The following is a 57,927-nucleotide window of genomic DNA, read 5'->3' as shown; positions in this document are numbered from 1 at the left end:
GGTGTCCAGGCACGGCGACCAGCCCAGCTCCAAGGCCGAAGCCTTCCTCTGCGCCGGTGCCCAGTCCAGGCACGGCGACCAGCCCGGCTCCAAGGCCGGAGCCTTCCGCTGCGCCGATGTCCAGGCATGTCGTACAGCCTGGTGCCATGGTCGGATCCGGGGTCTGGGGGGGGAGGCTTCGACCTGCACCAGAGCCGCCACCGATACTAGTCACCCCCCCCCCTCCTAACCCTCCCAATTGGTTTCAGGTTTTGCGGCCAGAGTCCGCACCTTTGGGCCGGGGCATGACGAGGGGGTGTTCTAGTTTTAAATTTCTATGTTGGTGTTTTGGTTTGGTTCCCAATTAGAGGTAGCTGGTAATCATTGCCTCTAATTGGGGATCATATTTAGGTAGCATTTGTCACACCTGTGTTTGTGGGATATTGATTGTTTGTTAGTGTGTTTGGGCAATACGTCCTCACGGTCCTTGTAAGTTTGTTATTTTGTTTGTTTCACTTAAATAAATATGTGGAACTATACTCACGCTGCACCTTGGTCAGCTCATTTCTAAGATCGTGACATAGTGAAAATGTGTTTGGAGTTCCCTTTCTAGCTAATAGGCGATGTTAGAGTTTCTACATTCTCTTCCAAATATAATTTGGAGGTCAAAATAATTAACTGTCTACCAAATCTATTCATTTTAAAATGTTTATTACTTCTCCTTGCCGTTATCATTCACCTGATGATAAAGACAAGATGTGAAGCACTTTTTTTTTTTGCTAGGGTCTGGTTTGCCGGTTTGCCTGGGAGGGGGGTCCCTGGGCAAGAAAAGGTTGAAGACCCCTGCTGTAGGCCTGTGGAGACAGAAGGGCGCTTCCACATCTGGCTTTAAGGGGTTGTGAAATATGAAAAACAAGGTGTAGACTTATCACCAAATATGAATACATTTTAAAAGGGACTCACTATATGCTACATTATCTTGGACATGATTCTCGTTAATTTGACTACTCATTATCCTCAAACTCTGGCGCATTACTCAAATAGGCAACTGGTGCTCTACAGGCCTAGCGTCACCTGTCGCCCTTCAAAGAGAATAAAACACGAAAGGTAGGCCTATAACTATTTTATCTATCTAGAAAGGGTATTGAACTTATACCCTCAGCTTTCTCAAATTTCTTCCATCTCCCTGTTTTGGAGCTTAGCCATACACAGTACATAATGGATATGATTTCGCCAAGTGATATTTACATATAATCATAGAGAATCTATGGCTACAGACAGACAATGAAAACACTTCTAAAAAATGATCAGGAGGAACCAGGTAAAGACTATTTTCTCTGGTCAAGACTTAGAAAACATGTAATGGACTGATGCCTGCATGACTGGAATCTGAGGCTGAGATTCTTTCATTCTTACCATGCATAAGCTGTAAAACAATACAGGTTTTTAAAATGCTCCACTACATGACAGTGCCTTGATTACTTCTGGAAGTTTGTTTTGCACAAAGACTTTTCCGACATTGTTCACTATCCAGCATAAACTTATTTTTGTTCCATTTTTGTTCCATTGCCAAGGCAGGAGCTATTCTTCCTGGGGTCTGGCAAAATTAAGGCAGTTATTAAATTTAAAAAAACATTACAATACAATCATTACAGAAGTCACAACACACTAAGTGTGTGCCCTCAGGCCCATACACCACTACCACATATCTACAATGCAGAAATCCATGTGTACGTGTGTGTATAGTGCGTATGTTATCATGTGTGTGTATTCATGTGTCTGTGCCTATGTTTGTGTTACTTCATAGTCCCCGCTGTTCCATAGTGTATTTTTACCTGCTTTTTAAATCTGATTCTACTGCTTGCATCAGTTACCTGATGTGGAATAGATTTCCATGTAGTCATGGCTCTATGTTGTACTGTGCACCTCCCATAGTCTGTTCTGGACATGGACTGTGAAGAGACCTATGGTGGCATGTCTTGTGGGGTATGCATGGGTGTCCGAGCTGTGTGCTAGTATTTGTACCTTCAGGATGTCAACACCTCTTACAAAAACAAGTAATGATGAAGTCAATCTCTCTTCCACTTTGAGTCATGAGATTGACATGCACGTCATTAATGTTAGCTCTCAGTGTACTTTTACTTTTAATCCCTGCTGCTCTGTTCTGAGCCAACTGCAATTTTTCCAAGTCCCTCTTTGTGGCACCTGACCACACTACTGAACAGTAGTCCAGGTGCGACAAAACCAGGGCCCGTAGGACCTGCCTTGTTGATAGTGTTGTTAAGAAGGTAGAAACCAGGGCCCGTAGGACCTGCCTTGTTGATAGTTTTGTTAAGAAGGTAGAAACCAGGGCCCGTAGAACCTGCCTTGTTGATAGTTTTGTAAAGAAGGTAGAAACCAGGGCCCGTAGGACCTGCCTTGTTGATAGTTTTATTTAGAAGGTAGAAACCAGGGCCCGTAGGACCTGCCTTGTTGATAGTGTTGTTAAGAAGGTAGAAACCAGAGCCTGTAGAACCTGCCTTGTTGATAGTGTTGTTAAGAAGGTAGAAACCAGGGCCCGTAGGACCTGCCTTGTTGATAGTGTTGTTAAGAAGGTAGAAACCAGGGCCCGTAGGACCTGCCTGGTTGATACTGTTGTTAAGAAGGCAGAGCAGCACTTTATTATGCACAGACTTGTCTCCATCTTAGCTAATGTTGTTTCAATATGTGTTGACCATGACAGTTTACAGTCCAGCGTTACTACAAAGCAGTTTAGTCACGTCAACTTGCTTCATTTCCAAATGATTCAGTATGATATGTAGTTGAGGTATAGGGTTTAGTGAATGATTTGTCCCAAATACAATGCTTTTATTTTTGGAAATATTTAGGACTAACCTATTCCTTGCTGACCATTCCAAAACCAACTGCAGCTCTTTGTTAAGTGTTGCAGTCATTTCAGTCACTGTAGTAGCTGACGTGTATAGTGTTGAGTCATCCGCATACATAGATACACTGGCCTTACAAGTAAGGCTTGAAAAAGGGCAATACCCTGGGGGAAATTCATGCTTCTACCTGGATTATGTTTGAGAGGCTTCCATTAAACATCCCCTGTGTTCTGTTAGACTAGTAGCTCTTTATCCACATTATAACTGTGGGTGCAAAGCCATAACACATACGTTTTTCCAGCAGCAGACTATGATCGATTACGTCAAAAGCTGCACTGAAGTCTAACAAGACAGCCCGCACAATACTTTTATCGTAATTTATGTGCCCTACCGGCTCACAAGCATTCAGAAAAATGGGCAGTTGCTAGTTCAGCTCAAAGAAAACAAGTTATTACCTATTCAGTAACACTGCAACTGAACAGGGCAGCGCCTAGGCCCACAAACATTCAGCAATATGGACAGTACCGCGACCAGCGGCCGCCCAACAACCTGCCCGCTTGACCCTATCCCCTCCTCTCTTCTCCAGACCATTTCCGGAGACCTTCTCCCTTACCTCACCTCGCTCATCAACTCATCCCTGACCGCTGGCTACGTCCCTTCCGTCTTCAAGAGAGCGAGAGTTGCACCCCTTCTGAAAAAACCTACACTCGATCCCTCCGATGTCAACAACTACAGACCAGTATCCCTTCTTTCTTTTCTCTCCAAAACTCTTGAACGTGCCGTCCTTGGCCAGCTCTCCCGCTATCTCTCTCTGAATGACCTTCTTGATCCAAATCAGTCAGGTTTCAAGACTAGTCATTCAACTGAGACTGCTCTTCTCTGTATCATGGAGGCGCTCCGCACTGCTAAAGCTAACTCTCTCTCCTCTGCTCTCATCCTTCTAGACCTATCGGCTGCCTTCGATACTGTGAACCATCAGATCCTCCTCTCCACCCTCTCCGAGTTGGGCATCTCCGGCGCGGCCCACGCTTGGATTGCGTCCTACCTGACAGGTCGCTCCTACCAGGTGGCGTGGCGAGAATCTGTCTCCTCACCACGCGCTCTCACCACTGGTGTCCCCCAGGGCTCTGTTCTAGGCCCTCTCCTATTCTCGCTATACACCAAGTCACTTGGCTCTGTCATAACCTCACATGGTCTCTCCTATCATTGCTAGGCAGACGACACACAATTAATCTTCTCCTTTCCCCCTTCTGATGACCAGGTGGCGAATCGCATCTCTGCATGTCTGGCAGACATATCAGTGTGGATGACGGATCACCACCTCAAGCTGAACCTCAGCAAGACGGAGCTGCTCTTCCTCCCGGGGAAGGACTGCCCGTTCCATGATCTCGCCATCACGGTTGACAACTCCATTGTATCCTCCTCCCAGAGCGCTAAGAACCTTGGCTTGATCCTGGACAACACCCTGTCGTTCTCAACTAACATCAAGGCGGTGGCCCGTTCCTGTAGGTTCATGCTCTACAACATCCGCAGAGTACGACCCTGCCTCACACAGGAAGCGGCGCAGGTCCTAATCCAGGCACTTGTCATCTCCCGTCTGGATTACTGCAACTCGCTGTTGGCTGGGCTCCCTGCCTGTGCCATTAAACCCCTACAACTCATCCAGAACGCCGCAGCCCGTCTGGTGTTCAACCTTCCCAAGTTCTCTCACGTCACCCCGCTCCTCCGCTCTCTCCACTGGCTTCCAGTTGAAGCTCGCATCCGCTACAAGACCATGGTGCTTGCCTACGGAGCTGTGAGGGGAACGGCACCTCAGTACCTCCAGGCTCTGATCAGGCCCTACACCCAAACAAGGGCACTGCGTTCATCCACCTCTGGCCTGCTCGCCTCCCTACCACTGAGGAAGTACAGTTCCCGCTCAGCCCAGTCAAAACTGTTCACTGCTCTGGCCCCCCAATGGTGGAACAAACTCCCTCACGACGCCAGGACAGCGGAGTCAATCACCACCTTCCGGAGACACCTGAAACCCCACCTCTTTAAGGAATACCTAGGATAGGATAAGTAATCCTTCTCACCCCCCCCCCTTTAAGATTTAGATGCACTATTGTAAAGTGACTGTTCTACTGGATGCACCAATTTGTAAGTCGCTCTGGATAAGAGCGTCTGCTAAATGACTTAAATGTAAATGTGAATGTAAATAAGGTAGCCTAAACAGGAGACTGCCAGTTTATTCAGCACCAAGGTCACTGAACAGCACCTTGCCCTGACAGCTCATATAGCCAGAGAGGAAGAGTCGAAACAAGAGTGTTTACTCTGCCCCAAATCTGTCCACGAAAAGACGACCACGAGGTGAGAAATGTCTGTATGGTCAATGAGAATGTTAAATTTGGTCAACAACAGAAAATAATTGCTAACGAGCTACGTGAGGCTTATTTGATCAAATATAATAATATTTAGCAATGGTTAGGTTGTTATGAATGCACTTATATGAGTGGAAGCGCATGGCATTTCGGCAACTTTGAAAAAAAACTACTTTATATTGGAAATGTGCCTGTTATTCACACGCCTATCTGCCCTCTCATTGGCTAGAATGGTCCCACCTGATCTCTCCTCCTCCTGGTCACTCAACGATGTTGTCAATATAATAGATACTTTTTGACAGCCTAATGAGTGAACCTCTTATTGCAGGCAGAAGGCAAGGCGAAACATGAATGGATTGAAATAATACCAGCCACGACAGACAGCCTAGAACTTGTAGCATAATAGACAACTGTTATAAAGTGGTAATTGAATAGACATATCTGTTTTTCAAAATGATCGTGGAATGTAAAACAGTTTTTGGACAGTTCCACCGCGAATAAAATCCCAATTTAACTCACTCTGCTCACTATTTAGTTTGCAGTTCTCAATATGAAAACAGACCTAAAGGGGCGCAATAGGAAGAACCCAATGAAGTGATAGGGTGAATAACTATGTTTAACATAACTGTTCATAACATAACTGTTCATAACATAACTGTTCATAACATAACTGTTCATAACATAACTGCCTATTCAGATGAATTGCTTAAGTCTTGAAGTGGTTGAATGTATCTCTGAATATTTTTTTTGAATCTGTCTGTTAGAGTTCAACGAGTGTCATGTCAACCGGTAAACATTGTGTTTTTTTCCAAGCCGTGTGTGATTGTATGTGTGTATTAATATATGTTGTAGCCTCTGTCATTTTCTAAGGTAAAAAGATGTGCTGCTGTGAACCTCGGATATAAAAAAGCACACGCTGCCAGACTGCTTACGTCTGCAATGAGACCGCAGACGAAATTGTAAATACTACTCAACCTGAGTCGATAGAGAGAGGCGGGGAAAAGGGCAAACATAGAAATGTAGGAAACAAATACATAGAAAATGTATACTCGGTAAGGCGGTCAGATATGTCGACTCGACAATTAAAAAAAACAGAGCGTCACATCGGTTGAGCGAGACGCGCATTATGGAATCTTCATAAACCTGCCTCATTGCATCCGCTATTTGATCAACCAATGGCCTCCTCTGGAGAACAATTATTAATATTAATATAAATGCAAATATCTGGTAGCGCACTGCTTGTGTTTATTTGTGCAGTTGTTCATTTTTTTAATTTAAGCCATCCATGTTTTATCGGATGGTTCGGATAACGTGCAGAATCTAGGAGCGTTCCATTATTTTATTTGTGAATGGGTTTTTTGGGGGGGAGAATAGCATTTTGTAACGTCGCAATGAACTGCACCATGGATTTCAATCAGAATTCTTAAAGGGTAGCCCATAGTGGCAATTTAATCGGTGAACAAATAGAAACGCTGTGCATGTAAACAAGAGCCAGCAATCTTCTAAGATCCGCCCATTTCGATATTCTATCTTTCAGTATTTCTCGACACATCTGGAAAAAGTGTATTAATTTGGCCATTCTTCCAGGAAGACGGCAATGTCATCATCAACATCCCGGCGTGGTTTTGTTGTTGTCTGATTTTACTACTGGATATTGGCGCTTACCCCTGCGCCAAGCCATACCTCCGTTGTTTTACAAGGTAATGCCTTTACATTTATTTCCCTCAACATGTTATAGGAACAGCAAATGTTGCCTCTTATTTGAATAACCAAACGCCATCGATGAAATCATATTCCCTTGATATGCAATTGCATGTGATATACCCTACGGTTTAATTGCATGAGAAGTCAGTGTTTGTAGGAGCGAGAGGTGTTTTTCCACAACAATTTACGCACTTTCTGCTGTAGCACACGTAGCCTAGTCTACTAGAGGCCATATCGTGTGTTTGTAGGCGATGCAATTTTCCACAAAAACTGTAGTCAGCATGTCTGCTTTATTTGCCACATAAGTATAAAGATAACGTAGCCCAGGTCTTAAATTCAGTAGTGGCTAGTGCTCGTAAATATTTCACACGATAACAAGAAGTCGATCAGCTGACTCGTGATGATGGAGCCCATGCATGGCATCGTTTTAATCATATGAGCGGACCACTGTGTCAGAAAACCACTCGTCAGACGTTGTCGTCACGTAAAACATACCGATAGTTTCATTGGAATTAATAATAATTGCATGGTTGATTTTGTTTATGTGGATAAATATTCTGGTGTAGACATTACGCACGCCTGTGCGCGTTGTCAGGTAAATTGGTTTGTCATTTGGGCTGTTGGGTTGGGGATGTGCTCGTCTGGCTGGGATGATCATTTGTTTTCAGGAGTTCGTGAAGCTATTTTATATCATTGCTTCAGATAATATAATTTAATCTCAAATAAATGTAATGCCAACGTGAGAATGCATATGCTACATGTCATATCCACGGTCGTTGAATTGGACAAACATAGAGGTGGAGGCGTGCCGGGTTGTGCGTGTAGCATTTCAGTGCTGGATACGGGCTCAAACGTGACTCCCGCTCACCCACACACACATACATTTGAGGCAGATCTTTTTATGTTGTTGAGACTGACAAATAAGCACCAAATGTAGACCTACTAAATTACAGGAGGAGGGTTGGTGGGGTGGGGGATTTCAAGGCTTTTTGTGTGACTGTGACTGCAGACATGTGTCCCCACCCTTGCAGAGCAATGTGGAGCATTTCTACACACACATTCTATGCAAATAATTATAAGCTTTTTATAAATAATAATCATAATTACATTTTATTTGGATGGGCGTAATGAGGAGTTTTAGTTAAGAAGCTCAACTCCACATGCGCAATGGTGTCTATACACATCTGTGGGCTAACAATTTATTTGACTGAATCCAATTCCCAACCTGGTCTCAGAACATTTCATATTATTCTTTGTGTAAATCGGAGATACTTCATTTAGTATATGTTACATTTCGTATGGTATATATTAATTTGTGCATGTCCATCATTCATTTCGTATGATGTATTACGAATTACAATTCGTATGATATGTTATGAATTTACTAAATGTACAATATGTTATGAATTTACTAAATGTACAATATGTTATGAATTTTCTAAATGTATGATATGTTTATGAATTCCAAATTGTTGTGGCTAATGTTAGCAAGGTGGCTAATACTAATGTTAGCTAGCTGACTAATGTTAGCTTGGCTAGGGGTTAGGGTTATAGGTTAAGGTTAGGGTTAGGGGAAGGGCTAGCTAACATGCTAAGTAGTTGCAAAGTAGCTAAAAATAATTAAATAGTTGAAAAGTTGATAAAATGTTCAAGTTGTCCGTGATGAGATTCGAACAATCAACCTTTGGGTTGCTAGACATCCGCGTTATTATTATTCATTTTTGCCTTAAGTAGCCTTCTTTCTTATGCACCATACCAAACATTACATATCATACTAATTTGAGTGTGTCCCTTATTGACATTTACTATGTTACGTCTAGTCTGAGACCAGGCTGCAATTCCATATCCTGTCAAACACACTCAGGTTCACATACACTCAGGTTCAGGAGTGTATGTGTGTAATATGTGTCCATTGAATTTCTGGTCAGTTGAATTTACTGCAAATTCCAGTGCAATACATGAATTGACTGGCATCTAGATGGCACCGCTCCTTACTCGCTTCTATGTTTGTTTTATGATTTGCTTTTATAGTGAAAGCTTAGTTACATAGTGGTATTATACTATAGATGTACGTGTATATGTTGGGGTTGGATCATATTCCTGTTTGAAAATCTCCATATAGAGATTTCTGCGTGTGTTTGCATCTCTGTTAGTGTAAGTGTGTCTATTAGAGACTGCTTTAGGAACCAAGGTGTCCTACAATATTGTTTAAAACAGAAGTTAAAAGCATCAAGCATCATCATCCTCACCCAATGTCCCTGAACTCCTTCAAAGTTCAGTGATTATAGCAGACAGAGAATCTCAACTACTAGTGGTGGTGGATAAGAACACAGCGCCAACGTCTTTCTCCTACTACAAAGGTGGCCAATGCAGTAGTAACGTACAAATTCCCACCGATCCCTTTCTCCCTGAAGGTCACACAATTCAGTGTTTTCATTGCTAATGCTATCTTCATAAATATGATTGTTCGAATCTCATCACGGACAACTTGAACATTTTATCTGAGAAAGGACAGTTGGTGCCAATGAACCCAATGAACCCTCTATATTTTGAGCAGCTTCTCACTCAGGAAACATGAATGAAAAACACACAGGTTTCAGCAGCATTGTTGGAAACCTCACATAATTCTGGTATCCTTTATTTCAAGATATCAATGAGTAGGATGCAAACCGCAACACCGGCGTGGATAGGTGTGTAAGTGGGGATGATGACTAAAGGAGGGAAACGAGGGTCCACTGCAATAAACGAGAGAGGGAAAGAGAGAAAGGCAAACACTATCTAGCCATTTTCCTTTGATGAGGGCTAGTCGTTCCAGACAAAGACGTGGTGGGATTCCAGAGATGACGAGTGATTGGAAAATGGAGGGATACTCAAATGAGCCCGACAGACAGGGGGCAAGAAAAGGCTTACAGAGGGCGTGAGAGAGAGACAGAGAGGGAGACGGAGGGAGGAACTGGCGAGTGTCAGACAGACATGCCAGATGCTCACGTTTAAAGCTCCTTTCTCCACTAGAATTCTGGCATTGCCGGGCTCCCGATCTGGCTGATCTGCGATGAATCTTTTACCGCAGCTTTCCTGGAATCTCAAAATTGTATTTGACCGGACCAGAATGTGAGCAGTATGATTATATACAGTATGCTTTGGAGCCCTGTTTGTGGGGAGGGAGGGAAGGAGCGAGCGAGTGAGTGAGAGAGAGGGAGGGCGAGAGAGAGAGAGAGTGTCTCTGAGTGTGGGTTAAGGAACCAGAGCAGGTGCAGTAATATTAGACTGCAGAGTGACTGTGGAGTCCAGCTGTAGTCCTCTCTAAAGCTGGGGATGGATGAGAGCTGGAGCCTGGTGCTGGGTGCTCACAGGATGAAGACCTATCCCAGATTTGGTAGTAGATTAGTGCAATCTCCACAGTACCATGCATATGAACGTGATGAGACTGACAGCTTCTCTGAGCCAGGCAAATTCATGTATCAAGATCATAATAATGGATATATCCAAATGAATGGCAATAGAAACGAAGGTAAAACAAACTAAATTGCTGTCATTTCAGCTGCTTGATGCGTGTTAGATTTAGTTGGCTAGATAGCAAAGGAGAAGTAGCTAGCCTGCATAACTACATGGCAATTAGTTGTTTACGCAGAAACTCCTCAAAGTTTGTAAGGTTCTGGAAGTATAGATCAATCATGATAACTACCATTATACAACTAATAAACATGACAGAGATGAGTGTTTCCATAAGAGACTGCTGTGTGTGTGTCTCTCCTAACAGCCCTCTCATCTCCTCATAGTACTCAGCTTGTGTTGATGAGCTCCTCTCCATCTGATCGAAACTCACACACGGATTTACTAAAAACTCAAAAAAGGGGAAAAGGTTCATCGAGGATTTATACTATAGTAAACAAGAGAGGGAGGAAGACAGAAGTAGAGAGTTGGATTTAGAATACAATCCCTGCTCATCAACAGAGGTGGTTGAAAGGAACCGAGGACGACAGCGATAGGGAAAAACAGATAAGCGACGTAAATGGTTCAAATAAGTGGTTTAACGGAACATGAATCATACACAACAGTGAGGGAGGGAAACAGCAGAGCAGCAGAGCTCCCTCCAGTAGCATCCCTCTCTCCTCTCTTCCACTGGCTGGCCCAGAAACAGCAGAGCAGCAGAGCTCCCTCCAGTAGCATCCCTCTCTCCTCTCTTCCACTGGCTGGCCCAGAAACAGCAGAGCAGCAGAGCTCCCTCCAGTAGCATCCCTCTCTCCTCTCTTCCACTGGCTGGCCCAGAAACAGCAGAGCAGCAGAGCTCCCTCCAGTAGCATCCCTCTCTCCTCTCTTCCACTGGCTGGCCCAGAAACAGCAGAGCAGCAGAGCTCCCTCCAGTAGCATCCCTCTCTCCTCTCTTCCACTGGCTGGCCCAGAAACAGCAGAGCAGCAGAGCTCCCTCCAGTAGCATCCCTCTCTCCTCTCTTCCACTGGCTGGCCCAGAAACAGCAGAGCAGCAGAGCTCCCTCCAGTAGCATCCCTCTCTCCTCTCTTCCACTGGCTGGCCCAGAAACAGCAGAGGTAAACATGTCAGACAGGCTGCTCCTTGCTGCTCGTTCCACTTCAGGGGCCTCAAGTGCGTGGGCAGAGGAAAGACTCTAAAACATGCGTGTGCCAGTTTTCCCGCAAAGGTTGTAGGTTGTTATCAATTTTGAACTTGTCTGGAAAGTGAGCATATCTCCACGCAAAATCTCAGACCATGCGTACGCACAACTTCTAGTGGTTGATCAACTGTAATGCAAGCAAATATTGTTATTTTGAGGGAAATAGCCTATTTAAATGTAGTATAGTATGGGTAGGATAAAGTATTGCTGTCTGATTGGAGTGCACAACAGCCTATTTAAAGTAGCTGTCCACTGTTTCCAGATTTCTATGAAATATAATCTATAATTAATTACAATAAGAGTCAAATAGTTTTGCTTACAAAATATGTTAATAAACTCTTAAATGTAACTAAATGTAATCGAAAATGCAATCTACATAATACCCAAAAGTAATGATTTATTATGAGAGGGCCATAAACAATAACTAGTAATGCTGCATACTCCAAGAAAGGTTAAAATCTCACCTTTCTGGTAGAAATATTTGTTCTAAAGTAGTATAATCAATTAACAAAACAACTAACTATAAGATTTCACCTTCCTTATAACTGTAAAATACATATTTGTATATTTAGGGTTAGAGAAAATGTGCGTATTTCCTTAAGGTCTCTTGCTCACAACGTCTGCCCCAGTCGCTGTGAACTTCAAACAGAGCTCTAGCTTGGCTTCATCCATGAAGAGCACACTTCTCCAGCGTGTCAGTGGCCATTGAAGGTGAGCATTTGCCAACAGAAGTTGGTTACAATGCCGAACTGCTATCAGGTCAAGACCCTGATGAGGATGATGAGCACGCAGATGAGCATCCCTGAGACGGTTTCTGACCGTTTGTACAGAAATTCTTCAGTTGTGCACACCCACAGTTTCATCAGCTGTACGATTGGCTGGTCTCAGACCATCCCGCAGGTGAAGAAGCCAGATGTGGAGGTCCTGAGCTGGCGTGATTACACATGGTCTGTGGTTGTGAGGCCGGGTTGGACGTACTGCCAAATTCTCTAAAACGATGTTTGAGGCGGCTTATGGTAGAGAAATGAACATAAAATTATCTGGCAACAGATCTGGTAGAGATTCCTGCAGTCAGCAAGCCAATTGCACGCTCCCTCAAAACTTTAGACATCGATGGCATTGTGTGACAAACCTGCACATTTGTGAGAGGCCTTTTATTGTTCTCAGCACATGGTGCCCCGGTGTAATGATCATGCTGTTTAATAAGCAGGTGGATGGCTCTATCTTCTCCTTATACCATGCTAATTGTCATGGATCTCATCTGGGTTTGCAATACAGTATGTAAATATATTCCACTCAGTAATAGACCCCAACTACAGTATTTGTTGTCACTCTTAGACACTGTTGTCTTCTCAGACAAAATATGCGTTAGCAATTTGGGGAGATGTTAGACTACCATTATAAAGTTAAAGGGGTTGGTACACTCTATCTCTCTCTACCGCACCTGCCGTGTCGACCTCTGAATGCTATGTAAAGCCAACTGACATTTACTCCTGAGGTACGGACCTGTTGCACCCTCTACAACCACTGTGATTATTATTTGACCCTGCTGGTCATCTATGAACGTTTGAATATCTTGAAGAACGATCTAGCCTTAAAGTCCTTGTACTCCTATAATATCCCCCGGCACAGTAAAAAGAGGAGTGGCCACCCCTCGGAGCCTGTTTCCTCTCTAGGTGTCTTCCTAGGTTCCTGCCTTTCTAGGGAGTTTTTGCTAGCCACCGTGCTTCTACGTCTGCAATGCTTGTTCTTTGGGGTTTTAGGCTGGGTTTCTGTATAGCACTTTGTGACATCTGCTGACTTAAAAAGGGCTTTATAAATACATTTGATCGATTGATGATTGTATTCATACAGTCCTGGTTCATTGCTTCTTAATGCTACTAAATATCGTCAATGACATCAGAGGCATTGTAGGTTTGCCTAAAAATAAATGTGCTTATTTTATTGCCATGCAATTTTGTTTGCATATAAAACAAACCAATGGTCTGCATTATACAATAGAGGAGTTCAGAGCAACAAGGAGGGGGCAGGGCAATGTTGCAGGTTAATTTGCATAAAATACGAAAGGATAGTCAGATCCTGTTTAGAAAAGGATGCTGGCTTCGTGTTCTGGAGTGTGTGCGTCTTTAAGCTTCTGCCCCCTCCTCCCTGAGGAACTGCATTTTCCCATTGTCATTACTGCTACCCTTCTCTCTCTCTCTCTCTCTCTCTCTCTCTCTCTCTCTCTCTCTCTCTCTCTCTCTCTCTCTCTCTCTCTCTCTCTCTCTCTCTCTCTCTCTCTCTCTCTCTCTCTCTCTCTCTCTCTCGCACACACACAAACACACCTTCCTTCTTTCTACACACACATGCCCTCTCTATTCCTCAGCTACCCAGAGGGGAGGGATGAACGCAGCAGCACAGACAGCACATGACAGTAGACAGACATAGCCAGCCAAGATGATCCCCAGAGATTTAGAAGTGGGAGGGATATCATTGTGTGTGTTTTTGTTTGCATGATGTGTGCTGTTTTGTTTGTTTATTTGTGTGTGTGCATGTGAGTGAGTGATTGAGTTTGTGTGTGTGTCTGTCTGCCTTTCTGTCTATGACATGATGGTGGCTTCCAAATTTCCCATGGCAACGCGGGACACCAGCAGCAGGTCATGCTGGCCTTGCCGTTTAGAGTGTGTGTAAATTCAGGCTCACAGAGCCAGCCGAGGCAGAGTGTGTCTGTGTCTGTCCCCCGAGGGCAGGCTGTCCTGTTGGATGAGAGACTCAGCAGCAGCCCAATGGTATCACCAAGGAGTGTGGTGTGCCGCTTTGCCGCTCCTCTCATCATGGCGCGTATGCTGCACATACTGTAGCACACATGCTGAGCTTCCAGTGCCGGAATATACGCTCTCTTTTCCACTCTCTTTTCCTCTCTTTTCCTCTCTTTTCCTCTCTCTCTTCCTCTCTCTCTTCCTCTCTCTCTTCCTCTCGCTCTCCTCTCTCTTCTCTCTCAAGCACGCACACACACGCAGAGCAAAGCAAAGCAGAGCTAAGGTATTGTCTGGGACTCCTTGCTGAGGGTGTTTGTCTGAGACAGTAGAGGTGGTTGTGTGTGTTTGGCCTCTCCTCCATTAAAAATGTTCTTGAGCATACGGTGTGTATGTGTGTGTGTGAATGCGCACATGCTTGTAGGTGTTTGTGTGTTCTCGTGTGTGTTGTTAGCCCGTGAATGTTCATGTACTGAGTGCACTGAGTCACCTTGGTTACTGAAGATTCCAACCAGAGATGATGAAGCCAATGGCAGGTTACTGAATATTCCAACCAGAGATGATGAAGCCAAGAGCAGGTTACTGAAGATTACAACCAGAGATGATGAAGCCAAGGGCAGGCTACTACAGATTCCAACCAGAGATGATGAAGCCAAGAGCAGGTTACTGAAGATTACAACCAGAGATGATGAAGCCAAGAGCAGGTTACTGAAGATTCCAACCAGAGATGATGAAGCCAAGAGCAGGTTACTGAAGATTACAACCAGAGATGATGAAGCCAAGGGCAGGCTACTACAGATTCCAACCAGAGATGATGAAGCCAAGGGCAGGTTACTGCAGATTCCAACCAGAGATGATGAAGCCAAGGGCAGGCTACTACAGATTCCAACCAGAGATGATGAAGCCAAGGGCAGGCTACTACAGATTCCAACCAGAGATGATGAAGCCAAGGGCAGGTTACTGCAGATTCCAACCAGAGATGATGAAGCCAAGGGCAGGCTACTACAGATTCCAACCAGAGATGATGAAGCCAAGGGCAGGCTACTACAGATTCCAACCAGAGATGATGAAGCCAAGGGCAGGTTACTGCAAATTCCAACCAGAGATGATGAAGCAAAGGGCAGGTTACAGCAGGAGGGAGAGGGGGAGATGGAGGTCACTGAGTGCCTTCGTATGTTGACTGCACCATAGAGAGAGAGAGAGTTGAGAGAGTATGCACAACTAGTTTACTGTAATTTTCTTATGCTAATTGTACGGTAATATACAAAAAGAGTAATACAAATTTACTATGCACGCAAGTGTACACACACACATAAACATATATAGAAATGTAAAATATACAGTACAAGTCAAAAGTTTGGACACAGCTATTCATGGGTTTTTCTTTATTTTGACTATTTTCTATATTGTAGAATAATAGTGAAGACATCACAACTATGAAGTAACACATATGGAATCATGTAGTAACCAAAAACGTAACCAAAAACAAATCAAAATATATTTTATATTTGAGATTCTTCAAAGTAGCCACCCTTTGCCTTGATGACAGCTTTGCACACTCTTGGCATTCTCTCAACCAGCTTCATGATAAATTATTTTCCAACAGTCTTGAAGGAGTTCTCACATATGCTGAGCACTTGTTGACTGCTTTTTCTTCACTCTGCTGTCCAACTCATCCCAATCCATCTCAAATGGGGCTCCCAAGTGGCACAGCAGTCTAAGGCACTGCATCTCAGTCCTAGAGGCATCACTACAGACACCCTGGTTCAAATCTAGGCTGTATCACAACCAGCTGTGATTGGGCGGTGCACAGTTGGGCCCAGCGTTGTCCGGATTTGGCCGGTGTAGGCCGTCATTGTAAATAAGAATTTCTTCTTAACTGACTTGCCTAGTTAAATAAAAGTTACATAAAAGTTGGGTTGAGGTCAAGTGATTGTGGAGGCCAGGTCATCTGATGCAGCACTCCATCACTCTCTTTCTTGGTCAAATAGCCCTTACACAGCCTGGTGGATGTGTTTTGGATCATTGTCCTATTGAAAAACAAATGATAGTCCCACTAAGCAAAAACCAAATGGGATGGCGTATCGCTGCAGAATGCTGTGGTAGCCATGCTGGGTAAGTGTGTTGAATTCTAAATAAATCACTGACAGTGTCACCAGCAAAGCACCCCCACACCATCACACCTCCTCCTCCATGCTTCATGATGGGAACCACACATGTGGAGATGATCCGTTCATCTACTCTGCGTTTCACAAAGACAAATTTGGACTCATCAGAACTAAGGACAGATTTCCACCGGTCTAATGTCCATTGCTTGTGTTTCTTGGCCCAAGAAAGTACATTCTTCTTATTGGTGTCCTTTAGTAGTGGTTTCTTTGCAGCAATTCTACCATGAAGGCCTGATTCACACAGTCTCCTCTGAACAGTTGATGTTGAGATGTGTCTGTTACGTGAACTCTGTGAAGCATTTACTTTGGCGGAACATTCTGAGGCTGATAAATCTAATGAACTTATACTCTGCAGCAGAGGTAACTCTGGGTCTTCCTTTCCTGTGGTGGCGACTGCACTTGAAGAAAGTTTAAAAGTTCTTGATATTTTCCGCATTGATTGACCTTCATGTCTTAAAGTAATGATGGGCTGTTGTTTCTCTTTGTTTATTTGAGCTGTTCTTGCCATAATATGGACTTGGTCTCTTACCAAATATCTTCTGTACACATTTACATTTAAGTCATTTAGCAGACGCTCTTATCCAGAGCGACATACAACCACCCCTACCTTGTCACAACACAACTGATTGGCTCAAACACACACCGTAACAAGGCACACCTGATAATTTAAATGTATTCCAGGTGACTACCTCATGAAACTGGTTGAGAGAATGCGAAGAGTGTGCAAGGCTGTCATCAAGGCAAAGGGTGGCTACTTTGAAGAATCTCAAATATAAAATATATTTGTTTAACACTTTTATGTTGACTACATTATTCAATATGTGTTATTTCATAGTTTTGATGTCTTCACTACTATTCTAGAATGTAGAAAATAGTATAAAAGTCCAAACTTTTGACTGGTACTGTATATGTAGCATATTAATGTGTTATTGGCAGAATACTCATCACATAAATGAAAGCCATATTATCATCCTCCATTAGCTGCTGCCAATCAGTTACGTGTGCTAGTGGAACAGAAAGCCAGTGGTACGGCCGGGTGAGAGGAGGACGGAGGACGTTTATTTGGAGTATATTTTCTGTTCCAACTCCATGAAAGATTCATTGGTCACTCAGTTTGAACAATGCAGAGGAAGAGGAGCAGCCAATGCAGGGTGGAAGAGGGAATATATATATTATATATTAATATACCAAACAAGGAGGGTGTACTACATGTGGGCAGTGTGTTTATCTGTATGTGTGCATGCACGTGCACGTGTGTTTGCGTGTGTATGTGTGTTCACTGTTAACATGTTAAAATATGAGACACCAAACCCATTCACAGGGATGGTTAACTCTCGAAGTTCCACTAGTCCGTACCGATCTGGATAAATCCACCTTCAGTTTAGTGCCCCATTTTTGGATAGAGGACAAATCTCGCTACATTTTGATTCTCTGGTGCCTCTAGGACAGTGTAGGACTTTAATGTTAAATTAATTTAATGAGAATTGCAGCGATTTGGATTGAATGTAAATCATTGTACTTGTGGTGTTTGAAACTGTAGTGTTGATTCTGTAATTTGGTGAAGATTTTTAATTGTTGTACTGCTGTCCTCGGGGCACCTTTGTAAATGAGACCCTGATCTCAATGGGTTCCACTGAATAAATACAAATGCCTGTCACATGGATTCATTTTTCTTTTGGAGAAACCCAATACCACTCTATTTCCCAAGCGTTGCATGATTGAATGCTTTTTTCTGGGTCTTTGAATTCATTTGTTTTGGTGTAAGCAGCCCAGTGGTTGGCAGTAATTCCATGTGGTATCCCAGTAGGGTTCCTCTCTGACCATACATTACATCACAGTGACTCAACAACACACTGTATTCTCTTGCCTTGTTCTGTCATAAGAAAGGTACATTATCTATTCCTATAGCCAAACAACAACAACAACAACAACAACCACACACACCAAATACAGCATGGTAACCATGGTTGCTCCCAATCTAATTTCATAGTAGGCCTATATGGATTTCCATAATGCATGTTTGTGTGATTGGCTGGTAGCCTGAGAGCTGACTGTCTATTATCTGGAGAATATATAAGAATGGCGTCTATTTGTTACAGATATACCATGACAATTAGGACACGATGTAGGTGTACACAGAAATACTAATTAAGCAGGGTAAAATTGGATCCGTAGCATGTTAACTTTCCCATTCAGATAATAATGAACGACAGCGCTAACATCCCCCTTTGTGAATATTTAGTAGATGGAGAGAGACACATGCAGACAGTGTTGCTAGGAGACCACACACTCAGTGACTGGCGTGAGAGACTGGCTGGTTTCACAGGCAGCCCTCCCCCAATTCTTACAGTCCAGCTTCTTCTCCCTTTTCACTGTTTGTCTATCGTCTCCTCTTTTCTCCCTTTTCTCCATTTACGTATCCCCTCTCTCCCTTCCTCCATTTCAATATCTGTCTGTCTGTCTGTCTGTCTGTCTGTCTGTCTGTCTGTCTGTCTGTCTGTCTGTCTGTCTGTCTGTCTGTCTGTCTGTCTGTCTGTCTGTCTGTCTGTCTGTCTGTCTGTCTGTCTGTCTGTCTGTCTGTCTGTCTGTCTGTCTGTCTGTCTGTCTGTCTCCGTCCCCCTCCCCCCTCTCTTTCTCCCTCTTATCCTCCCTCTCCCTCCCTCCTTCCCAGTCCTTCTCTCCCAGACTTATTGGCTGCAGCGTGTCGGACTGCCACAGCATACAGTCGGGCTTGTTAGAGTGTGGTGAGGGTGACAGTGTGGATGCGCGCGGCGTGGGGTCAAGCCATGATAGCACACAGTGCGGTGCTGTACAGTTGGGCGGTGTGGTGGTGCCCCGTAACAGGCCAGCTCTGTGGCGTGACAGACAGCAGCAGACGGCCTGACAGCCAGGTGCTCTCTCTGCCACCACTGGGAGGCAGGGTAGGAAAGGAGGGAGGGAGGAGTGGCAGGGGAAGACAGGGAGGGATGAGGCAGGGAACGAGGGGAGAAAGGTGAGACAGGGAGGGATGAGGGAGGGGAGAAGGGGGAGACAGGGAGGGATGAGGGAGGGAACGAGGGGAGAATGGGGAGACAGGGAGGGATGAGGGAAGGAACGAGGGGAGACAGGGAGGGATGAGGGAAGGAACGAGGGGAGAAAGGTGAGACAGGGAGGGATGAGGGAGGGAACGAGGGGAGAAGGGGGAGACAGGGAGGGATGAGGGAGGAACAAGGGGAGAAGGGGGAGACAGGGAGGGAGAGAGGGGAGACAGGGAGAGAGGGAGGGAACGAGGGGAGACAGGGATCGGGAGATGGGAAGGGGGAGTTTATATAGGGCTCATTGTCTCGGGAGCTCTGTCTCCCACAAACAACCCAGATGGCAGCGAATGCGAAGCGTGGATTCAGAAGTAATCCAAGGTTGAGTTTAAATAGGAGATGTAGAAACAGCCACAGACACAGTCCTTTGACACCACAGATCCTCAATATACTGTAAGCCTGTAAGGTTAGCCACTCCCTTTTTACAACCAGAGATGATTCTCACAGTAATTATTGTTTGGTTAGTTCAAACTGTGGGCATATCGCATTTTCAGATTTTTTCCACATAATTTACTGTTTCAGTTCTCTACCTTTTAATCAGTGAGCATTTGAGGTTATAGCTCGAAGGGTTTTGTGTGTGTCCATGTGTCAGTGTATGTGTGTCCATGTGTCAGTGCAGTGTGTGTGTCCATGTGTCAGTGTGTATGTCAGTGCAGTGTGTATGTCCATGTGTCAGTGTGTATGTCCATGTGTCAGTGTGTATGTCCATGTGTCAGTGCAGTGTGTGTGTCCATGTGTCAGTGTGTGTCCATGTGTCAGTGTGTGTCCATGTGTCAGTGCAGTGTGTATGTCCATGTGTCAGTGTGTATGTCCATGTGTCAGTGTGTATGTCAGTGCAGTGTGTGTGTCCATGTGTCAGTGTGTGTCCATGTGTCAGTGTGTGTCCATGTGTCAGTGTGTGTGTATGTCCATGTGTCAGTGTGTATGTCCATGTGTCAGTGTGTGTGTCCATGTGTCAGTGTGTGTGTCCATGTGTCAGTGTGTGTGTCCATGTGTAAGTGCAGTGTGTGTGTCCATGTGTAAGTGCAGTGTGTGTGTCCATGTGTCAGTGTGTGTGTCCATGTGTCAGTGCAGTGTGTATGTCCATGTGTCAGTGCAGTGTGTATGTCCATGTGTCAGTGTGTGTGTCCATGTGTCAGTGTGTGTGTCCATGTGTCAGTGTGTGTGTCCATGTGTCAGTGTGTGTGTCCATGTGTCAGTGTGTGTGTCCATGTGTCAGTGTGTGTGTCCATGTGTCATTGTGTATGTCAGTGTGTATGTCCATGTGTCAGTGTGTATGTCCATGTGTCAGTGTGTGTCCATGTGTCAGTGTGTGTGTCCATGTGTCAGTGTGTGTGTCCATGTGTCAGTGTGTGTGTCCATGTGTCAGTGTGTGTGTCCATGTGTCAGTGTGTGTGTCCATGTGTCAGTGTGTGTGTCCATGTGTCAGTGTGTGTCCATGTGTCAGTGTGTGTCCATGTGTCAGTGTGTGTCCATGTGTCAGTGTGTGTCCATGTGTCAGTGTGTGTCCATGTGTCAGTGTGTGTGTCCATGTGTCAGTGTGTGTGTCCATGTGTCAGTGTGTGTGTCCATGTGTCAGTGTGTGTGTCCATGTGTCAGTGTGTGTGTCCATGTGTCAGTGTGTGTGTCCATGTGTCAGTGTGTGTGTCCATGTGTCAGTGTGTGTGTCCATGTGTCAGTGCAGTGTGTGTGTCCATGTGTCAGTGTGTGTGTCAGTGCAGTGTGTGTGTGTCCATGTGTCAGTGCAGTGTGTGTGTCCATGTGTCATTGTGTATGTTAGTGTGTATGTCAGTGTGTATGTCCATGTGTCCATGTGTCATTGTGTATGTCAGTGTGTATGTCCATGTGTCAGTGTGTATGTCAGTGCAGTGTGTGTGTCCATGTGTCAGTGTGTGTGTCCATGTGTCAGTGTGTATGTCCATGTGTCAGTGTGTATGTCCATGTGTCAGTGTGTGTGTCAGTGCAGTGTGTGTGTCCATGTGTCAGTGTGTATGTCCATGTGTCAGTGTGTGTGTCCATGTGTCAGTGTGTGTGTCCATGTGTCAGTGCAGTGTGTGTGTCCATGTGTCAGTGCAGTGTGTGTGTCCATGTGTCAGTGTGTATGTCCATGTGTCAGTGTGTGTGTCCATGTGTCAGTGCAATGTGTATGTCCATGTGTCAGTGTGTATGTCCATGTGTCAGTGTGTATGTCCATGTGTCAGTGTGTGTGTCCATGTGTCAGTGTGTGTGTCCATGTGTCAGTGTGTGTGTCCATGTGTCAGTGCAGTGTGTGTGTGTCCATGTGTCATTGTGTATGTCAGTGTGTATGTCCATGTGTCAGGGTGTATGTCCATGTGTCAGTGTGTATGTCCATGTGTCAGTGTGTGTCCATGTGTCAGTGTGTGTGTCCATGTGTCAGTGTGTGTGTCCATGTGTCAGTGTGTGTGTCCATGTGTCAGTGTGTGTGTCCATGTGTCAGTGTGTGTGTCCATGTGTCAGTGTGTGTCCATGTGTCAGTGTGTGTGTCCATGTGTCAGTGTGTGTCCATGTGTCAGTGTGTGTGTCCATGTGTCAGTGTGTGTCCATGTGTCAGTGTGTGTGTCCATGTGTCAGTGTGTGTGTCCATGTGTCAGTGTGTGTGTCCATGTGTCAGTGTGTGTGTCCATGTGTCAGTGTGTGTCCATGTGTCAGTGTGTGTGTCCATGTGTCAGTGTGTGTGTCCATGTGTCAGTGTGTGTGTCCATGTGTCAGTGTGTGTGTCCATGTGTCAGTGTGTGTGTCCATGTGTCAGTGTGTGTGTCCATGTGTCAGTGTGTGTGTCCATGTGTCAGTGTGTGTGTCCATGTGTCAGTGTGTGTGTCCATGTGTCAGTGTGTGTGTCCATGTGTCAGTGTGTGTGTCCATGTGTCAGTGTGTGTGTCCATGTGTCAGTGTGTGTGTCCATGTGTCAGTGTGTGTGTCCATGTGTCAGTGTGTGTGTCCATGTGTCAGTGTGTGTGTCCATGTGTCAGTGTGTGTGTCAGTGTGTGTGTCAGTGTGTGTGTCCATGTGTCAGTGTGTGTGTCCATGTGTCAGTGTGTGTCCATGTGTCAGTGTGTGTGTCCATGTGTCAGTGTGTGTGTCCATGTGTCAGTGTGTGTCCATGTGTCAGTGTGTGTGTCCATGTGTCAGTGTGTGTGTCCATGTGTCAGTGTGTGTGTCCATGTGTCAGTGTGTGTGTCCATGTGTCAGTGTGTGTGTCCATGTGTCAGTGCAGTGTGTGTGTCAGTGTGTGTGTCAGTGCAGTGTGTGTGTGTCCATGTGTCATTGTGTGTGTCAGTGTGTGTGTCCATGTGTCAGTGTGTGTGTCCATGTGTCAGTGTGTGTCCATGTGTCAGTGTGTGTGTCCATGTGTCAGTGTGTGTGTCCATGTGTCAGTGTGTGTGTCCATGTGTCAGTGTGTGTCCATGTGTCAGTGTGTGTGTCCATGTGTCAGTGTGTGTGTCCATGTGTCAGTGTGTGTGTCCATGTGTCAGTGTGTGTGTCCATGTGTCAGTGCAGTGTGTGTGTCAGTGTGTGTGTCAGTGCAGTGTGTGTGTGTCCATGTGTCATTGTGTATGTCAGTGTGTATGTCCATGTGTCCATGTGTCCATGTGTCATTGTGTATGTCAGTGTGTATGTCCATGTGTCCATGTGTCATTGTGTATGTCCATGTGTCAGTGTGTATGTCCATGTGTCAGTGTGTGTCCATGTGTCAGTGTGTGTCCATGTGTCAGTGTGTATGTCCATGTGTCAGTGTGTGTCCATGTGTCAGTGTGTGTGTCCATGTGTCAGTGTGTGTGTCCATGTGTCAGTGTGTGTGTCCATGTGTCAGTGTGTATGTCCATGTGTCAGTGTGTGTCCATGTGTCAGTGTGTGTGTCCATGTGTCAGTGTGTGTGTCAGTGTGTGTGTCAGTGTGTGTGTCCATGTGTCAGTGTGTGTGTCCATGTGTCAGTGTGTGTGTCCATGTGTCAGTGTGTATGTCCATGTGTCAGTGTGTGTGTCCATGTGTCAGTGTGTGTGTCCATGTGTCAGTGTGTGTGTCCATGTGTCAGTGTGTGTGTCCATGTGTCAGTGTGTATGTCCATGTGTCAGTGTATGTCCATGTGTCAGTGTGTGTCCATGTGTCAGTGTGTGTCCATGTGTCTGTGTGTGTCCATGTGTCAGTGTGTGTGTCCATGTGTCAGTGTGTGTGTCCATGTGTCAGTGTGTATGTCCATGTGTCAGTGTGTGTCCATGTGTCAGTGTGTGTGTCCATGTGTCAGTGTGTGTGTCCATGTGTCAGTGTGTGTGTCCATGTGTCAGTGTGTGTCCATGTGTCAGTGTGTGTGTCCATGTGTCAGTGTGTGTGTCCATGTGTCAGTGTGTGTGTCCATGTGTCAGTGTGTATGTCCATGTGTCAGTGTGTATGTCCATGTGTCAGTGTGTGTGTCAGTGTGTGTGTCCATGTGTCAGTGTGTGTGTCCATGTGTCAGTGTGTATGTCAGTGTGTATGTCCATGTGTCAGTGTGTGTGTCCATGTGTCAGTGTGTATGTCCATGTGTCAGTGTGTATGTCCATGTGTCAGTGTGTGTGTCCATGTGTCAGTGTGTGTGTCCATGTGTCAGTGTGTGTGTCCATGTGTCAGTGTGTATGTCAGTGTGTATGTCCATGTGTCAGTGTGTGTGTCCATGTGTCAGTGTGTGTGTCCATGTGTCAGTGTGTGTGTCCATGTGTCAGTGTGTGTGTCAGTGCAGTGTGTGTGTGTCCATGTGTCATTGTGTATGTCCTTGTGTCATTGTGTGTCCATGTGTCAGTGTGTGTCCATGCGTCATTGTGTATGTCCTTGTGTCAGTGTGTGTCCATGTGTCAGTGTGTGTTTTGTTTGCTCATGTGCCTAAATGGCTAAATTATCTGCAGCCTTGCATGCAGATCCAGTTATGTGAATCACACCTCCATCTGTGTCCATCTGCCTCCATCTGTGTCCATCTGTCTCCATCTGCCTCCATCCCACTCCATCTGTCTCCATCTGCCTCTATCTGTCTCCACCTGTCTCCATCTGTCTACATCGGCCTCCATCCCACTCCATCTGTCTCTATCTGCCTCCATCTGCCTCCATCCGCCTCCATCTGCCTCCACCTGTCTCCATTTGCCTCCATCTGTCTCCATTTGCCTCCATCTGTCTCCATTTGCCTCCACCTGTCTCCATTTGCCTCCATCTGTCTCCATTTGCCTCCATCTGTCTCCACCTGTCACCACCTGTCTCCATTTGCCTCCATCTGTCTCCATCTGCCTCCATCCCACTCCATCTGCCTCCACCTGTCTCCATTTGCCTCCATCTGTCTCCATTTGCCTCCATCTGTCTCCATCTGCCTCCACCTGTCTCCATTTGCCTCCATCTGTCTCCATTTGCCTCCATCTGTCTCCATTTGCCTCCATCTGTCTCCATTTGCCTCCATCTGTCTCCATCTGTCTCCATCTGTCTCCATCTGCCTCCATCTGTCTCCACCTGTCACCATTTGCCTCCACCTGTCTCCATCTGCCTCCATCTGTCTCCATCTGCCTCCATCTCCCTCCTAGCTCCAATGAGGTGGATTTAAATTACTTCTGACCCTGTAAATGCCTCTTAAACTGATTTTAAAATCCCCAAATTGCTGCTTTAATGTGTCAGTGTGTGGGGCTTTGGTTGCATATATAAATTGTGGGCTGCATACACAACATAGCGTGTGTGTGTGTGTGTGTGTGTGTGTGTGTGTGTGTGTGTGTGTGTGTGTGTGTGTGTGTGTGTGTGTGTGTGTGTGTGTGTGTGTGTGTGTGTGTGTGTGTGTGTGTGTGTGTGTGTGTGTGTGTGTGTGTGTGTGTGAGCACAAGTGAGTGTCCGTACATGTGTGTGCGTGCCGTGTGCTTATACTGTAGCACGTGTAAGAGCTGAATAAGACGGCATGTGAGTGCTGCTTTTGCATCCACGTTCATTTACGCTCTGATAAGAACATGCTCTAGGAGTACATGGTGTGTATGGTGTGCTGCTGTATGGTGGAGTAGTGAACCTGTTGAACCATCTCCCATGCAGTGTCCTAATCCTCAGCAGCCTGGGTACTTGCACACTTCTCAACAGCTGTAATGCGACAATTGCAGGGCTGCCTGCTCAGCCACCAAATCCTGGAAGCCCAACTCAGTGGCCCTGTTAACAGAAGGCCGACCTACAGTTTCTCAGCTCACTAACCTAATTAACACTGAGTCACACAGCACGCCACACCATACTACGCCACACCACGGAGGGTAGAGAGGCCGCAGCATGCAGCGGGGCATTGTGGGTAGGGAGGCCAGGGCTCTGGACAACAGGAATAATGGGAGCTACGATGACACACAGGGCCATCTCAGAACCATGATGGGATGACACAGCTCTCTGTATGATGTTTCAAAAAAAATGTAGTTGTTTCAACTTATTACTATTAAGTAACTGGTTCCACAGCCTTTTTTTGTTTACTCAACTTTTCATTCAAATGTTACCTAAACTTAAAATTTGTAGTTGGCCCAAACTTATCACGGCTCAGGAGACGACCCTGATGCAGACAGTTCGAAGTAACAAAGGTTTATTACAAAAACAGGGGGCAGGCAAACAACAGGTCAAGGGTCATTATTAAGGTCATTATTCAACATGCAATCTACTTGGAATTTGAACTCACAACCTTGTGGTTCATGGCATTCCGATCTTCTATTAATCTGACTATTCTCTAATTCTTACAGTCTAGCTTCTCCTTTTTCACTGTTTATCTATTGCCTTCTTTTTCTCCAGTTACTTATCCCCACTCCTTTTCTCTCTATCAATCTGTCCCCACTTCGTTTTTTGTCTATTCATGTTTTTCTCTACACTGCTCTCTTTATCGGCTTCCCTCATCTTTCCCAATACCTCCTCTCCTCTCTCCCTCGAGCTCCTGCCTGAGCTGTCTTCCTCCCTCCCTCCCTTTCCCTCCCCTTTCCTCTCTCCCTCGAGCTCCTGCCTGAGCTGTCTTCCTCCCTCCCTTTCCCTCCCCCTTTCCTCTCTCCCTCGAGCTCCTGCCTGAGCTGTCTCCCTCCCTCCCTTTCCCTCCCCCTTTCCTCTCTCCCTCGAGCTCCTGCCTGAGCTGTCTTCCTCCCTCCCTTTCCCTCCCCCTTTCCTCTCTCCCTCGAGCTCCTGCCTGAGCTGTCTTCCTCCCTCCCTTTCCCTCCCCCTTTCCTCTCTCCCTCGAGCTCCTGCCTGAGCTGTCTTCCTCCCTTTCCCTCCCCTTTCCTCTCTCCCTCGAGCTCCTGCCTGAGCTGTCTTCCTCCCTCCCTCCCTTTCCCTCCCCTCTCCTCTCTCCCTCGAGCTCCTGCCTGAGCTGTCTTCCTCCCTCCCTTTCCCTCCCCCTTTCCTCTCTCCCTCGAGCTCCTGCCTGAGCTGTCTTCCTCCCTCCCTTTCCCTCCCCCTTTCTCTCTCCCTGTCTTTCTATGTATCTCTATCCATCCTACTCTTGAGGACAATTTATCTCTCCCCTCCTCCCCACCTTTATCTCTCTCCCTCTCTCCCATGCCCACTCCTCCCTTTCTCACTCTCTATATCTCTTGCTATCTGTGTCAATTATCAGTTAATGTGACTATTCTCTCCTGATTGATTTGATTGACTTATTTCAGCATTTATGGTTTTCTGTATTAGTTGTGTAATGTTGGTGGGCATATTAATTTGTTTTAATTTGACTCCTTAATCACTATAATAAATACAATTGTTTTACTTTAGAGGACTTTTAACAAAGCGGAGATTTACTTTGGATTGCAAGGTGTAAAAGTACATTTGGAATCAGTCGTTGACACAGCCATGTTGGCGTAGCAGGAAGAATGATATGCCATGAACCGAGAGTTTGCGAGTTCAAATCCCAGGTGGTGACATGTGAAATAATAATTACTGTATAATGAACATGCACAATGTAGTCATGCATGTCAAATATGTATGTTGAAAGTGTTATATGTCAAAAGCAGTGCATGAGTAGCTAGTTCCACAGCCTCTTTTAGTAAAGATACCCAAATAATAATTTCTATTTGAATCAACATATGAGACAAGTTGAGCAAACATATAATTTTAAGTTGACTGAATTTTCTCAATATTTTTTTTTTACTGTGCATACAGGATATGGCTCTACAATCTTCCATTTACTGTAATCGGATTGAGGTTGAGATTTATAAGACATTAAATTGGCTATCCCAACCTGTAAAAAAAAAAACATTTAAAGTCCAACATGAACAACAACTTCCAGAGACAGACGTACAATAAGTTACGTATAATCTAATGGAGTATATTTTGTTTAATTCCCTGTGCCGTTGGAGAAGGGTTGATACAGTTATGTGTGGGCGGATTCCTTGAGTGCTATATTAAATGTGTACTAGTCGACCATTATTGATTTTGTCCACATTGGATGTTGGCATACTTTTGATCCAGTCTTTGTGATGCTTCTCAAACTAAAACCAATAGCAAGGAAAGAGTCCCGTGCAGTATAAGTAAAACCACCAAAAGCCCCTGAACTCTCACACTGACAGCTGTGCTTTTCATAGCCAATCGCAACACTGTGCTTGCATACTCCAATGCACACCACACTGTTGGGCATTCAAATATCTGCCTCACAACAAGCCTAACTCCTCATGTCATGTGCACGAAGCCTTGTGTGCGCTACATATGACCAACCACATTACTGCCTGGGTAGCTGACAGCTTTAGTCAGGCAACCCCAAGGCCCCCAGTCAGAGAGCAACACAGCAGTTGAGTTACCATGCTTACTCGGATAGTCATAATTGGATAATGAACATATACTGTAAATAGTGTTTTCATGTGATCCACTGTAGGTTGGGCATTGGTGTAAACAACACAGTGGCTGAGTAAACATACAGTACCTGTGCCTTACTGCCTGGGTGCCTGGCCCAATGCACAGTTTGTTTTAGCCTGGAGGACAGGATATCCACCATGACACAAGGAGCCTTATTAGCAACGTTTTCTGCATTGCAGTGTCCGTTTGTCTGGATGCTTTCCCATGTTTTGGTCAGGTATTTTGTCAGACATAGTTAATAATGATGCGTCTCATCTCTGTTTTAACTTTCCCTCCTGATCATAACTCCTACCCTGAATCCCTCCTGGTCTGTTCACCTGTATGGAAGACCCCAACCTGGTCCCGGAGTATTTAATTTGATTCAATATGTAAATCTGAGACACTCCATTTAGTATTATATGTGACGTTTCGTATTATATGTAATAATTTGTGGATGACATTTCGTATGACATGTTACGAATTACAACTCATATTATATGTTATAGATTTGCAAAACGTGCAATATGTTATGAATTTGCAAAACGTATGATTTATTACGAATACTAGCTAGTTGGCTAGGTGGCTAACGTTAGATAGCTGGCTAATGTTAGCTAGGTTAGGGTTATGTTTAAGAGTTAGGTTAAAGGGTTAAGGTTAGGGGAAGGGTTAGATAAAAGGGTTAAGGTTAGGGTTAAGGTTAGTTGAAGGGTTAGCTAACATACTAAGTAGTTGCAAAGTAGCTAAAAAGTAGTAAGTAGTTAAAAAGTTGCTAATTAGCTAAAATGCTAAAGTTGTCTATGATGAGATTCAAACTCATTCGAACTGTTGTGGTTGTTAGACGTTCGCGTTATACTCCTACCCATCCACCACGACCAACCATCCTACTTTAATTTTTAAGTAGCCATCTGCCTTAAGTAACCATACCAAATGTAACATATCATACTAATTTGAGTGTCCCGGATTTACATTTACTATGTTACGTCTAGTCTATGAGACCAGGCTGAGGAGCCAGGTACTATAATCGTGCTGTGACTGCTACTGCCCTACATACAGCATGTCGACATGAGAGCTGTGTAACTGTGTAGGGGAGCTGTGTAAAAGGAGAACTGGAAGTGACTGTCATGTCAGCTCAACATGCAGTAGATAACTATTAACAATGTCACTGTCTCCATCTCCTCTGTGTCTAGGTGATTGAAGTGTGGCTTGCAGTGACATCCATCCCCTTCTCCCTATTGGCCTTCTATACCATGAGCTCTGGCTCCGCCCAGGATGTGGCGGTGGAGCATTTCTTGCGTGACATAGAGAGGCGGGGCAAGCGGCTACATTGTGCTGTGATTGGTTGTGAGGAGCAGCGTCCCCGCGGCGACATGAACCTGCTGTATCGTAAGAGCCGGCTGGACTGGAGGCACAAGGACCAGGATGGCAATAAGAAGAGGTGAGGAGAGGTGAACTGATCTCAACTCACAGCAGCATGCTGGACTGGAGTGATGGAATGCGATTATTCAGTTGAGTTGAGTTGTAAATCTCTGAGCTGAAGTGGAAGAGTTTTCTCGTTCATATTTTATGTGTAACCATGTCGAAAGGAAGTAGAGAAACAAGAGAAGAGAGGATCAGAAGGGAGGAGCTTTATTGCCTTCATTATAGGCACAATGTGGCCCATTGGTGCCTATGTAGATTATGGCAAGCGTACACACACTTACACACCCACAGGCTCACACACACACACACACACACACACACACACACACACACACACACACACACACACACACACACACACACACACACACACACACACACACACACACACACACACACACACACACACACACACACACACACACACACACACACACACACACAGAGAGCTCTGCTCTTGGCTTTTCTTCACGTAATGGAATGAGACAGAAAACAGTTGCATCTCTGTTCTCCATGATGAACAGGCTCAGTGCTGTTTTCGCTGCCTGCACAAGCTTCCCCCCCTCTCAATAGGAAGGTGTACAATGACATTGTCTCCCTGCTGGTTCACTGCTTCATAAGGGAGGATGGCAGAGTTAAGGCACATTAGTAGGACAAGACTACTCATTGTGACCTATAAACAAGGCATGCATTTAGATGTGTGTAGTTTGTTACGTTTTATCGCTCTTGCTTCCTCTACCTCAAACAAACATGGCAACCTGCACTCAGGGATCATTCACAGGCAATAACCTCCTAAATGAGGCCTTTGATTGCATGCTCGGAAGCAAAACATCTCTTCCTCTTCTCCTCACACACGAAGAGACCCAGTTTAGCGCTCCCTCTCTCTCTCTCGCTCCCTCCCTCTCTCTCTCTCTCTCTCTCTCTCTCTCTCTCTCTCTCTCTCTCTCTCTCTCTCTCTCTCTCTCTCTCTCTCTCTCTCTCTCTCTCTCTCTCTCTCTCTCTCATTCTAATACACGCACACACACATCAGACACACACATTTGTGTTCACCCACGCACTCAGTTCCCAGTCTTTCCCAGCAGGGAAACAAAAGGTGGTCGGAGCCTCCAGCACCATTCCTCCGGTCCTGCTAGGAAAGTCAGATCTGACTCATTCATCCCCTTGTTCCTTCCTCACCATGGCTACCTCTCCCCTCCTTTCCTCACCATGGCTACCTCTCCCCTCCGTTGCTCACCATGGTTACCTCTCCCCTCCTTTCCTCACCATGGCTACCTCTCCCCTCCTTTCCTCACCATGGCTACCTCTCCCCTCCTTTCCTCACCATGGCTACCTCTCCCCTCCGTTCCTCACCATGGCTACCTCTCCCCTCCTTTCCTCAACATGGCTACCTCTCCCCTCCTTTCCTCACCATGGCTACCTCTCCCCTCCTTTCCTCACCATGGCTATCTCTCCCCTCCTTTCCCCACCAAGGCTACCTCTCCCCTCCTTTCCTCACCATGGCTACCTCTCCCCTCCTTTCCTCACCATGGCTACCTCTCCCCTCCTTTCCTCACCATGGCTACCTCTCCCCTCCTTTCCTCACCATGGCTACCTCTCCCCTCCTTTCCTCAACATGGCTACCTCTCCCCTCCTTTCCTCACCATGGCTCCCTCTCCCTTCCTTTCCTCACCATGGCTACCTCTCCCCTCCGTTCCTCACCATTGCTACCTCTCCCCTCCTTTCCTCAACATGGCTACCTCTCCCCTCCTTTCCTCACCATGGCTACCTCTCCCCTCCTTTCCTCACCATGGCTACCTCTCCCCTCCTTTCCTCACCATGGCTACCTCTCCCCTCCTTTCCTCACCATGGCTACCTCTCCCCTCCTTTCCTCACCATGGCTACCTCTCCCCTCCTTTCCTCAACATGGCTACCTCTCCCTCCTTTCCTCACCATGGCTACCTCTCCCCTCCTTTCTTCACCATGGCTACCTCTCCCCTCCTTTCCTCACCATGGCTACCTCTCCCCTCATTTCCTCACCATGGCTACCTCTCCCCTCCTTTCCTCAACATGGCTACCTCTCCCCTCCTTTCCTCAACATGGCTACCTCTCCCATCCTTTCCTCACCATGGCTACCTCTCCCCTCCTTTCCTCAACATGGCTACCTCTCCCCTTCTTTCCTCAACATGGCTACCTCTCCCCTCCTTTCCTCAACATGGCTACCTCTCCCCTCCTTTCCTCAACATGGCTACCTCTCCCCTCCTTTCCTCAACATGGCTACCTCTCCCCTCCTTTCCTCAACATGGCTACCTCTCCCCTCCTTTCCTCAACATGGCTACCTCTCCCCTCCTTTCCTCAACATGGCTACCTCTCCCCTCCTTTCCTCAACATGGCTACCTCTCCCCTCCTTTCCTCAACATGGCTACCTCTCCCCTCCTTTCCTCAACATAGCTACCTCTCCCTCCTTTCCTCACCATGGCTACCTCTCCCCCCTTTCCTCAACATGGCTACCTCTCCCCTCCTTTCCTCAACATGGCTACCTCTCCCCTCCGTTCCTCAACATGGCTACCTCTCCCCTCCGTTCCTCACCATGGCTACCTCTCCCCTCCGTTCCTCACCATGGCTACCTCTCCCCTCCTTTCCTCACCATGGCTACCTCTCCCCTCCTTTCCTCAACATGGCTACCTCTCCCCTCCTTTCCTCAACATGGCTACCTCTCCCCTCCTTTCCTCACCATGGCTACCTCTCCCCTCCTTTCTTCACCATGGCTACCTCTCCCCTCCTTTCCTCACCATGGCTACCTCTCCCTCATTTCCTCACCATGGCTACCTCTCCCCTCCTTTCCTCAACATGGCTACCTCTCCCCTCCTTTCCTCAACATGGCTACCTCTCCCATCCTTTCCTCACCATGGCTACCTCTCCCTCCTTTCCTCAACATGGCTACCTCTCCCCTTCTTTCCTCAACATGGCTACCTCTCCCCTCCTTTCCTCAACATGGCTACCTCTCCCCTCCTTTCCTCAACATGGCTACCTCTCCCCTCCTTTCCTCAACATGGCTACCTCTCCCCTCCTTTCCTCAACATGGCTACCTCTCCCTCCTTTCCTCAACATGGCTACCTCTCCCCTCCTTTCCTCAACATGGCTACCTCTCCCTCCTTTCCTCAACATGGCTACCTCTCCCCTCCTTTCCTCAACATGGCTACCTCTCCCCTCCTTTCCTCAACATAGCTACCTCTCCCCTCCTTTCCTCACCATGGCTACCTCTCCCCCCTTTCCTCAACATGGCTACCTCTCCCCTCCTTTCCTCAACATGGCTACCTCTCCCCTCCGTTCCTCAACATGGCTACCTCTCCCCTCCGTTCCTCACCATGGCTACCTCTCCCCTCCGTTCCTCACCATGGCTACCTCTCCCCTCCTTTCCTCACCATGGCTACCTCTCCCCTCCTTTCCTCAACATGGCTACCTCTCCCCTCCTTTCCTCAACATGGCTACCTCTCCCCTCCTTTCCTCAACATGGCTACCTCTCCCCTACTTTCCTCAACATGGCTACCTCTCCCCTCCTTTCCTCAACATGGCTACCTCTCCCCTCCTTTCCTCAACATGGCTACCTCTCCCCTCCTTTCCTCACCATGGCTACCTCTCCCCTCCTTTCCTCACCATGGCTACCTCTCCCCTCCTTTCCTCTCGGAATGGTCTTGGAATCGGAGAGACAGGTTGAAATGGTGATGATCCATAGTTGACACACTAAGTAGAGGCTTTTTATATACTGTGCTATACAGCCAATATATCCCTTCTAGGCGGTTGTAGTGAAGAACGGTTTCATTTGAGGTCTTTTCATGGTAATTGCCGTGCAGTGTTTTTCTACTGACTTCAGCCACTGTTGTTATGGCTGAGTCACCTCTATAAAGGTTAATTTACAGAGCTATACTGTATATTCTATATGCAATAACTCCAGATTTGGACCATGTCAGCTGCAACTCCCCATCCCGTTTAATTGTCCGTTAAGGTACACCGTTGTATGTGTATTCTGTATTCTCAAATGTAATCCGTCATTAGCTTGATTGGTGAGATATTGATTTTGGTTTCTCCTATTAGGAAACCAAAGATGTTCTGAATCTGTGGCATTCCTGCATGATGGTAGTTTGGATGAGGTCATGATGACCTTCAAAAGATCTTCAGGGATTATCCATTTGACATTTTTGGTTTAGAAAGCAATTAAGAATTGAGTTGTCTGTTTAATCAAAGGAACAGTACAGTAGTTCATACATTCCATTCCGATGTATTTACTTTTCATCAAGGAAACTCCAGTTGAGATTTTTATGCTGCACTGCCACACCTTTCTTCAGGCACTAAACGCCCCTCACACATTCTATGTTTTAAGGGTGCTTTTTCCTTTGTGCTCTTGTTTGTAGTGTGTTTAGTACTTTGGCAAGCAATACCATGTGCATTTTCTCAGGTTTCAGACAAACCACTAAACAAATAAACAGGCAAACCAGTTGCCATGGAAACAGATACAATACTTGGCAGAGGTCATGGTGAGTGTAGTAAAGGAACAATGAAATAAAACAGATAAAGAATTAGTTTTGTAAATTAGAATTAGAGCAACCCAGTAACACGGTGACGTACACATAGGAGGATTATAGTCAGAAAGGAGCAGCTAGATTTGGGAGGGTTTTAGGGGAAGCAATTTCCTAATTGAATGTGTTTGTGATCTAAGGGAGCAGATGTGGAGGGATAGAAATGGAAGGATAGAAGAGTTCTGAAGAGGGAGGGCCCCCCCCCATGCAGATACCGGCATGCACAGCTGCTGCACTGCCTCGCCCAATCTCTCATCACTCACTCTCTAACGGGAAACTACGCTCCCCGTGCCATCCATGCACGAGGAGGTGTGTGTGTGTGTGTGTGTGTGTGTGTGTGTGTGTGTGTGTGTGTGTGTGTGTGTGTGTGTGTGTGTGTGTGTGTGTGTGTGTGTGTGTGTGTGTGTGTGTGTGTGTGTGTGTGTGTGTGTGTGTGTGTGTGTGTGTGTGTGTGTGTGTTAGAGAGAGGCAGAGGAGTAGGGGAAGCCGTAGGACTGCAGATTCAATTGAATGTAAGCTTTGTAGAGACCATTTTTTAACAGAAAAAGAAAAAAGGAGAGGCAGAAAAGGGGAAGGCAGAAAAGGAGAAGGCAGAAAAGGGGAAGGCAGAAAAGGGGAAGGCAGAAAAGGAGAGAGGCAGAAAAGGGGAAGGCAGAAAAGGGGAAGGCAGAAAAGGGGAAGGCAGAAAAGGAGAGAGGCAGAAAAGGGGAAGGCAGAAAAGGGGAAGGCAGAAAAGGGGAAGGCAGAAAAGGAGAGAGGCAGAAAAGGGGAAGGCAGAAAAGGAGAGAGGCAGAAAAGGGGAAGGCAGAAAAGGGGAAGGCAGAAAAGGAGAGAGGCAGAAAAGGAGAGAGGCAGAAAAGGAGAGAGGCATGTAAGGGGAAGGCAGAAAAGGGGAAGGCAGAAAAGGAGAGAGGCAGAAAAGGAGAGAGGCAGAAAAGGAGAGAGGCAGAAAAGGGGAAGGTAACCACAATGGGAAAATAAATGACCGTCCTTCAATAGGCCGTGATTAACTGCTGAATGAGGGAATGTTGTTCTTCCTGTGTTGTTCAGCTCCAGCCAGAAGGACTCCTCCTCAGCCACGGTGGGCAAGGTCCGTGACTTGGCATCCTTCCGGCGCCACTTCCGCATGGGCTTCATGACCATGCCTGCCTCCCAGGACCTGTCCCCTCACTCCTGTGCCTCCGCCATGGCTCCCCGCTCCCAGTCCTGCCACGCCGTGGGTGCTGGAGACACAGGTCTGGAGAATGGGGAAGATTACTCTGACACCCAGTCACAGCACGGCGGGCGCTGCCCCCCTGCTAAACCCAAACGCCATCCCAGCACCCGTCTCAGCTCCTCCTCGGATCCCAGAGCACCTCACGCCCCACCGGACGCCCCTCCGCCACCCCCTCCCACTCACCCGCAGGCCAAACACTCAGAGAAGAAGAACGGTAGGCTATGGAAACAGTAATGAGGGCAGTGAAGTGTGGAAGTGTGAAAATGTGTGTTAATATTATTTTCCCTGTTGTAATTATTGAATTATCTCTCATTCATTGCTCTCTCCCTTTCCCCTGCAGCCATGAAGAAGTCTGACTCAGGGGACATGTCCAAAAAGGTGCCGCCTTTGAAACCCAAACGAAGCCCCAGTACTCAGCTCTCGTTTGAGCCCCCAACTCCCTGTGTGCCCCCTCTTACCACGCCCATCCAGGGGGGTGAGGGTCAGCCTCAGGGGGACGATGAGCCCGTCTACATAGAGATGGTGGGCCAAGTGTTCACCAGGGAGAGCCAGACTGCCACCCCTCACCCTGTCACGCCCGTAGCCACCACGCCTGATTCAGACTCAGACCAGAGTGAGGCCATCTATGAGGAGATGAAGTACCCACTGCCAGAGGACAGAGAGGGACACAAACGCCTCCCTCTCAAACACGAGAGACTCAAATCCTCCAAACACCACCACTCCTCCTCTGGCACGTCCGCCCATCTACCTCGCCCCTCCTCCTCCCCCTCCTGCTCCAAACCTAAAGCCACAGTGTCCATCTCCCACTCCTCGCCCCTCCCCTCCTCCACCTCCTCCACCCCTGTCCCCCAGCCCCTCTCCTCCAGCCCGCACCCCCCCACGAGCCCCTACGCCCTACCTCCTCCAGGGAAACAAATCAGAGACAGAGTCCAACAGTAAGATCCCAGCCCCCTTCCCCAACCTGCTGCAGCACCGACCCCCGCTGCTCGCCTTCCCCCAGCCTGCTGCTGCCTCCAGTGGGGTCGGGGTCCAACACAAGGCTGCTTCTGCCAAACTGGGGACCATCAGCATTCAGACCTCCTCCAGTATGACAGCTCCATCTAGCACCTCCTCCTCCACCACCCCCCTCCTCTAACCTCCCTGTGCCCCTGTCAGGCTCTAAGGAGTCTAAGGACAGAGACAGAGACAGCCAGCTCGGCCCTGCACCAGGGCTAAGGGCCAGGAGCCACTCCACACCCCTGCCCCCTTCCTCTAAGTCCACATCCCCCTATTCCCACCACCACCACCACCATCCCCACCCTCACCACCGCCCCTCACACTACCACCACTACCGCAAGCCAGAAAGAGGAGACTCGCCCAACCCCAACACCAACAACAAGAATGGTTCGGAGACCTTCTCCAAGTCCATTGCCCAGACCCAGACCCAGGGCTCGGGCAAGGAGGGAAAGTCTGTGAGCTTCTGCTTGAAGTTAGACAAAGCAGAGAGGGACAGGGACAGAGAGAGGGATAAGGACAGAGAGAGGGACAGAGATGGTCACAGGGACAGTCACAGAGACAGAGACAGGGACAGTGACAGAGAGCGACACAGGGAGAGAGACAGAGAAGCAGGGTTCCACTTTACCTCCTCTCAGGCTGAGAACATCACAAACAACCTTTCATCCCAGACCAGTGCCAGTTCAGCCACAACCTCGTCCTCCTCCTCTTCCTCCCACTCTCGCCCCCACTCTCGCTCCCAACTCCACCGCTACCACACCCCCCCACGGCCTACCCGCCTACAAGCCCCCCTCCTCAGACAGCCCCCTGCTCTGGACCTACCCCTCGGTGGGCTTCCGGAGACCCCCGGCGTACGACAGCCTGCGAGGAGGGTCTCATCTGCCCTCCTTGCACCACCAGGGTCACGGTGATGTGGCCTCTAAAAGCAGCACGGTGCCTGGGCCCGTCCAGGGGGAAGGCTGGGTTCATGCCCTGGGACAGCAGTGGCTTTGGAGACGACGGGTCTTACTTGCCCATGCAGAGGAAACTGTCCTTCAGCCAAGGCAGCAGAGAGACAGAGAGAGAGAGTAAGTTAACATGTGCTGGATGGCATCGTGGGTTTGAATTGAGTATTGAAATGTATCAGACGTTCCTCAGATCCCTGGGGAAGGGATAATCAGACTATTAGACTGGAGCTAAGTGACATCTGTCACTACACTATACTTTGTCAATAGACGATTATTCCATGTTTACTCAACAATTCCCTCTGACATTCCCGTCTCAGAGGATGAAGGGCGGGCGTGGAATGGCAGTGCCGATGCCCTCCTGAGGATAGACAAGGAGGACCTGGGCCCTGGACGTCGAGGAGGAGGAGGCCATTCTGGGATCCCAGTACGCTTCACTGGAGGGAGGGGGCTGGGCCACAGTGAGTCCCTGGCTGGGATGGAGGGGGGGTCCTTGGGGTTCCGAGCCCTGCCTAGAGGGGGTCTCCCCCTCCCGTGCCAAACCTTTCCAGCTTGCCGCAATGGAGGTAAGCACTAAGACACCCAGCACAGACTCCTTCACCCAGAATATTTTCAAGGAAAGGGGTATGTCTAGGATTTCACTAGCACACAAACATCGCTTTAGAAAAGAGACGACATCAGCAGATTTATCTGAAGATCCTATTACGTGCATTTATTAAATCCACAGTCGTATCATCATGGTGTTATGGGTTAAGATCATCAGTGGCAGCATATGTAGTACCAGAGCTATATATACACACACACACAGTCAGGCACATCATACCTCCCCCCACATGTAAGCATAGTTGCACATAGATACATGAAATAATGCAATCCATTTTATACGCACAGCCATTCTCCCTGATAACATGAACAGCACAGTTGATTTGTGGTCATAGACAGCTATATGAACAGTGCTTGTTTTTTCTGTTCCAGAACTGGGTCGATTGAGCCGCTCATCATCCACCTCTGGGGTGAGACAGGTGGGTGGAAGCGACGTTCAGCGGCAGAGCGGCCTGCCCCATCGAGAGGTACTGAATCAGGTGAATAATACCTATTATTATAATGACAATGATTATTATAATGACGATGATCTTTGGTATTACTGTGATTACTGTCATCTGTACAAGTAGTAGTATTGGAATTATTCTGAAGAACATGGCCATTCTTATTATTCCCCTGTACTGATAGCAACAACACTCCTCCTGAGCTATTTATAATGTGGAGATATGTTCAGTGAGCAGAATAAGGTTGCGCCTTAAAGAATAAGTCCAGGGGAGAGCGATGCTCTAATTGACGCATGCAGAGACGCGTGGATGTAAGAAGTATGCTTCTCTACAGTGTTTTGGGGCAGTGAGACACTGTCCAATAGCATTGCATTTTGCCCAGTCACTTGGCTGCATCTCAAATGCTGACGCAGTTTGAGTGTGCTGTGCTGTGCTGCAGAGACTGTTGGCGTGTTGCTGCGTAACCCTCCCTTGCACGCCACGGGAGCTACAGGCTCTAATATGGTGTCACGTTGCCGCCTGGTGGCAGGCTTGGGTGCAACACGTTCTTATGGCTGTTGTGGTTGCTGGGCTTGGTCTTCAGTACTACAACAGAGATTCAGTGTTTACAGCAGGGATGGGCAACTTTGATGGGGTTGGAGGCCACAAAAAAAATCTGAACTCAACATGAGCCGCAGTGGCTCACGGGTCTACGTACCCACATCCATACCCACATATGCAGTCTACTGATTTGTGCAGTTAAACTACTTAACTCTCTTAACTAAATGCTTTATACCATTAGCCAAGGCCAGCCCTAGCGTTTTGGGGCCCCTAAAAAAGATTTGGTTGGGGGCCCCCTCCCCCTTGAGGTCAAAACATTTTACTGGCTCCATCGTGACGTTGGAGAGAAAACATTTGATTTGCAATTCTACACATTTTGCCATGGGGTGGAGACAATATATGTACATTTTCTAACACATTTCATGCAATTCTACTCATTCTGACATAACTTATGGCATGTTATTATGATATCTGAGTGAGACTGACTAACAAAAATCAATGGGGCACATGCCCTGCATGCCAGATTGCTATTTGGCCATGATTACTACAAGTTTAGATAGCTGGCTAGACTTAACCTGTTACTGCAGTGGGCTTAATCAGGGTCACACAGAGTCTTTCTTGGTAGTCTTAAACAAATCTACTTTGAACCAAAAGTATACACCTCACACACATTGTTATGGGCTTAAACAAATACATGTCAGATATAGAGTTGAAAGTATAACATTTTGAGTTTGCATCCCAATATTAGTCTTTATAGACATCACAGAAGACTGAAATATAACAAAACAGTTTGACATAGAAACACCAGATTTTCAGTGTGTTTTATTTGTTTTAATTGACATTCCACCCATGATGCCACTAGAGGGAGATTTGGTTAATTGACCTCACCAATCCAAAAATTGTTAGCTCACATGGCTAATTGAGTGACTGTCAGTGACTGACATAACATGTTACACACGGTGACAAACTGTATTCATGCATACCCCACATTAGATTTTAGGTTAAAAAATATTTATTTAACTCCTCTCCTTCCACCTTCCCTGCCCCTCTCTCTGTCCAGTTGCATGGGCTGTCCCAATCCTCCCAAACGCCCTGCAGTCCTATCCTGTCCAGACAGCAGCAGCAGCTCCAGCTCCATCAGCAGCAGCTGCAGTTACAGCAACAGCTCCAGCAGCTGCAGCAGCAGCACCACCTCCAGCTGCAGTTCCAACACCTGGCCCAGCTGGCCCAGGGACAGCCTCCCACCACCGGGGGCGCTGCCACGTCCGCAGCCCAAACCCAGAGGGATGGCAAGCTGCTGGAGGTCATTGAGAGGAAGCGCTGCCTATGCAAAGAGATCAAGGCCCACCGCCGCCCAGAAAAGAACCTGTGTAAGCAGGACAGCATGCCCATCCTGCCCAGCTGGAGACGGACCCCTGAGCCCCGGAAGACGGGCACGCCCCCCTGTCAGAGGCCCCAGGCCGTGGTGTGGGACACAGCCATCTGAGTGGAGGGTTGTTGGGGCTGCGGAGGTACAGTAGAAAAACAGGGGCAAGTAAATAATTACTATTTGGTACGATTGTGGTGAGAATCAAGAAGTTTACACATGGAGAGAGATGGTGACAATCCCTTTATTCAAAGGGAAAGAGGATGGAGGACTATTTCCTCTCTTAGGAGTGACAGTGTGATTACCACCGACCTCCACAGAAGGGTGAAAATATACATGAGAGTAAGATGAGAGTTTTGTGCTCTCACATAGTAAAATAAACTTTATTTGGAGCTGATACAAGGTGTACCACGTTAATGAGATCTTTTGAGGTGTGTGGAGTTGAGGGATATACCAATCCAATTTGAAACCAAGAAGAGATATATGTTCAATCTTTCAGTACAGTGTGATTTCTTACACTTTAGTTTTAGTATTGTACAAGCCCTTCCTTGACTCTTTATTCATTTCTTAAACGCCAGTCAACTCTGACTTTGTTGAATCAAAAAAAGGGGAGAATTGAACCTATAAGAGCAATGCTGGTTTAAATAATTAGGCTTAATTTCCCCTAATTTAACTGCAGTTTACATTAATTTTCTCTCCCTCCACTGTCACAAATGGCTGTTGGTAGGGAGAGTTTGAATGAGACTTCAGGTTGATCCTCAGCAAGACACATCTTATACAAACTTATGTTCAAGCACACGGACACAGACACTTTAAACACACATACACACACACAGTATTGTACAGCTAACCTTGTGGGGACAAACAATTTAGTCACGTTCAAAATCCTATTTTCCCTAACTCCTAACCCTAATCTTACCCTTACTCTAACTCTAACCCCAACCCTAACTCCTAACCAAAACCCTCAAATTAACACAAGCTCCTAACCTTAATCCTTAACATAATTCTACCCTAACACGAATTCTAACCTTAACCCTAAACCCCCTAGATATAGCATTTGACCTCATGGGGACTAACAAAATGTCCCCAGTTGGTCAAATTTTCCATATTCTTGTGGGGACTTCTGGTCCAATTGTATACACACACACACACACACACACACACACACACACACACACACACACACACACACACACACACACACACACACACACACACACACACACACACACACACACACACACACACACACACACACACACACACACACTTACAATTGAAGTTGGAAGTTTACATACACTTAGGTTGGAATCATTAAAACTTGTTTTTCAACCACTCTGAAACGTTTCACTCAAATTAAACAATTTAAAGGCAATGCTACCAAATTTGAATTGAGTGTATGTAAACTTCTGACCCACTGGGAATGTGATGAAAGAAATAAAAGTTAAAATAAATAATTCTCTCTACTATTATTCTGACATTTCACATTCTTAAAATAAAGTGGTGATCCTAACTGACCTAAGACAGGGAATTTTTACTAGGATTACATGTCAGGAATTGTGAAAAACAGAGTTTAAATGTATTTGCTAAGGTGTATGTTAACTTCCGACTTCAACTGTATACACTCTAGCCTTTGATAAAAAGGAGAAAGGATTGTTATTATTAAAGAAACATTGAAACATGTTGAATGCATATGAGATGGTTTGGTTTGCCTTGTGGTCTGGGTATCAGTAGATTGTTATTGTGGAGATGAAGTGGAGGAAAATACTACCTAACGGTTTGCATTTTTGTAATGTAAATATACAGACTTTCTCAGCATTCCTGCAATTTTACAGCAATATGTTCCCAATGTGAGCGTAACATTAATATTAAAACGTGTCAGCCGGCCAAAACATATCTCGGACATGAACTCTAAGTCATAGTTAACATGTCATATCATGCATGTCATTGAACAGACATAAAGTACTGTATAAAACCATATCAATGAATCGACTACAAGTTATCGTGTGGATATGGTCATGTGAGATTGTCCGATTTTCACATAGATCTCGAAGATGCCATTATATCACTACATACACCATGAAAAGTCCTGCTGAAATGTTATGTTGTGGTTGTGTAAAGAAGATGAATGTGTTGCCGGGGAAATCTTTTGAACAAGTTAATGTAATGGCAGATGGCACTTACTGTACACTCAAACATAGTAGGCATGCTGAGGGTTTCATATTTTGTTATTAGTAACAAAAGTAGTGCACTGGGAATTTACTAGACTTGTATTAGTCGACTGATAAAGCCGTCTGTAGCGCGGGCTAAGGAATCTGCACTCCAATCATACTGTACACTCAAATGAAATACAAAACGGAATATTGTACAAAAAAACATCGCCGGTCGAAAAGAACACCACCGGTCATGCAGACTCACAGTAACTTATTGATGAGTGTCCCATCCCACAAAACAATAATATCAACACAGATAGTAGGAGATGCTGCAGTTGATAAGGCAGTGCAACATCATCACACACACACACCTCAAACAGAATTCTGGAAGATCCTGCCCAAAAACACAGAATACCCCTATATAATATGTAAATAGATATGTACAGCTGTATTGAAAATGTAGCAATTATTTCCACTTTCATACTTGTAATCAATAAATATAATGTAGCATATAATGTATAAATGTATTTGTTCATATATTTTTTTTAAAACCTTTTTTTTAAATTGGGTACTTAATCTGTTGCAACTGGTCCACACAGACATTACTGTACGCTTTTACCAATACGTGACAAGCCCTCAAGACAGTCTCACAATTGTTGTATCATATTTATGCAAGATTCCCTTTAAGCAGTACATACAGTTGTTGTATTTATGCCCTTTTCTACATACATTGTATTTATGTACAGGTTTGAACAACTCAGTTTGACCATTTGTTTGGACATTTTCTGAAATACTTTGCTGCTATCTCAAACTACTACTAGCTACTGTTGTTGTTTATTGAATTCCAATGGCATGTGTGAGCATATCTAACATTACTACTCTTGTGCTTATACTTTTAATACTTTTAATTGATTTACTGAAAACCATGTGAGATGAAGTGTGTACTGTGAAGAGTCAATCTCTCTGTACTTGTATTCTGGCACTTGAATGTCTCCTGGTGGATGTTGTTGTTTTACTAGTTAGCACCAACCTGTACAGTTCCAGTGCCACCCTGTGGAAAAAGTATCCAAAATGTTCAAGTGACATCGCACCAATGTTACCAAGATACTGCTTCACTTTTTGCTACTCAAGGTTATTATCACCCATTGGACTATAATTTCAACTAAACAAACAGAGATGAGGACCATGTTGAGGGAGAGAGGGGAAGTGCAATGCATTCCTTACATTGAACACGTCATAGTTTGGATTCTATCCCAAACCCATTGATAAGTGTGCCCAATTGTATTTCAGATATACCAAGTAGTCATCTTTTTAAACATTTATTACAACAATTGATAACTTAGGCATCATTTACAAACTAGTTTACAGAAGCTGTCAGCTTTGCGTGTCGCCTAAAACAGTGGCCATTATATGAGTGCCATACTATATTGATATGGTAAGATACGGTGTACCTTGGAAATCACTGTAGTGCTATATTCACGTTGATATTGTCATTAAATCAGTTTTATATAATGAACAGGATTTTTTTGCACGTCTTTATGTTTCATTTCATGACAAACCGAAGCAAACAAATATGATCTATTTGCTTTATCTCTTCACATCTCTTATGTATCACGTCCAATAGCATTGGTACGATAAGTGGTGGTGAATGTAGAACATTGTCTCTGGTTAAAACATTGCAGACAGACAGAATGCACTCACTCTAACAGGATTCTGCTGCAAGGCTTTGAACCCGGTGACACCGCCCAGACACAGACATGTTGTAATGTCTTAGATCTCCAAGTGAGGGCACCATTCACATCCACTGTACCAGTTACTATTCTCTCTCTGAGATTCATGTATCTATCATTTCAGTATATTTACACACATGCACACAGACACACACACACACACACACACTGAGATGCGAATGAATGCTGGTGGCACATCCTATGGCACCAGAAGTACAGCAGAAGAGTAATCTAACAGCCTTTAGACTTGACCTCTGCACTGCTATGAGACTGACTGGCAGACCAGACGCCACACAATGCATCAATTTAGCTAAGGCAGTGAGCTGCATTCCCTATATTATAGACATCAGTTGCCAGTTGTGTCATATTGATATTGTGTGAGGCAGCACCATATGGTCCTCCCTCCTTCTCCTCCTTCCCTCATGACAGCCGGGTTTAGAGGACTGCATGGGGTTTAGAGGACTGCAACATAATGAATAAATCCTCAGAGGAATCTGCATTATTCAACAGTGTGGGTTTCAGGGAGGGGATGCTGAGGGGTAGACATTTTGTTTAGATGGATGTTATTATATGAGCTATGTTCAAGAGCCTAATTTATGAGCAGCACCACTGTCTTCACACACATGTACGAGCTGCATGAGGAATCCCAAGAGCTTATATCATTTGCTGGAATGCTTTTCACTCAAATCCTTGCTCTGCCATTAAGCGAGCAACACAGGTTGTAGCTCGCATATGATTGGTTAGAGAGGCAAGCTGGTGTTCTCTGGTGAGAGGGGAGGAGGATGATTGTAGCTTTCTCCTCCGAGGGGTTGGAGTGATGGGTAGGGGAGGGGGTGATGCTTGAGGGGTAAGTGAGGGTGAGCGAGACAGAGGCTGGTAGAGAGAGAGAGAGAGAGAGAGAGAGAGAGAGAGAGAGAGAGAGAGAGAGAGAGAGAGAGAGAGAGAGAGAGAGAGAGAGAGAGACAGAGAGACAGAGAGAGACAGAGAGAGACAGAGAGAGACAGAGAGAGACAGAGAGAGAACGCTTTACCGCAGTATCACTACATTTCTGCATCACTCATCAAAACTCTGCGGCATGCTAACTAGATCTGGGGGAGGGCTCATATCGGGTTTGTGCTGAGCGTAGTGTCAACACCACCGTCGTTTAGTATAGATTGACTGTAATTAGATACAGTAGCACGGAGCCGCCGGATTGTTCATCCTCTTCTTTCAAACAGCTCGTCATTTGTGTGCTCGCTAACGACTTTCTGCACCCTATCTGAGTAAAATATTTCACATCTCACCAAAACGCCTATTACATTAGGTTATAACGCCCGGTAACAGTCCGTGGATTAAACTAATTTAGCAAAATGGCAAAGGATGCTGAGAAGAGCACTTGGAAGGACTTCATATGGAACTCCAGGACCCGAGAATTTTGTGGCAGGACAGGGAGCAGCTGGGGTGAGTCTTCTACTTAGTAATGGTCGCCTGCAGCAATGCAGTACAGATGGCCCCTCTACACCTAACACAGGGATGGGCAACTCCATTCCTCCGGGGCCTGATTGGTGTCACACTTTTTCCCCATCCCTAGCAAACACAGCTGATGAAACTAATTGCATTCTAAACTGAATATGATTAGTTTTTATTGGAGTCAGGTGTGTTAGCTGAGGCTGGGGAAAAAGTGTGACACCAATCAGGCCCCGGAGGAATGGAGTTGCCCATCCCTGCTCTAACATAATTGCAGGTCCGCAGCACCTTCTAGTTGGCTACAGGTTTCACAATTATGTCATGAGTATCCTTTATTTGTGCTGCTTGAATACTTATGAATGTGTAAAGAGTAAAATAATGTGACCCAGCAGAAATGTAAAATGTTTGCAGCATTCAATGCGCAATGTGAAACCTCTGCCTCACCCGAGCGATCGCTTAATGAGATTGGTCGCTTTCCAGTGCAAGGCGGTGCTGAAATTCAAATGCGGCATTATGTGTGGATTGCCCTTGTGGGAGCGGGCAAAATGTTCCCTGCATTGGGAGCGGGCAAAATGTTCCCTGCATTGGGAGCGTGCAAAATGTTCCCTGCATTGGGAGCGGGCAAAATGTTCCCTGCATTGGGAGCGGGCAAAATGTTCCCTGCATTGGGAGCGGGCAAAATGTTCCCTGCATTGGGAGTGGGCAAAATGTTCCCTGCATTGGGAATGGGCAAAATGTTCCCTGCATTGGGAGCGGGCAAAATGTTCCCTGCATTGGGAGCGGGCAAAATGTTCCCTGCATTGGGAGCGGGCAAAATGTTCCCTGCATTATTCTTTTTCATTGATTAATTTATGCCACTGAGTTTTCCTGCGCAATGCGTCTGGACATAAGGGTGGAGGCAGTGCCAATATTTTTAATGAAATGAATATGCCAGTGCACCACATTTAAATACCATTCTCTGTTGTTGCCTACTTTTTAAAGGCTACAGTAGGCCACTTTAGATTTAATGGTCTTTACTTAAGCTGTCTTCTGGCGCAGAGCACCCCTTCCTGAGATGTGAGGGCCAGTTGTTACTTCAAATAGCTTCAGAAGTTATTAGCCTGGCCTGTTATTAAAGTTACTTCAATTGGCTTTACCAAACACAAATGTAGTGGGTTTGCGGTATTCACTTCAACTATAGGCTATTTGCAATAAGTTACAATGTACGTTTTGTTTCAATGAACAATCAAATGTATAAGATTAAAGTGGTAAAGCTGACAAGATCTGAAATAAAATAGGTAATGTAGTCTAGCATCCGAGATTTTAAGCGATGACCATAACGTTATAACTTGTGCACTCTTTCAACGCCCTTAATAGCCCGCAAATATTTCAAATCGCTCTTTTCTAATGACATTGAGGCGTTTTAATCTGGGTAAAGCTGAGGGCCACATTCTATTTGTATCACCTCCAACCCCCAGCCATCTCCTCTCTTAGTGTGAGTAAATCTGTGCAGGATTTAATCCTAATCTAATGACTTCATTGGCTGGCTAGCGGAGTATCAATTGTAGTTGTCAAATCAAACTGTATCAATTTCAGAACATTCCCTTTAATTGATTGTACAGCTAATCAGAATGGTTTCGGATGTAATCTGTCTTTAATGTAAATGCAATGATTTGAGATGTCACACACACACACACATACTCACACACATTGCATTTCGCATTTCCGCAAGAAACCGTGCCCTTGCTACGATATTGATGAATGGAGAGAAATGTAAGTCCTAGGTCTACTGAGTGGTGTGTTCACTGACTGTCGTTTCCTTTGCAGTAATTCTCCCAGAATGCACTCCTTCATCCAGCTCAGTGTGTCCCATATGTTTTGAGGACTGGTGGCCTGGTTAAGCTGCACCTCTCTAAGGCTTGTTAATTAGGCTATTTCTGTAGTGAGCCAAAACGTTTATAGCCTATACATGGTCCCTGAACTTAGTACATCCTTATTACCTGTCTGCGCCTAAGTGACCCATGTATCCAGGTGCTAGTCTGCATGTATCTGTCTTTTAATCAGCTCTGACCTCCTCCACGGCCCACAGAACAAAGATGGAGACGAACGACACCAATCTTATGCACACAGTACTCTAGCTAGTGTAATGGCCACTTTTCCCACTTATAGTGCACACTGCTTAGCTGTTCCTTGTGGAAATGCAAGTGTGTGTGTGTGTGTGTGTGTGTGTGTGTGTGTGTGTGTGTGTGTGTGTGTGTGTGTGTGTGTGTGTGTGTGTGTGTGTGTGTGTGTGTGTGTGTGTGTGTGTGTGTGTGTGTGTGTGTGTGTGTGTGTGTGTGTGTGTGTGTGTGTTTCACAATTATGTTAATAGTTCTTAGATCCATCTGCAATTTCAAAAGTACATGAATATTAAAACAGCCATATCACATGCATATTCTTTTATCCTTACCACATTTTCCATTCAAAGCCTCTTGAACAGTGTCCACCGCGTTTGAACATTAATCAAACAAACAAAAAGAAAAGAGACACCTTTTAAAAGGCATCCATGTTGCCATTGTAGGAGGGAAAGCACAGGATGCTACCGGTCTATTCAGCCCCGCCATTTTGTTCTTTGCTTTCAACTCTCCCGGTGATGGGGGGGATGAAAAGAGAGGCGGAGGAAGAGTGAAAGAGAGAGGGCACGGTGTCCATCATCGGCCGGGGCATGGTGATGAGAGGTCAAGCAGGACAGCCAGTGAACTGGACACCCTCCTGGTGTGGTCAGAGGGGAGCTGACCCTCTCTACACTCCTCTTGACCCTCTCTCTGGGTTTGCACAAAACACCCAATCTGTCTCCCCACAGGGATGGGTGGTATCTGTGGTTACCATGACGCCCCATAATGTTAGATCAGATAAATAATGTCAGGTTCCCCTCCCTGATGGTAGTCGCTCTCGGCATTGGTTGTACCAGAGCCAGGGCTAGACCCAGGGCCTGTACAGCAGGGTGTGTCCTTCCAACACGCTATGTAACACAGCTCCCGCTCCATCCCTATCTCTCTTCACCACATCTCACCCCACCCCACAGGATGCCGCTCTGCTCTCCTCTCTGCTTACGATCCTCTCTATAAGGTTACATATCTACGTAGATCCCCTCACCCTGGGGACTGGCAGACAGACACACTTACACATTCACTCTCACTCACCAAGAAGCTCCAGTCTTCGTAACTTTATCCCATGGAGGAGCTTCCCCTTGCTATTTGGTTATGGATCCCTGTAAGCCTGGCTGTGCTGTGAGGCCCACGGCTCCACACAGCTCTAGGCCTGCTGACAGAGGGAACCCTCATGCTGTTCTTTGACAGGGCCCAGGTGTGGAGCTCCACATTGGGGGCCATCTAGCAGAGACACAGCAGGCCTACACCCCAGGACTGGTCTCAGGTGTGGAGCTCCACATTGGGGGCCATCTAGCAGAGACACAGCAGGCCTACACCCCAGGACTGGTCTCAGGTGTGGAGCTCCACATTGGGGGCCATCTAGCAGAGACACAGCAGGCCTACACCCCAGGACTGGTCTCAGGTGACAATGCTGAGATGGCAGATGGAAGGGAAGGAGGGCTACTGATAGGCTCAGTCAACTCACCTGTTTTATTCATTATAATTTACACTAATTGTATATCTCACATCCTGTATGACCATATAATATTTAGCAGCTGTGGTGATTTTATCTTATCAACCCAACAGAATGGTTCAATAGCCATCCGTTCCCTTTGGGCCCAATGCTGATATGTTACCGTGTTGGTTTGGTCTCCATACGGTTTGTGTTAGTGGAATACTGTGCATGGCAGCTAATCCCCTGACCCTCTGCCCTAATCTCCAGGGGTCTTCTCTCCTCCTCCCCTTTCTACTTCTGTCACCACTCCTCCCTCCCTCTATTTTACCCTCCCCCTCATCGCGGCTCACTCCCCCATTGTTAGTGTTACTTAATAATTAATTAGGACAAAGACCAGACATACATCCTGGATGAATCAGCCTGGTTTAAGGCTGGGGGAAGGGTGTGTGTCTTTATGTGCAGGTTGTGTGAGTTCAGACATGTATGGAGAAGTGTGCATGTCCAATTACTGTTTCCATAAATAGATAGATATTCAATATCCATTCATTGAAATATTTTTCTAGTGTATGTTTGAGAGAGAGAGAGAGAGAGAGAGAGAGAGAGTGGTATAGTGTGATAAATATAGAGAGAGTGGTATAGTGTGATAAATATAGAGAGAGTGGTATAGTGTGATAAATATAGAGAGAGTGGTATAGTGTGATAAATATAGAGAGAGTGGTATAGTGTGATAAATATAGAGAGAGTGGTATAGTGTGATAAATATAGAGAGAGTGTCCAAACAATGACTTGGATCATAGACAACATATAACACCTACTCTACGTGACATTTTCACATGTCAGCATTTCAGGCTTTGTAATAACACAGGGCAAATAATAAATGGCACCCTATTCCGTATAAGTGGGGAATATGGAATGGCCATCAAATGAAATTGCCCCACTGTATAGGTAGTAGAGTGCCATTTTGGGAATAGCCATATTTTGTTGAATGTTCCCTTTCCTTTGATCTTGTGTGATGTTAATGTTGTATCTGTTTGCTGGTTGTCTCCCTCCCAGGCCTCATCCTGCTCTTCTACCTAGTGTTCTACATCTTCCTAGCAGGCATGTTCTGCCTCACCATGTATGTCATGCTGCAGACCTTGGATGACTACAAACCCACCTGGCAGGACAGGCTTGGCACACCAGGTAGGATGAACTAATAGACCAACACACCAATGCCACATTCCAAGAGGTTTTGATACACTAAAACCTCAGAAATCAAGCGAACATTTTGACAAGTCTCTTTACAACTGCCACTGTATAGTCAGTAACAGCACGGACAATCACGCATAGTGTAGTATACATGTGATGTTGGCTAAAAGCCCTCCCCATCTTCTCTTTTCTCTGTTCTGCAGGCATGATGATCAGACCCAGGGGAAAGGCAATGGAGATCTCCTACAACACCACCAACACTGAGACCTGGGACATGTACATCAAGACACTGGACAACTTCCTCTCCCGTGAGTCTGTCTGTCTGCTTGTCGCTGCCTCTCTGTGTGTCTGTCCCACGAAATCACATTTCTATTGTGGAAAACAACAGGGTGAAACTGTATTTCTCTCCCATCCAGCCTACAACAACTCTCTGCAGGCTGAGAAGAATGAAGAGTGCACACCGGACCAGTACTTTGTTCAGGCAGACAGTGGTGATGTGAAGAACAACCCCAAGCGCTCCTGCCAGTTCAACCGCACCATTCTAGAAAAATGCTCCGGCCTTGATGACCATACCTATGGATACCAGGCTGGCAAACCATGCATCATCATCAAACTGAACCGGGTATGGGAGAAGCAGAGAGCAGAGAATGGCTGGGGAGGGAAGAACTTGGCATGTTGCTAGGAGACGTAAGGGAGATGGGGATGGAGCAGTCATGTGAATGGTTGGGAGCCTGGAAGAGATCATACTAATTAAATACAAACAATGTTGGCCATTTTTGAAATTGTTACATCGACAATCACAACAATGATCAGTTGACTAGATCCGCTTTAAGGAGGGATGATGTGGGGATGGTGGTGGAACTCTCAGGTTAACGCATATCTGTCTGTTGGTCTGTCTGTATTCTAGGTCATTGGGATGTTGCCAGGAAAGGATGGCCAGGCTCCATTTGTCACTTGTGGAGCGAAGGTGAGCCTCTCTCTCTTTCAGTTCTCTCTCTCTCTTTCAGTTCTCTCTCTCTCTCTCTCTCTCTCTCTCTCTCTCTCTCTCTCTCTCTCTCTCTCTCTCTCTCTCTCTCTCTCTCTCTCTCTCTCTCTCTTCTCTCTCTCTCTCTCTCTTTCTCTCTTTCTCTCTTTCTCTCTCTCTCTCTCTCTCTCTCTCTCTCTCTCTCTCTCTCTCTCTCTCTCTCTCTCTCTCTCTCTCTCTCTCTCTCTCTTCTCTCTCTCTCTCTCTCTCTCTCTCTCTCTCTCTCTCTCTCTCTCTCTCTCTCTCTCTCTCTCTCTCTCTCTCTCTCTCTCTCTCTCTCTCTCTCTCTCTCTCTCTCTCTCTCTCTCTCTCTCTCTCTCTCTCTCTTTCTCTCGCTCTCTTTCTCTCTTTCTCTCTTTCTCTCTCTCTCTCTCTCGCTCTATCTCTCTCTCTCAGAATGAACCCATCATGTCTCTTGTTCTCATCTATGTCCCCCATTACCATCCTTCATGTCTGTGTCTTTCTTTGCTCATCTGTGTTGCATGACACAATGTCATTTCCTCATTTCAAACCCTATGTGTATGTTGTTGTTGTTGTTCTCTTCTTTTATGTTACCGTCCATTTTGTCCTTGCACTCTCAGAGGTACAAGGTTGGCAAAGATGAATGGGTAAGGGTGCCACTGTAGTGATCTTAGTGACAGATAGAGAAGTAGATATGTGGTGTATAGTTGCTAGCGCTACGCTAGCACCCTCGTCATTTTATATTCCAAGATATAGAGGTTCAACAGCTGTATTGCATAGCATATACAGGTAGGCACAATGGCTAAGGTAAATGTAAATAAATAGTATAATCTAATTGTCATGGTGTCCTTTCAAAGCTCATCCTGTCCTTCAGATTGGGCAGTCTTTCCCTGCTTGCCCACACACTTCCGACAGATCATGCTCTAACATGATCTAACTAATGGCCTTGATCCTCTGCCCCTGCAGAAAGAAGACTCTGATAAGATTGGAGAGGTGGAGTACTACCCTGAAAATGGCACCTTCAACCTCATGTACTACCCTTACTATGGCAAGAAAGCTCAGGTGAGAACCCCCCAATACCAACCTGGCAACACTCACAAATCATCACTTATAAACCTTTGTTTTATGGTTAGATTAACTCATTTCTAATGTTTCTCATTTCTCATTTCTCATTTCTAATGTTTCTAATGTTATTACACATTATTTTGCCTGTGCTTTCAACATGTTATAGATCAAATGTTGCTGAAAATGAATGCTTAAAGCCTATGTAACAATATCTTGAAAATGGTTAACTACTCCCAGGTGAACTACTCCCAGCCGCTGGTTGCCATCAAGTTCCTCAACATAACCCTCAATGAAGACATCAACATCGAGTGCAGGATCATCTCCAACAACATTCCTCCTGGGAGTTTAAGAGACAAGTTTGCGGGGAAAGTTTCTTTCAAACTGAGGATCAACACTAAAGGCTAGATGTACATTCTCTCTCACTAACATGTCCACCCACCTCTACATTCTGTACACAGGCACACACACACACACACACACACACACACACACACACACACACACACACACACACACACACACACACACACACACACACACACACACACACACACACACACACACACACACACACACACACACACACACACACACACACACACACACACACACACACACACACACACAGAGACAGATAACAGAATTAACACCCTCCGTTTGTCGAATAGAATATGTTTACAACTTCCATTTACCCTCGATGTCGGGCATTGTATGCCCAGTGGAGTGATGATGTCAGAATGGTGGAGTTAAACGGGTGGTAATTATGTCTCTGTTTCTGTGTGTGAGCTTCCATTCCTTTCTGTAAATTAGTTTGAGGTGAAGTCTATTTATACTGCATGACTAACTAGGGGATATAGTGGACATAAACATGTATGATTTCAAAGTTTGCAAGGAGAAGCAACGCCTCTTACCAGTTTACTGTTGCTCCTTCATCTCTGCCTCCCTATAGAGTGCGCCTCTATATACAAATATACACAAAATACAATACAACCGTGTATATCTATTTATATATCATAACCTTATATCAGTATGTCTATTTTGTTGCGCTTGAAAATAATCCAACAGCTAAAACATATGATGAAAAAACATCTTTTTGTGGATGAAGGGAGAGATGGAGACATTTTGCATGTGTGTACTGTCTTTAGTGCCCTAAGAAGGCGAGAGGCCCCATGTCTCAGCTCTCTGCTCTGCTCTGCTATGTGGGAATTATAAACGAGGCTATGTTAAACTGCTGGCCACCAGGAGGGACCACGCTGCACTCTGCAGTGATCATCCATTTGAACCCATAAGAAGATAGCATCTCCAACATGGGGAGCTACAGAGGTCAAGACCTTTGAGTCTGTGTGTGCGTGTGTATGTTTGTATGTGTGTGAGTATGTACTGTACATTTCATTTGTATAACCAAATTCCATTTGCAAGACAGAATGCATACTGTAGGTCGGGAAGATGCATATGCAACGTGCAATATTAATTAAGAATGACACATCATGCACATTATACATATTAAACAGGACTCTTTTGTCATTAACACTTGAATTGCACATGGTCATAAATCGGATTATCTTCCATAACATGAATATACACTTCATTGTCCTTCCATGGTTTATGTTCACATCGGTGTTCCTACAGCTCAAGGCTCAGAGCTAGTTTGTTTGTTCATAGTTTTTTGCATGTGCATCGCATCTATTGACATGCCTCCTATACATATAAGAAAGAGATGTTGTTCTTCTATTTTGTATTGATTTGCACTGGTTTGTGTTTTTCTTGTGAAGACGAGATGCTTATGGTTCTGTGGAGAAGGAAAAATAGAGAGTTTGTTTTGTTTCTACGTTTGTTGAAATTTATATTCAAACATGTGGTACCATTTGAATCAGTTATACATGACTTGTTACTGCTGTAATAGTGCATCTCAGTTTGAAGGCTGTCTCCAACATCTGATTACATCGGCCAGAATGTCTGTAAGGCTGGTTTGGTGATAACGGTAATCTGTTTGATTTATTTTTATTTTGGTAGGAATCTCTACCATTACATTGCTTTAAAAAGGGTGCAACAGACCAACCAACCTTGTAGTTGGAGGGTGTACTATAACTAAAAGCACCTACAGTTGATCATGGGCAAGAGCGTTTATGAACTTGCTCTAGAATGATGGTCAATGTGCTGGCGCACAGATGCCCTGGATGTGCTGCTGACTTGGGGCTGGATTCAGTCCGTAACACTAAACTTCGGCATACAGATTCAATCCAGCCCTTGATTCTGGACACATAATGAGGAAAACCAGTTGAGGAATCTATGGATCTGAGCGAGTGCTGCTGAACACTGGCTGTGACATTGTGGCAATGTGACTCTGATCCTTCTTCAACGTCATAGTGACACTTTTAGAACCCTAGCATCTGTTCACTCAGCTTAAGGGTTGGGTTGACTTTTAGGACCTTTCTTCGCTCAGTCAGTATAAGGTGTATATCAATCAATTTTCCTTCATTTTGGTTGAAGTTGCACCTCAGTAATATCATCATCATGAAGACTTGACAGTATAACAATAATCAGTATATAAATAATCTGTTTAGTTTGATAGCTGTATAATACACGTTGAGGATTGACTGAACAAAGTCAATTGACTCCATGCTAAACATCCATGTTGCGTGTGGCCTACCAATAGTCCTTGTTTTTGACATTGTGAGACAATGGAGTGAACAGTGCTACTTCCTCGTTAGCATTCCTGCTCCACTCAGTCTGTTTCGCATGCTGAGATTCCACTGTAATCTCTTAATCTGGTCAGATAATCTAGAGCAGGTACTTTATCCTCTCTTTGTAGTTCCTCCTTCCTGTGTCAACCCCCCTCCTTCTCTCTTTTGTCCACACACACACACACACACACACACACACACACACACACACACACACACACACACACACACACACACACACACACACACACACACACACTCACACTCACACTCACACTCACACTCACACTCACACTCACACTCACACACACACACACAATCATCCACCCTTTCTGTTACAATATGTCTGGTGAGGAATGACTATGTGCTTGGTTCCACAGTTCCTTTCAGGTCTATATTATTATTATCATGGTTTTATACATATGACCCATGTTTTGCCATGTTGTATCACAATGTGTTTTGTCCTATGAGCCCATTCCATTCATAATTCAATCTACAAGTAAATGTGTATCCATGGTGTGTGTAGCCACACAAATACATATATGTGGATATATTCCAATTGTACAATTAATGCTTTCCTTTTCTGCCTACAAAAAAGTAGTCCTGCCAGATTCCCTCCAACCAAAGATATTCATGATCATTTTATAACAGTATGAAATAATCGTGCTGCAACTACAGACCACAGATCTCTAAGAGAAAGGGTTTAGTTTATGAAGGATGAAGGAAGTCCTATTCTTATATAATGCTACGCACAGAAGGAGCAGGTGTCACTAAATAACAACAGTGCCTCCTGGTGGGTGGACAGATGTGTTGTTCCCCAATATCGCCGAATGTTATTTAATGTTATCTCCATATATCCGTTTTTATATGATAATTTGGAGATGTCTTCAAAAAGCAATATATTCATTTCCTGTGTTGCTGATGATGTTTTTATTCTTGGAATGGCTGTAACAAGTTTATAGTAGCATTAATCATCATGAGAGCGAGGAAGAAGACAGAAAGAACATGTAAATATTATGTTCACAAATAGATATACAGTTATATGTCTGCCAATGCACATCTTCAAGATTGAACAATAGAAACACTTAACAGTTTTGTTTTCAAACGAGATAAAGTATTTTTATTGTTATTTTGTTGTAAAGAGGAGATTATGTATTAGCTTTGGATTGTAATAAGACAGGGGTGCTACCTGGTAGGTGTTTGACCTGTAACCTCTTGACTCTTGACCTCTTGACTCTGGTTGAACACATACCAAGTATGGTTGAATGTAGAACACGTTTCTTTTTTGGTTACCATCTTTCTCCATTTTGTTTTCAACCTTGCAGTATTGAATGTTTGCAATGATGAGCGCTCCACTCTTTCTCAGTCATTGTCTACTGGATACTCTTTCAGATGAACAGTGCATGTCTTTATATGGGCCACAGTATGATGAGATGAAGGAGGGTGTCATCTTGGTTTGCTCAGTTACACTGATTCAACAGAAAGCTGCATATTTACAGTAACTGCAATGGATGTATCCTCAAAAACAGCACAATTACTTGCCTGTGACCACTGCATGTGGCAAACTAGTGTGAACTACCTATGTGTTTCAAACTCACTTCTGAAGCAGCAAGACACAGCTTTCCACAAAGGTCCACCCTGAAAAGAATAGCAAACGTATCCCTGATTTAAGACTATCTCGAATCCGACAGATAATTCAAAAGGATCTAAGGCAGAAATCCTTTGAAACACATTGGGATATTCGCACCAAAAAATGAAAATGGCTGATAATTCTATTTTCTTTGGATCTTTTCTTGCTGTTATTGTATTTATATATCTTTTTTGCTCATGTTCGATGTGAAAAAAGGATAGAGAAATCAATAAACGTGATTGAAAGAAACAACCGGACTGTCTGTTTTGTTACCTTTCTCCATTTTATATAAGTTTATTATCTCAGTTCAGTGTGTCTGTCTAACCTCATCCCTCCTTCAGTCACAGTCAGTCAATGAGACATAGAATAGCGAGGATATTATAACACTGACATAAAAATAAACTCTATTCTAAGACTTGACAGAGTAAAAGCAGACATCTCCCACATTACATTTTTTTACAGTTTACTATAAAATATTACAGTACTTACTATAGAATTCTGTAGTAAAGTGTTGTATACTGTAGAATACTACACTAGACACTGTGGTATCTCTCGATAATGTGTAGTACTTACTATAGAATGGTGGAGAATACTGTAGAATACTACAGTAAATACTACAGTAAAGTCTGTAAAACCCTACAGTCCGCAAAAAGACAACACTTTTTTAACTATAGTAAATACTACAGTATTCACCCCCTTGGCATTTTTACTATTTTGTTGCCTTACAACCTGGAATTGAAATATATTTTGGGGGGGTTTGTATCATTTGATTTACATAAACAGGCCTACCATTTTGAAGATGCAAAAAATGTTTTTTCTTGAGAAGACAAAAAAACAGAAAACCTTGGCACACCCTTGGCACATGTAGCCACTGGGATTTTTGAAAATTCTTCAAGGCAAAACTGCTCCAGCTCCTTCAAGTTGGATGGTACCACAGATTATCAATTGGATTGAGGTCTGGGCTTTGACTAGGCCATTCCAAGACATGTAAATGTTTCCCATTAAACCACTCAAGTGTTTTTAGCAGTATGCTTAGGGACAGTGTCCTGCTGGAAGGTGAACCTCTGTCCCAGTCTCACATCTCTGGAAGACTGAAACAGGTT

At 45.3% G+C, this 57,927-nt stretch overlaps 2 protein-coding genes across 3 annotated transcripts; both read left to right on the top strand.

Annotated features, from left to right (window-relative positions):
- Positions 1 to 6,518: 6,518 nt before the first annotated feature.
- LOC123999795 (neuronal tyrosine-phosphorylated phosphoinositide-3-kinase adapter 1-like) lies at positions 6,519 to 41,511 on the top strand. Its single transcript, XM_046305818.1, has 10 exons — positions 6,519 to 6,903; positions 29,490 to 29,737; positions 35,325 to 35,704; positions 35,831 to 36,425; positions 36,508 to 36,575; positions 36,646 to 36,924; positions 37,155 to 37,550; positions 37,748 to 37,993; positions 38,403 to 38,509; positions 40,074 to 41,511. Exons 2-10 carry the CDS (start codon positions 29,550 to 29,552, stop codon positions 40,497 to 40,499), a joined length of 2,685 nt encoding a protein of 894 aa, XP_046161774.1. The 5' UTR covers positions 6,519 to 6,903; positions 29,490 to 29,549; the 3' UTR covers positions 40,500 to 41,511.
- A 3,717-nt stretch (positions 41,512 to 45,228) lies between these two features.
- On the top strand, positions 45,229 to 57,076 carry LOC124000475 (sodium/potassium-transporting ATPase subunit beta-2-like). 2 transcript variants are annotated; one of them, XM_046306848.1, is made up of 8 exons: positions 45,230 to 45,702; positions 50,326 to 50,454; positions 50,664 to 50,768; positions 50,877 to 51,082; positions 51,368 to 51,427; positions 52,066 to 52,092; positions 52,412 to 52,507; positions 52,748 to 57,076. In XM_046306848.1, exons 1-8 carry the CDS (start codon positions 45,612 to 45,614, stop codon positions 52,913 to 52,915), a joined length of 882 nt encoding a protein of 293 aa, XP_046162804.1. In that variant the 5' UTR covers positions 45,230 to 45,611; the 3' UTR covers positions 52,916 to 57,076. The 2 variants fall into 2 exon arrangements, with proteins under 2 accessions (XP_046162806.1, XP_046162804.1); XM_046306850.1 differs by lacking the exon at positions 52,066 to 52,092 and having other exon boundaries at positions 45,229 to 45,702.
- Positions 57,077 to 57,927: the final 851 nt, after the last annotated feature.

This window comes from Oncorhynchus gorbuscha, linkage group LG16 (genome assembly GCF_021184085.1).
Source record: "Oncorhynchus gorbuscha isolate QuinsamMale2020 ecotype Even-year linkage group LG16, OgorEven_v1.0, whole genome shotgun sequence".
NCBI lineage: Eukaryota > Metazoa > Chordata > Actinopteri > Salmoniformes > Salmonidae > Oncorhynchus > Oncorhynchus gorbuscha.
The sequence above is the reverse complement of the archived record's forward strand: the minus strand, read 5'-3'. Positions and strand labels throughout refer to the sequence as shown.

Excerpts from the sequence above, each read along its gene's own strand:
- LOC123999795 (XM_046305818.1), top strand. The coding sequence starts at position 29,550 with ATGAGCTCTGGCTCCGCCCAGGATGTGGCGGTGGAGCATTTCTTGCGT. Across the intron at positions 29,738-35,324 it reads CAGGATGGCAATAAGAAGAG|CTCCAGCCAGAAGGACTCCT; the intron begins GTGAGGAGAGGT and ends TGTGTTGTTCAG. Across the intron at positions 36,925-37,154 it reads GACCCAGACCCAGGGCTCGG|ACCAGTGCCAGTTCAGCCAC; the intron begins GCAAGGAGGGAA and ends CTTTCATCCCAG.
- LOC124000475 (XM_046306848.1), top strand. The coding sequence starts at position 45,612 with ATGGCAAAGGATGCTGAGAAGAGCACTTGGAAGGACTTCATATGGAAC. Across the intron at positions 50,769-50,876 it reads ACTGGACAACTTCCTCTCCC|CCTACAACAACTCTCTGCAG; the intron begins GTGAGTCTGTCT and ends TCTCCCATCCAG. Across the intron at positions 52,508-52,747 it reads ACTATGGCAAGAAAGCTCAG|GTGAACTACTCCCAGCCGCT; the intron begins GTGAGAACCCCC and ends AACTACTCCCAG.